Raw genomic sequence first — 72089 nt, forward strand, 5'->3', positions numbered from 1 at the left:
AGCCAACCAGACAAAAGTTCATATTACAATATTAAAAACATAAAACATCAAACATATAGTTAACACAAAACAGACGTGTGTCATCCATCGGGAAATCGTTCGTAGTCATCCCTTCAAACGAGTTAGCCAGCTGGCTAGTTCGAGCATCTTTCTCGGCCCTCATTTGCAGCAATTCTTCATGATCAGCAATGTACTTAGGTATGTCCCAAGACTCGTCTTGTTGTCTCGATACTCCATCGCCATTTTTCCACGACAATGGATCTCAGTCTCCAGTCCAATTTCGATTAATCGACCTTCCAACATGTCCACACAAGCTTGGGCAGTAGCAAGACCAGCCAAGGCAGACTTCAAACGACTAGAATCTTGTTCCTTAGCGTCGAGTTAAGTTCGTAACTCTTCTTTGACACAGTCAAGCTCTTTCTTGCAGCCTTTCAGCTCCTTAATCTCCTCGCATAAATCATAACGTTCAGACCTCATAACCTTCATTGGCTCATTCATGTTCTTGATCTTATCCAAAGCGTACATAAGCCCTTCCATACCCTATCATACAATATAAAGTATCAAAATGGTCAGACACAATAATATCGTGAGTTTTTTCATACATAAATCGTAACATAAAAATTTATGCAGACCTGAAAGGAGCGAGAGATGGACAATTCCATAGAAGTTATTTCCCCAATATTCTCAAATCGAGCTCGATCCTCTGGAAATAATAGCTTACTGGCCTCACCAAGGTGTAGACCAAACTCAGAATGCGCAGCCATTTAAGATAGAGAAAAAAGATCAACTGTATTACTCAACCAGTCAGTCGATTCAACCGGAGATGGTCTCTTGTTATTCTTCTTCTGAGCTCTCACAGAAGGACAAGAAGGAGCAACAATAGTAACAACCTCCTTCTCAGCACTGGGAGTCGTCCCAGTCTTCTGTTCGCGCGAGCGTAAACAGTCCGTAGCATCGTCACCAGCCAGAGGAAGAGTGAAAGAAGATTGGGTCATGAATCGATCTGCAAAATCTCGTTCGTCTGACGTCAATTCAGGTAGAAATAAAGGTTCACACTCCGAAATCTCAAAACTTCTTTAGAGTATAACAACTTGAGACTTAGCACGATTCTTAGGAGGAGATATACCTTCGTGTTCACGTGGAATGTGATCTCACAAAATGTTGTCTCGAAGAGAAGAATCAAACAATAGAATGTTTCAATAGCGCTCCTCCTCCGAAATTTGAAGAACTTGATCAACTCTCCCTAAATCCTAAACTCTAAACCCCAACTAAACGGAAGGTCAATCCTTCCTACAAAGAAGACAAATCAACCAATTATACGTGTATCAATAAACCATAACAAATAAGGGCACAATTCAATATCAAAACTATGACACTCAATAGCAGGAGACCACAAATGGGGAATCCCGCGATCAACTGATAATCCTAGAGCATCAAAAGGAACAAAGAAAAATCCTCCTTCCATCGCTTAGCTTCTTTAACGCTAAGAATCAGATGATCACTATTGTTTTTGACAGTAAGCTGATACCTACCCTTATTATGTATATGCTCTTTTAAGTAGTAGACACGCAAGACTTCGACAACCGTAAATGTAATGTTATGTTTTTCGGTCAACACTTATATAGCCATAAGAATACGCCAAGCATTGGGCATTAACTGACTAGAAGAGATACCATGATAGGAGCATAATTCAGACATTAACTTAGGGAAAGGAAATCTAAAACCATACTTAAATGAAAGCTTGTACAAACACGTCCAATCCAGTATCTTCCAGTCAGCTCGTTCCCTGCTAGCCGGAGCATACAAACTAATGTGTATGGGAATATTGTAATGACGACAAATTTTCGGCAAGTTGTTCAAGATTATTTCTGACCTAGGATTAATATCCAAAAGAATATCGTCCGACTCACTATCACTCATAGTGCGATCGATGTCTACTCCAACTCCAAATGCATAGCGATGGACATCCATATCCTCACACTCATCATCCAATACATAACCTACCACACCAGTAGAAATGTTTGAAGTATCATTAGATGAACTAGTCGTCTTATTAGATGAAGTGGCACAACTACCATGGTTGTTGATAGACATAGCAAAAAACCCACCTAGAACAAAAGTACTGAACTAAGAGCGAGTTCACCAAAAACAAAAATATGTAGAAAGCAAAATGCCGGCTAGACAAAACAAAAATATACATATTGAAGCTCAAGGTGGCAAAAATAACTAGACATAAAAATGTAAAGTCATAATAATGCTCACCAACTGGACATACGTGTTCTAAATAGACCACCAATTATGGTCCTCTAATTAACAAAAGAAAGACAATATTCTAGCTAGTCGAACAGTCATAATTCAAATCACACTTACTACACGAAGACAAACAGTAAAAATATAGTTTTTTCCTACCCACAAAGATTAAACACAAAAACAAACATACAACAAATAAAATGTATTTACACATCTACATAACTAAAATAAGTATGAGCATGTACAAGATCATGAAGAACAAACTCAAAAACATTCAAGGGAGAGAATTTAGAAAACTTACCTCTTGAAAGCCTCCCTCCAAGACTTCAAGTCTCACTTCACGAAGAGCTCCAACAAATGTGAGCAAAAATGATAGTAAGTCTCCATATTTATAGCCAAAAAAATAGTGGATGACTGACAAATGTCACTCATCTAGAAAGTGATAGTAATAGTAATATACGAGAGGGTAAATTTAAATATTGGGTACAAGGTACTATCTTTAATTGTCAAATAGTATATTCATCTATACTTAATGTATGTTCACTAGACCTACAATTGGTGGATGGTGGTGCTCCCTTGGTTATAATAATATATATATCAATTGATATATGTGTAGGAATTAGAGAGCAAACTATTTGGACCCATTTATTGGCCACACATCCAATATATTATCTTTTTGACATTGATGTGACTAATAGATATGGGTGAATCTCACTTTCTTTGACTTTCTTTTGGCTTTGATGTGAATAAGTATGGAAGAGTACATAACACTATAATATTTATCTATGACAAAACATATCCAAACAAGTCAAATCTCGTATATGTACATATATACTATACCATGTAGCACCATAGAATTTTGACATGACCTTTCAAACAACCCTTTATGGCATCTCGCACACCACCTATCACACAATAAGTGTGTTCACCTACTCATCTTAATAAATAAAGATAAAGAGATCATTTTATATATATATAATTTCTTCAAACGTCCATTAGACATAAGGAACAAGAAACACATATCATTTCGACTTTAGAGCAACCTACAAGTTATATGATGTCAGCTACAAAAAAAAAGGAGAAGTTGAACTAGACAAACGGACACAAGCCTCATTTATAACATATATATGGTATGTTCTATTCATGTTATTTATGTATGTCTACTTACTTATTACATTCATAAAAATATTATGTCTGTCTATCTCCTCCCATTATTTACATACATATTTATCTCCACTAATTACAGATATATTATATCTGTCTATCTCCTTTCATTACTCACATACATGTCTATCTCAAACATATTATGTCTGTCTATCTCCTTACATAATGTCCATCTCTTACACACTATTTAATGTGTATATATCTACCTCCTCTCATTTTTATTTAAATATCTATCTCCCTACACTATATATATATATGTCTATCTCCCTATAATATATATGGATATACATGTCTATCTTCCTACACCATATATATATATATGTCTATCTTTCTAACATATATATGTATATATATGTCTATCTCCTTACACCATATATATATATATATGTCTATCTCCTTACACCATATATATTTATCTCCCTACAACATGTATATATATTTATTTCTTTACGCAACAAAATGTTTATTTTCTTACACCTAATATATGTACGTCTATCTACTCCTCTCATCATGTATTTCGACATAGACAGCCAAATATTTTTATCTGGCCCATAAGCAATTTATAACCAGACGTCTGTCTAACTCATTAGACCAACAAGACGACTTGGTCTAGTTAAGAGTCCCTTTGAAGTTTTAATTGATCACACAAACATTACTCAGCCAAGGTAGCCACGTATACGCATGCGACAAGGACTACTCAACCACCATGCTCGAACCATTCAGGCCATTTTCTTGTCTCAAACAGCAAGATACGCGTACATCGCTTACTTAGACAGACCCCTTGGCTAGCACCTAATTTGGTATTAATAACTCTCCAGCTAAAATAAATTTTATCTAGAGAGTGAGAGACAAACTATAAAGGTAAAAATTTGCTTAATATTTGCGACATTTTTTAGAAGTCCAATATGCAAGTCAAACAAGCCCATCAATAATGGATCCTATAATATTGGGTCCAATAAGACAGTTAGACGGACTCACGAGGCCTTGAAATAGACTAACGAGTGAGCCTATGGGCCATAAGTCGGATCACCCCGCAATCAGGTCTGAGCCCAGCCAGTCAGCCAAACGGGTGGAACCAAGTAAATATTGAACTCAGAAAGACGGATACTACTCCCTTAAAATTAGGGAAGCAACCAACTTGAATGAGTCCAATGGGTGACGTGGACGGAAGGCAACAATACTGAAGACACATGATAAAAGAAACCATACGGTAGACACAGGGCATCGAACATTCGATACTCACACTACTCACTCAAGCAGACAGTCGTCCTTTCTAAACTTTTCTCTTAAGCCTCACCACTGTAGTTGTTCCTTTAGTCCGTCTGTCCGTTTGTCCACTCATCCGTCTGGCTACCATTTACATTTCATTTATTTTCCGTTATCGTTATTTTTTACTACAATAGTACTGACTTGAGCGTCAAAATTCCTTTGGTTGACACCCCACCGGTGCTCCCAATTGAACTTTTATCTCTCTTTGTTCTTGACAGGTTGCTGATGCCCAAATTTTGTAATTGTAGATTTTACCCTCAATAATAGTTTTAAAATATATATAATTATATTGATAATTAATTAATGTTTTTAAAAATATTTATCATTTATTTTAATAATTTATTATATTCATATTTAGCAAATATAGCATTTTATTTATTTAAATCTTAGCAATAATAACAGTTACAAGTGAGATACGGTGATAATAATAATTATGGATGCAGTAATAATTATAAATGAGAGTACTACGTTTTTGAAATTATATAAAGAGTTTTTTATAGATTTATATTCAAACCTATTATAAAATATATCAACAACTACAAGTGAGATACGGTAATGATGACTTTGAATTTAATAACAACTAAAAGTGAGGTACGATGATAATAATGACTTTAAATATAATAGCAACTACAAATAAGATACAGTAATGACATCAATTTTAAAATCATACAATGAGTTTTCAATGAATTTATATCAATTGTTATATATATTTTTTAAATTTTAATTTAATTTATTCAAACCATATATATCTTTCTTACTATTATAAAAGTGTGGTAATGAGGTGATAGTTGTGAAGACATTTTTGCCCTTTGTAAAATTAGGTATTTATAATTTTGTCCTTTGTTGACTGGTCAATTTGCCCTTTGTTGACTGGTTAATTTGTTTTTTTTTTTTTGAAAGGATTAATTGTTCTGTCATACTTTGTCTTCGGTCAATAGCTCAATACGAGTCCTTCCTCTTCTCCTTCAAGAGCTCAATGCTCATTCAGTAGCTTTGCTTTAATATTTATGTCTCTTTCTAGCTTTCTATCTCATTATTTCAGCTATGGCATTCAGGGTTAGGAACCCTAATTTTCTCTAATTGATTCTCTATTATATGCCTTCTTTCAATCATAGCTGGTAAGGTTTTCTTCGAAAAGCGATTCGTGGGTAATCTCTCAATTTCTTCTTGAGTCTATTTATTTGAATTATGTATACATGCTCGTGCTTTTCAATTTATGAATTTTGCAGTTTAGGTTTCATTTCTTGTGAATTAGGGAAATTTAAGGTTACACGTCTGTTAGGTTTGTAAACTATATGTGTTTTGCGAAGAATCGAGAATTTTGTATGTCTCTTTGTTTTGATTTGATGGTATATGTGTTTATTTTAGCTTTGGGATTGATATATGAGCTTACATTGTTGATTTCAAGTATAATTGTTTGAATACCAAATGGACTGTTGCGGAAATGAAAGAAAGCAAAAGGAAAGATTTTATTGATTAATGAACAAAGATACAAGAAAGCCTTATATAGGCGTAAAAACCAGTAGCAGATAACAACAAAAAGTTGTTATAGCTACCAACTACCAGCTGAAATAACGGTAGTGCCAAATAGAAATTAACAGTCCAATAACTAAATAATAAATCCTACTTTCCTATTCTTGTTACCCCCCCCCCCCCCCCTTCCTCAAGATGGACCATATATGTCATGTATGGCCATCTTGGATAAGTGAGAATTAAGAGTGGTTGAGGGTAGAGCCTTTGTGAATGCATCAGCAAGTTGGAGATTGTTGCTGACAGGAATGAGGCGGATGGCAGAAGTGCCAATCTTTTCGCGAATGAAATGGCAGTCCAACTCAATGTGCTTGGTTCGTTCGTGGAAAGTGGGATTGTTGGCAATATTAATGGCAGATTGGTTGTCGCAATAGATGAAGGTTGGTGTAGGTTGATGTATTTGGAAGTCTTTGAGGAGATATTGTAACCACGTTAAGTCACTGGTGGTGGCAGCCAAGGCGCGATATTCTGCCTCGGCAGAACTTTTGGAGACTATAAACTCCTTGGTTTTCCATGAAATGAGACAATCACCAAGGAATATGCAAAAACCCGTCGTAGAACGTCGTGTGATAGGACATGTAGCCCAATCCGAGTCTGAAAAACCTCGGAGGTGAAGAGAAGATGAGGTTGAATATAATATTCCTTAGCCTGGTGTGCCTTTTAAGTAACGCAAGAGATGATGAAGAGCTATTAAGTGAGTTGTTTGTGGACAAGACATGAATTGGCTAAGTGTGTTCATGGCAAAGGTGATGTCTGGTCGTGAAAGAGTCAAGTACAATAGTCAGCCAATAAGTTGTCTGTAGTGAGATGGATTGTCCAAGATGTCTCCTTCTTGGTCAGTGAGTCTTAGTCGAGGATCCATAGGAGCCTTTGCCGGTTTGCTGCTGGTGTACCCTGTATCAGCAAGCAATTGCAAAGTGTATTTGCGTTGTGAGAGGAAGAGGCCGTACTGAGCACGGGCAATTTCAAACCCAAGAAAGTACTTGAGAGGCCCGAGTGTCTTCAACTTGAATTTGGCCTGAAGGGAGATTTGTAATTGCTGGAGTGTGTGGATGTTGGGACCTGCGAGGATGATATCGTCAACATACGAGGAGGGCAACAAAAGTTGCTTGGGATCCTCTTGTAAACAGTGTGTAATCGACATGGGATTGAGTGAATCATTCTTGGAGAAGAGCATCAGTGAGTTTTTTGTACGATTGCCTTCAAGATTGTCGAAGACCGTAAATAGATTTGTTGCGCTTACACACCAGATTAGTGCCGGTAATAGTAGAGGGAACCTTGTAACCTTGGGGAAGTTGCATATAAACTTCTTCTTCTAGATCACCATTCAAAAAGGCATTGTTAATGTCTAGTTACAATGTGTGCCATTGCTTGATGTTGACAATGGCAAGTAAAAGCTTGAAAGTGACCATTTTTGCAACTGGTAAGAAAGTATCGAAGAAATCCAATCCTTCTTGTTGTGTATATCCTTGTGCAACCAAGCGAGCTTTGAGTCGTTCCACACTACCATCACTGTTGTATTTGATTTTGTCACCCAACGACATCCTATTGCGCGTTTGCCTGGTGGAAGGGGGACAACGGTCCAAGTGTTGTTGATGATGAGGGCCAGTAACTCATTGTCCATCGCTTGCAACCATTGCTTGAATTGTATGGCTTGCTTGTAACTTTGTGGTTCAAATTCAGCTGTGACATCAAGAATAAATTCTTTGTAAGCCTTGGATAATTTTGTATAAGACATGAATTTAAAGTAGGATGAGGTGTAGGAGATTTATCTGGTAGAAGATTGAAACACTAAAAATCTTGAAAGTAACTTGGAGGCTGTGAGACTCGAGTGGTTCGTCTAGGAGCAGCAAGTGTTGGCGTGGGATTTTCCTGCTGTGGAGTAGCAGTATGTTCAGCATGGGAAATGTCTTCAACATCATCATTAGTATCCTGCAAAATGGGGTTAGGTGCAACATCAAAATTGTCTTGTGTAGGATAATCATCTATATGTGTGTTAGTGATGTGCTGAGAAGGCAAAACCAGAGGCAAAAAAGGATCTATAGATTGGTTGTGTAAGTTAAGTTTATGAAAATGGAAAACATTTTCATGAAAGATAACATTGCAAGAAATAAACAATTGTCTGGTATTAATATCATATAGTCTATAGCCCTTTATTCCTCTAGGATAACCAATGAACACACATGTCCTTGCCCGTGGTGCAAATTTGGTTCTATGAGAAGAAATAGTGGAAGCAAAGGCAAGACATCTGAAGCATCGAAGGTCACTGTAATTAGGTGGTTTGCCTAGCAGAATTTCGTAGGGAGTTTTGTTTTTGAGATTAGGTGTTGGTGTTCGATTAATAAGGAACACAGCTATCATAAGACACTCAGTCCAGTATTTGATAGGAACTTTGGATTGAAAATATAAAGCTCTTGCGACATTAAGAAGGTGTTGATGTTTTCTTTCAGCCACGGCATTTTGTTCATGTGTCTCTATGCAAGTGAAATCATGTGTAATTCCTTTTTTGGAGAACAAATCTTTGAAAATAAGCTCAGGGGCATTGTCAGATCTAAAATAATTGAAAATACAATTATATTGAGTTTGTATATAAGAAAGAAATTCTTGTATAATAGATATAACATCAGATTTTTGTTTAAGAAGGTAAATCCATGTGAATCTTGAGTGATCATCAACCAAAGTAAGAAAATACTTATGATTAGAGTGAGAAGTAACATAATAAGGCCCCCAAATATCACAATGAGTAAGATCAAAACAATGATTGGTAAATCTGTTATTATTAGGAAAAGGTAATTTTCTTTGCTTGGCTAAAGGACAAATGTAACAAGGTTCAATGCTATGCAAATTTTTAGTTTCACAATTCAAAGAATCTTGCAATAAGTCTAAACATTTATTTGACAAATGACCTAAACGCTTGTGCCAAGTTTCAGCCGATGTAAAAGCATTGATGAGAACGGGTGTGGTGTCCAATATGTAGAGACCATTAGCCGATACACCTTTGCCAAATATCATCTTGGTGTGCGTTTCCTGTATGTAGAAATTATCAGCAAGGAATTTCAAAGAGTAATCGTTCCCTTTTGTCAAACAATTAAACAGAAATAATGTTGCAATGGAAAGAAGGAACATAGAGAACATTATGGAGGGTAAGATGATTGTTAATTCTAACGGTACCACTTCGATATGCCAGAAGACAATTATTATTAGGCAGAATTAATTTAGTTTCAGCAATAAAATGAAAGCTTTGAAAAAGATTCAAGTCTGAACAAATGTGCCTAGTGGCACCCAAATCAATGATCCAAGACTTGTCTTTGGACAGCATAGCATAGTTGGTTAAGATAATACCTGAGTTCCCATTAGATGTACTCGGATTTGTAGTGGGCAGATTGATGGTTTGTGCAGCAAGAAGATTCAAGAGCTGCTGATATTGATTTGGTGTGAGTTGTGGCAACAAAGTGTTGCTTTCACTGGGACCCAAACTGGTTTCATTGGAGGTTTGGAACTGGTTTGCAGCAGCATCCTTTGATTTCCCTCCTTTGTTGTATCCCAGTGGATATCCATGTATCTTGTAACGCTTTTCGATGGTGTGTCCATGCATGTTACAATGAGTACAAAAAGGTCTGCCACGTTTTGGTTGTTGAGTCTTGGGTGGTCCTTGTGATTCACGTTTGCCTGAATTCTTTTCTCCTTGGAAGGCAAAAGCCATATTGGAGTTTGGATCCGTGGTGTTGTTTTGTCCTCCTCTTTGGTTTTCTTCCTGCGTAACTAGATGAAAAACTCTATTAATTTCAGGGAGTGTATCCATAACAAGGATATTACCTCGCACTTGAGCATAAAGATCGGATAGTCCCATGAGAAAGGACATGATGTACTCCATGTTGTGATATTCTTGCAATTTCTTGACTCCTCCACAAGAACACCCATTGCAAGTACAGTTTAGCCTGAAATTGGACAATTGTTCCCAAACAGTTTTCAGCTTGGTAAAATACATACTCGCTGTTTGGTTTTCTAGTCTGAGATTCATTAAGTCCTTCCTTAGATTGTAGATGTGTGCTCCATTATTTTGCTGTTAACGAACCCTCAAATCGTTCCAGATTGCTACAGCAGACTCATCATACAATATGCTAGATGAAATTTCTTTTGAAACAGAGTTAATAATCCAAGAAATAACAATGTTGTTATTACGAATCCAAGCATTGTAAAGAATGTGATCAGTGATAGGGGTTTAGAAATAGACCCATTCAAGAATTCCAACTTGTTCTTGACAGATATAGCAAGCTCCATAGCTCTGCACCAAGCAATGTAGTTGTCCTGTCCAGTCAATAATTGAGACACCAAAACATTACCAGGGTTGTCTCCGTGATGCAAGTAGTATGGATCGGAGGGATCCTCGATCGGGCTTCTTGATCTGACCATCTGAACATTAAAACCAGCGTCTGTAGCTTGATCTTGATAACCACCATTGTTTATTTGAGATGAATCTCCATCGATTGACCCTATTTCTTGATCATTTGTAGCCATGATAGGAAAAGAAAGACGAAAAGGGAGAGATCAAAACATTCACAGAGAAGAGAAATGTCGAAAGGAAACATGTGTCGATGAAGAGATGAATTCTTCAATGCAGACACAGACCGTCGCCGGAGAAGAAGAAAATTGACACGGCGAGAAGGAGGAACAGAGGTAATCAAGACCGAAAGGAAGCATAACTTCCTTGCTCTGATACCATGTTGCGGAAATGAAAGAAAGCAAAAGGAAAGATTTTATTGATTAATGAACAGAGATACAAGAAAGCGGCGTAAAAACCAGTAGCAGATAACAACAGAAAGTTGTTATAACTACCAACTGAAATAACGGTAGTGCCAAACAGAAATTAACAGTCTAATAACTAAATAATAAATCCTACTTTCCTATTCTTGTTATGGACAAAGAGTGTGAGGGATAGTTGAAATTGGAATGAGACAAATGGAATCGTATTGAACATGATTTTGAGGGACTAATGCTACTGGACAGTGGTATTATTCTTTTAAAGCCTCTTATTGGATTTTGGAGGATTCTTATCTTAATTACATTTTAAAGGTATTCTATCGCACTACTCATCATGTCATATGCACAATATGTATATTCTTTTTTGTTGATTGCATGATTATAAAAATTATAGTGAAAATTTTAGGCTGAGGAATGGTTGAAAAGAGAGAGGGATAGAGTTTATAATTACTTGCATTCGAATTGTGAGCTAAAATTGGTGGAGGTTAGTTAATACACATATATTATATATATTCTGAGGAAACAAATAATCAATATATATATAAAGGAAAGCATAAAGGGAGTTTAGGTGGCAACCTATTATTTTTTCTTCTTATTTTTTTTATTTTATCACACATTCTCTTATTTTATTTGAGAAATACACTATACATATAAACTAAAAGTCCCACATCATTTAAAAATCGTTTAGAAGTTATCCATGTAGGTTATAAGTAGTAGTTTTATCACTTTACTTTCTTTTATCTAAAAAATATTATTTTTTTTATGAGTAATTGAATAATTTCTTACTCAATATTTTTTTTATATACATATTTATTTATATAAGTAATTATTTATTTTTTAATAATTAATTTTGTAGTAATAATTTTTAATTTTATATATATTTATGAAATAAATTTTAGTTTAAAAATTTTATTTTACTATTCTAAATTTTTATATGTTTGAGTTAAAAATAATTTTTTATAACTAAAATTAATTTACCAATCATCACTATATATATATATATCAATATATCAATATATATATCAATATATATATAAGGGTATGCTCTTAATGGGTATTACCCATGTATGGGTATTTTATTCTTGACCATTGGATCAAATATCTAATGGTTGATATTTATAATCATTAATTAAATATTAAAAAATTAATATTTCCTATTTTATTATTCTCTATATTCCTAAAATAGATAAAACTATTAATAGAAATAAAAAATTTATAAATGGAATTGTTATTTAAAAAATAAAACACAACTAAAAAAATTAACAAACTATTTTTTTTAATAAAAATCATTTTAAAGATTAAAAAAAAAAGTGTATATTTATCTTTTTAAAAAATTTCTTCATACTAGAATTCTAAATTGCATTACTGAAAATAAAAAAATAATAATTTTAAGATTTAAACTGTAATGCACATAAAATGTATAAGATTTTTCTTTAAACCTAAAATCTTTAATTTTATAATAATTAACAATTATTTATGTGTTTTTATTTTTTATTTTTTTAAAATACTTGACCTTACCAAATCTATAAGAACAAAACTAATGAAGAAAATTTTAACAAAAAAAAAATGAAGGAAGAAAAAAGTGTCATAAACATTATTGAATAATGGCAATTGCCAACACAAGAATTTCAGCACAAAAAATTATATTTGACCTCTAGACAAGATTATCATCTTCCAATCCTAAAAATATAAATAATGAACAACACCTCATTAGTTATTCTAGGAGAATGATTCATGGTAATATCAAAAAAATCATTGGATGGTAATAATATTTTAGCCTAAGTAAGAACTAAGAAGTATTGTAGCATTTTATTTTTAAGAATATAAATAATATTAAGACAATTGGATTCCACAATTAAGCTCCTATTCCTTTAATAAAAAAAACACATTAATATACATGTAAATGATTTTTAGTTTTACAATAATAAATTATTAATAAACTCATAATTTCATAAAATAATAAAGTAGTCATTTTAATTAATTTTTAAAAATAATTTATAATTTTTTTTTCAAATTATTAGTTGTAATTATTATTTCCAATTTTATAAAAAATAAATATATATATTTTTTTTAAGAAATAATTTTTAGAAACTTTCCATAAAAAGGTTATTAAATTATTACCTTATTAATTTTTTTTAGTTCCCATCAATGGGTATTACCCATTAAGAAGTGTTCCATATATATAAAGGAAAGCATAAAGGGAGTTTAGGTGGCAACCTATTATTTTTTCTTCTTATTTTTTCTATTTTATCACACATTCTCTTATTTTATTTGAGAAATACACTATACATATAAACTAAAAGTCCCACATCATTTAAAAATCGTTTAGAAGTTATCCATGTAGGTTATAAGTAGTAGTTTTATCACTTTACTTTCTTTTATCTAAAAAATATTATTTTTTTATGAGTAATTGAATAATTTCTTACTCAATATTTTTTTTATATACATATTTATTTATATAAGTAATTATTTATTTTTTAATAATTAACTTTGTAGTAATAATTTTTAATTTTATATATATTTATGAAATAAATTTTAGTTTAAAAATTTTATTTTACTATTCTAAATTTTTATATGTTTGAGTTAAAAATAATTTTTTATAACTAAAATTAATTTACCAATCATCACTATATATATATATATCAATATATCAATATATATATATATAAAGGAAAGCAAAAGAAGAGTTTAGGTGACAACCTATTTTTTTTTTCTTCCTATTTTTTATATTTTATGATACTTTCTCTTATTTTCTTTGAGAAATACACTACACATATGAACAAAAAGTCTCACATCATTTAAAAATAGTTTAGATGTTATCAATCAATATATAAATATATATATATAAAGGAAAGCAAAAGAAGAGTTTAGGTGGCAACCTATTTTTTTTCTTCCTATTTTTTCTATTTTATGATAAATTCTCTTATTTTCTTTGAAAAAAAAAATACTACACATACAAACAAAAAGTCTCACATCATTTAAAAATGGTTTAGATGTTATCTATGTAGGTTATAAGTAGTAGTTTTATTATTTTACTTTCTTTTATCTAAAAAATATTATTTTTTTATGGGTAATTGAATAATTTCTTACTCAATATTTTTTTATATACATATTTATTTATATAAGAAATTATTTATTTTTTAATAATTAACTTTGTAGTAATAATTTTTAATTTTATATATATTTATGAAATAAATTTTAGTTTAAAAATTTTATTTTACTATTCTAAATTTTTATATGTTCGAGTTAAAAATAATTTTTTATAACTAAAATTAATTTACCAATCATCACTATATATATATCAATATATCAATCAATATATATATATATAAAGGAAAGTAAAAGAAGAGTTTAGGTGGCAACCTATTTTTTTTTCTTCCTATTTTTTATATTTTATGATACATTCTCTTATTTTCTTTGAGAAATACACTACACATATGAACAAAAAGTCTCACATCATTTAAAAATAGTTTAGATGTTATCAATCAATATATAAATATATATATACATATAAAGGAAAGCAAAAGAAGAGTTTAGGTGGCAACCTATTTTTTTTCTTCCTATTTTTTCTATTTTATGATAAATTCTCTTATTTTCTTTGAAAAAAAAATACTACACATACAAACAAAAAGTCCCACATCATTTAAAAATGGTTTAGATGTTATCTATGTAGGTTATAAGTAGTAGTTTTATTATTTTACTTTCTTTTATCTAAAATATATTATTTTTTTATGGGTGATTGATTAATGTCTTACCCAATAATTTTTTTTTTTATATATATTTGTATAAGTAGTTATTTATTTTCTAATAATTAACTTTGTATAATAATTTTTAATTTTATTTTATATATTTATGAAATGAATTTTAATTTAAGAATTTTATTTTACTATTCTAGATTTATATATTGTTAAGTGATCGAATTAAAAATAATTTTTTATAACTAAAATATTTTCTCATATATATATAAAGGAAAGCATATTTTTTTTCTTCCTATTTTATTTTATTTTATGACACATTCTTTTATTTTCTTTGAAAAATACACTACACATACAAATTAAAAGTCTCACATCATTTAAAAATCGTTTTGTAGGTTATAAGTAGTAGTTTTATTATTTTACTTTCTTTTATCTAAAAAATATTATTTTTTATAGGTGATTGATTAATGTCTTACCCAATAATTTTTTTTATATATATTTTTTGTATAAGTAGTTATTTATTTTCTAATAATCAATATATATATATATATATATATAAAGAAAAGCACAAAGGGAGAAAATATTCAAACGACACCACAAAACAAAATATAAAAACTTTAATAAAAAATAGTTAAACTATTTATTTGTATTAAGCAAAAAAAAGTTTAGATAGTCTTTTAAAAATAACTACATCATCAGATACAAGGTCAGTTTACTAAATTTAGAAATTGTTAACTTTTTCATTTATTTTATTATAAAAGCACATGTAATTTCTTTGTTAATTTTACAATCTTTAATGTTTCTCATAAAATCACTATCTTTCTATATATTTTAAAAATAGTAAATTATATTTATAATTTTAATACTATTACTTTGTTTATAATAACACAAATTAAAATATTATATTTTAGATTATATCACTCAATATAATTGCAATATATATATAAAGATTACAAAAATTAGACAACACCGCGCGAAGCGCGGCTTAGTTCCCTAGTTACATATATAAAGATGAGCGGAGCAAATAGTTAATTAATAGAAATGATGAGGTATTATCTATATTTTGATCATGTACGTACACTTGTAATTGAAAGTTTATATATGATTTTGTCCTAATAAATGCTTGTTGACCAAGTCTTTTATTTATAATAGTCATGAAGATGTTGATTAGTAAAGTAGTGCATATTATTTGTTTAATTATTATTCAAAGCTAAACATGGTGTAGGAAAATAACTTAAATTAACCTAAAACTGATAATTATTTTATTTTATTTTGTGACGGACTGCGATAAAAAATTTAATAATATATCAATTCTTACAAACAAATTATAAGCTTTCTCAAGTTAATGGAACTAAGTTTTTATGTCTACATAAGAAATAAAAAGTTGAGTATTCAGTTAGTCTGAATGCTTCTCGATTGAGTCTCCATTCTCAAAATAGCGACAGAGATGTTAAATTAGTACGATGGTATGATATTTTGTGCCAAAAGACTATCCTAAGCCAGACTTAATATGTGATTACGTTTAGTTGAATCTAATTTTGTTGTGGAGAGATAGCTGAATCACTTAATTGATCCCATTCGAAAGGATTAGGATTATGCTTATTTTGAGTCTAACTTACTGTTTAGAATGGAATAGGACTTATGTGGACATCTATTACACTATTAGAGTCAGCATGTGTACTAAAAAGTTCGTTTAACTACATATCATTGCTTATGCATCTTGTGTAAGAGGTTTGATGTGGCTACTTCTTTTTATTAAATGTCAAGCTTAAGAATTCCTTCTTGATTTTATATATTGTTTCGCAATTAATCTACTCTCAAAAGATGGATATGAAGTTGGGGTCAAATTTTCCCCTGTGGAGTTTATTATTTATTTCTTAATGTGTGCTTTGTAAAATACTAACTTTTAGGTACTTGTGTGATGAATTATTTTTCTGAAGTTATTTTGTTATTTACTTTTCTTTTATACTAAAAATGAATGGAAGAACAGTTGGGTTAAGTCTGATTGGAAGAAAGATGAGAACATGGCTGGGGTAGAACTACTACACTTTTGGTAAGTGGAAACAAGAACGTTAATGAAAAATGTACCTCAATTAATCTGAGATGATATACTATTCTTAATACTGTTAGGTATATGATGTTTTTCTGTTTGTTGTTTTTAATGTTCTTAATTTGCTATAATTAATGCAAACACTTGCTAATGATCTGAGACATGTTTTACTGACACAATATCCAAGAAGATTACAGATACTATGCTATGTGGGCTTTGATTTCCCTAAATTCAGCAACAATAATAAACCTTTAGTATTTCAGTTTTTGATTAAGCACGAACAAAAGCTTAATTGTGGTGGTGTGTACATGAAGTTAGCAGTGACGTAGATCTGAAGAAATTTGTTGGTGATTCGAATACCCGATAGTATTGATACTTACTCATGCTACATTTAAAAAGTAGTACCAGCCATTATAAAAATTATGTCAAATTATGCAAATAGTGTGTGAAATATATCTAAATAATGAATATCTTATATATATATAACTAAAATGTCAATTTTAAAAGTTAGTCTTTAGTTCTTATGTATTTTTGTAATTTACACTATAATTAATATGAAAAAAAGTAAATTATATAAATTTTTATTATAACTATTTATGAAATAAAAATTAAGTAAATAAAAGTATAAATGAAGTGACATAAGGAGAGCTAGGCACGTGCATTGCACGTGCTAGCTTCACCTAGTATTTTAAAAAGTATAATAATATGTATCTCTAATAAATTAATTAAAAAACAAACACATAAAAAATAGTAAAAGAAATACAAAATTAGTAAATTTATTATTCATATAATAGAAAAAAAAATATATAAAAATTTAAAATATAATATAATTTTATATAACCGAATTATTAAATAAAATATAACCAATGTTTATTTTTTAGTTATCTATATATATATATATAATATAAAGGAAAACACAAAATAAGTTTAGGTGGCATCTTAGATTTTTTTTATTCTATTTTTAAAATTGTGTGAATTTTTTCTATTTTGTTTAGAAAAGAACTACAAAATACATGTAACTAAATGTCCCACATTGTTTATAAAGTATGTAGGCATCATCCATGTATCTTATAAATATTATTCTTTTCATGCCATATTAATTCATCTAAAAGTATTTTTATTTATGGGTGATTGATTAATTTCTTACCCTATGAGTATTTTATTTTTAAGGTCTTATAATTTTTTATTTTTCATGTAATATACATTTTATTTTTTATATTTTTAAAAATAATTATTTAATAAATATTTATTTTATAAGTTTTTTATATTTGATGTAATATATAATAATATACAATTTATTATGAGTTAATTTTATTTTAAGATTTTATATATGTAATTCTATATTTTTATTAACCCAAAAAAATATTCAAATTAAATTATTTTAAATGAAACCAAACATAATTTTTTTTCTCAATATATATGAACATTTTTTTTTACTATTTATCTATTTTATTATATGTCTTCTCAGTAATATATATATTTTGTAAGAGTCTCACATTGTTTACAAACTATGTGTGTCTTATACTTATTAACTACAAGTAAACACAATATAAATTATATTTCGTTAAAAAAATACTTCAAGTAAAATAATTCTTCATTCACACTGATTTGTCCAAAAATAATTGATATTGTTTCTCTTCGTAAGGACAATTGAATACCTTATACAATTAATTTTATATATTTATATATAAATATGTATTTAATTGATCAACTTTATATAAATATCCAAAAAATTAATATTTTTCCATTTACTTATAATATTTGTAATTTTTTCATTTCATAATTACTTTGAATATACATCTTAATTAGTTTATGTATATACATCTTAATTGAGTTTAAAAAATATGGCACTAGGAAAGAGAAGAGACAAAAATATTCATCAATTAAAATAATAATATTAGTCTAATTTAAAAAATTATACAAACAATTAATATTATAAATAATAATAGTAATAAAAAAGATAACAAATCATGATTCATTAATTTAATGAATTGTTGCAACAAAAAAATAATAAATAATATTTTAAAATATCTACCTCTCATTCAATAAAAACGTTAAAAATTTATAACGTTTAAATTATTAATACTTAAATTAATATTTTTATATAAATAAATAAAATTATAAAAATATTTAATTTAAATATATATAAACAAAAAATTAAGTTTTGTTATAAATGAATAATTAAAAAATGATAATTTTTTTTAATTACAGAAAAATTTATACCATTATAATATTTGATTCATTTAAAATATATATATATTTATAATAGCTTTCTTTTATGATAAATAACTTTATCCCAAATGTACTTTTATTTTTATTGTATTATGATTAAGATTTGTGCTAATCACAAATAATTTTTTTTTAAATAAATATATTATATAATTTTATATTATTCATAAAATAAAATATAAAATAGTATTAGACTTGAAATTTTATTCGTAACTAAAAATTAATTTTTGAATATAAAATTTTAAAAAATTATTAAAACCGCGCGAAGCGCGGATCTATTCCCTAGTTAATATATAAAACAAAATAATACAAAATTATCTGCTGAGTTTTCCTTAAAAAAGAATCTATATATAACATTTATGTTAATAAGCAACAAAAATATCTAAAACAAAAAGAAAAACAATAGAAGTCGTGTATATATATTAAGGTTTCACTTTCAGCTACTACATCAATTGAAGAGTTCCCAATTTATTTCGCTTCGTTAATGTAGAATGTTCATAACAAAAAAAGCTCTCCCTCACTCGTTCACACATCAAACCTCAAGGCCTGGGTATTAGATTAGTGGTTAGGATCTGTTGTGTTAGTTACTGAATTATAGGAAGTTAGTTAATATAGTTAGTAGTTAGTCCTAACCGACTCTCTACTCTATATATACATTGTAATTGCCTTTGTTCATTTTTACCAAGTAATAAAATCTTTTCTCTGTTTTTCAATAGGTTTTCTCCTAATACTGGACCTTCTTCTTTAATCTTTTCTCAAGCTGCAAGGATTTCATTCGCAGTGTTGTGTTGAATGATGGGTACGGAGAGGAAGAGGAAGAGGAGTTTGTTTGACGTGATGGATGAGACCTCTGTCTCGGCAAAGATCACGAAATCGAACGGTGGTTTGATGAGTAATAACACCGGGAATAGTCTGATAAATAGGTGGAACGGCAAGGCCTACACGCCGAGGTACTTTCATATACTTGAGAAGAGGAAGACCTTGCCTGTCTGGCAGCAGAAAGAAGAGTTCTTGCAGGTATTGAAGGCTAATCAGATTTTGATTTTGGTTGGTGAGACCGGTAGTGGTAAAACAACTCAGATCCCACAATTTGTTTTGGAAGCTGTTGATATTGAAACTCCAGATAAAAGAAGAAAGATGATGATTGCATGCACCCAGCCTCGTAGAGTGGCTGCCATGTCTGTTTCTCGACGTGTTGCTGAAGAGATGGACGTAATCATTGGAGAAGAGGTTGGTTACAGCATTCGTTTTGAGGACTGCAGTAGTGCAAAAACAGTCTTGAAGTATTTAACTGATGGTATGCTTTTAAGAGAAGCAATGACAGATCCACTATTGGAGCGCTACAAGGTGATAATTCTTGATGAGGCTCATGAGAGAACTTTGGCAACAGATGTTCTTTTTGGACTGCTAAAGGAAGTATTGAGAAATAGACCTGACCTGAAGTTGGTTGTGATGAGTGCAACTCTTGAGGCTGAAAAGTTTCAGGGCTATTTTAATGGTGCACCTCTTATGAAGGTTCCTGGTAGGCTTCACCCTGTGGAAATATTTTACACCCAAGAACCAGAAAGGGACTACGTTGAGGCTGCGATTCGGACAGTTGTCCAGATACATATGTGTGAGCCTCCTGGTGATATTCTTGTATTTCTTACTGGGGAGGAGGAGATAGAAGATGCCTGCCGTAAAATAAACAAGGAGGTTGCAAATCTTGGGGATCAAGTGGGTCCTGTGAAAGCAGTTCCTCTGTATTCAAGTCTTCCTCCAGCTATGCAGCAGAAGATATTTGACCCTGCTCCTCCTCCACTGAATGAGGGAGGCCCACCTGGAAGGAAGATTGTAGTATCAACTAACATTGCTGAAACTTCTTTGACCATAGACGGGATAGTTTATGTTATTGACCCTGGGTTTGCCAAACAAAATGTTTATAATCCAAGAGTAAGAGTTGAGTCCTTGTTGGTTTCTCCCATATCAAAGGCCAGTGCACATCAAAGATCAGGGCGTGCTGGTAGAACCCAACCAGGAAAATGTTATAGACTTTACACAGAGAGGAGTTTTAATGATGATCTTCAGCCACAGACCTATCCTGAAATATTGAGGTCAAATCTAGCAAATATAGTACTGACTTTGAAGAAATTGGGAATAGATGATCTGGTTCACTTTGACTTTATGGACCCCCCTGCTCCAGAGACATTAATGCGAGCACTAGAGGTGTTGAATTATTTGGGAGCGTTGGACGATGAAGGAAACTTGACAAAGTTGGGGCAAATTATGAGTGAGTTTCCACTAGATCCTCAGATGTCCAAGATGCTAGTTGTTAGCCCTGAGTTCAACTGTTCAAATGAGATTCTATCAATTTCTGCCATGCTTTCAGTACCCAATTGCTTTGTCCGGCCTAGGGAGGCTCAACAAGCTGCGGATGAGGCAAAAGCTAAGTTTGGCCACATCGATGGAGATCACCTCACACTTCTGAACGTGTATCATGCCTACAAGCAAAACAATGAGGATCAGTCTTGGTGCTACGAAAATTTTGTCAGCGCTAGGGCACTGAAATCTGCTGACAATGTCAGGCAACAGCTAGTCCGCATCATGGCACGATACAACCTCAAGCTATGCAGTACTGATTTCAGCAGCCGTGACTACTACATTAACATAAGAAAGGCCATGCTAGCTGGATATTTCATGCAGGTGGCTCATATGGAACGCACTGGACACTACTTAACAGTGAAAGACAACCAAGTTGTGCATTTGCATCCTTCGAATTGCCTTGACCACAAGCCAGACTGGGTCATCTACAATGAGTATGTGTTAACAAGCCGGAATTTTATACGTACAGTGACAGATGTTCGCGGGGAGTGGTTAGTTGATATAGCACCACACTATTTTGATCTGGAGAATTTTCCTCAGTGTGAGGCCAAGAGAGTTCTTGAGAGGCTTTACAAGAAGCGTGAAAGGGAGAAGGAGGAGAGCAGAAACAGAAAGTGAAGATTTTCTGGGATTTGATTTGATGATCCCCTCTGGTTATCTTTCAAACATATTCTGTATCTTTGCTGAGGAATGCCCCACTTATCACACTCGTCAATGAAAATGATGGAAGATACAGCCATGTTTGATGTATCATATTCTAAATAGCTGTAGAAGTAGTTGACCATTATCTTTACATTATAGTTATTTTGTAATTGTTTATTTGAGTTGGATTGCGTGGTTTCATTTAAAAGAAATCACTTGTTTTTAAAGATTTAGAAGATGGCCTATATTTTTGGTGTTAATCGAGATTGCATAACTCAGGGAAATAAGAAAAAATGTTCATAGAAAAATACATGCAAAGAGCAGTTAATTTTATAATAAGAGTTTTATTTGCAGTCATAAAGTTAAAAGTACACTTTAATATTAAAAAGGAAATTCAATGCATATATTATATGATTAGAGAAAGGAACTACTTTAATGTGATGGCTGCAAAAAGACATTATATGATTTACTAACCGGGGGATTGAACATGAAGAACCACGCTAGAGTTTGACATGTCCCACAAAAGAACAGAGTTATCACTGCATCCTACTACGAGATGGGAATTGGCTTCCTGTTCCTGAGAAGAACTCCAATGACCCTGCTTTAGATCGATCAAAGGAAAGGGAAATAAATTTTCAATGTCAATTGGACAATGTGCAAAAGAAAAATCGATGAACTTGTTTCGACCTTCAAAAAGCAAACATCCAAAACCCAACTACCAAACTTGGGCAAGGATTGGAGTAGCGCCAAGTCCAGGCCTATCTGGGCAAGGCCTAAGCTATATAGCTTGACTCTCTTTTCACCAAAAATGGCAATTTTAGAGGAATGAATGTTGCTAGAAGAAATTCCGTGAACGCGAATGCCATGGAATACGTCGAAAGAATTTACCATGTTTCCCAGTTCCAAATCATAGACGAGAAGTTGGGAACCAGAGCCTATAAGATTAAAGAAGAAGAGAAATGAAAGAAATATGGAGATTGAATTGAGAGGTAATCAGTGTAAGTAAGAAATAAAGAATAATGTGAAATTGAAAGCGTACCAGCAAAAAGGTAAGGAAGAGAAGAAAGACGATGCGGGAAGTGGAGAAGAGAGAGTGCTGAAATTTCACCAATGTATTGGCTACTTTGGAGACAGCATGAATCGCTCTGCTGTAGCTCTACCGCCATGATTGTCTTCTTTTCGTTACAGTTAACAAACTCTAAAACCCTTCAAACAGTGGTAAAAGAAAACAGCACTGACTGACTGTTGTGCATTTCTCTGGGTGAGAGTGAGACTGGGACAAGGACTATTGGTCGTACTCCTCGTGTATGTATGTAGTTTTAGTTAAAACTATTGTCGTTTATAGAGTTTATTTGTAGTGTAAGTATAATAATTGCACAAAAAAGAGAAAAAAACGATTGCGGTGAGCGTGGATCGAACACGCGACCTTCAGATCTTCAGTCTGACGCTCTCCCAACTGAGCTATCCCCGCTTGATGCAAATACTTACTGCAGTTTATTAATAATAGTTTCATTGTGTAATTACAAAAGGGAAATTTGCTTTTTTTTTTATTACAATGACCCAAAACTTTATTGATGAAAAGTAAAATAAAATATATTGGTCATATTAGTATAAATATATAAATATAGATCTAAAGAATACCTTGGTTGATTCAAAGAAAAAAAAAATATGAATAGCAGAAGCGTACCTTAATCCATATAGTGGTGATCTTAATCCATTTAATAAAGATGATCTGTAACGTCCTACTAGAATAGGCATGTTATTGTGATTTTAATTTATTGGTTCATCCGCTAAATCAATAGAGTCACAGATTCTTGAGATCCAACTAATTATTTCCTCAGGATGTTTTTGATGTTCTCCGTGAGTCATATTATTTCTCTCCATCCATATTGCTTATGAAATAATAATTAGTCTTTCAAATAAATTTTTCTCCACAATCTCATATGCATAGATCATTACTTTCTTAAAAGATAAATCTTCCTTCGCCTCATGAAGGAAAGGGCAATCTAATAACGTCCAAATTCCTTGAGCTTAGGGACACCAAAAAATTGCATGTGAATTTGAATCACCTCTATAACCACAAATAGGACAGTTATTATGAGGAACAACCTTACGCCAAAACAAGCCACCATTCGAAGGTAAAATCTCATAGAAACCTCGCCATGCAAAATGAAGAATTTTTTGCAGAATTTCCTCCACCATATTGAGAACACCTCACTAGAAGAAGAAGGTAATCCCTCATCTCTGGTCATTGCCAAATTATAACCACTTTTTATTGAATAATTACTGTTCCGTGTTATGTTAACACCAGTTATCCTCGTGCTCAAAAGGACTTAATAGGATCGATAAGATGAGTTCGGCATTCGGTGAATTAAAAGTATTATTCACCTTACAAACGCCCAACCTCCTAGAGGGTCAATAAAGTTCTGAAACTGTGATCACAATAAAGGAGGATTTTATACAATGAAGAAAAGATGTCAGTCATTGTAACCAAGGATCATTAAATACCCTCGTAGAAACACCATTACCAATACAATGCCTTAATCCTTTCAGTAACAAGTCTCTTCCCATTCAGTCCCTCTCCATGTCGTTGATGGATAATAACCATTACTTACCTCCAAAATAGAAGAGTCTCTAAAGTATCTTACTTTGCGCACTTGAGCCAATAAAGATGACAGTTTAGTTAAAATTCTCCATGCTTATTTTGCCAGTAAGGCTTGATTATATTGATCGAACCTTCAAAAACCTAATCCACCATCACTCTTAGGTTGTAGCAATTTATGCCAAGCTCTCCAATGGATACTCTGTCCTGTATCCACTGAACCCCACCAACACAGGCTATCAAACTTTTAATCTCTTCATTCGGCCCTTCTAGAATTCAAAAGCATGACATCAAATATGTTGGTGCTGAAATTAAATCTTAGTGCAAGTGGGAGTTTGTTGGATTTTATGTCCTAAATAAAACTCATTTTAATATAATCAGATTTACTGATTAATAAAAAATCAGAAATCTTTTTATGTTGCATAGTTCACATGATTTCTATCATGATTATAAGTTTAATGTATAAATTCTATTGAATCTAGAACATATAGTTATTCATGATTATAGTGTTGTCAACACAATAGATTATAATCACGATTATATGTTTCAAAGTTTTTGTCCCATAATTTGTCACAGGGACGGAGCCAGGCTTTGATGGTTAGGGGGCCAAAGTGATGATAGCATGTCTACAACGCCGAAGTTTCACGACTAAGAGTTTTAGAGGCTATTTGACTTCATAACTTAGAAACTGTTATCTGTTTATTAAAATTGAAAACAGTTTTTAAAAATAATTTTTTTTGTCTAATATGTTATCTTTTATATTTTTGCTTACATACTCGGATCCTAGATCCAGAACCAAACCCGAACCCAAATCGGATGGATTCATGTCATGGTATGGTGTTAAAATATTAATTTTTTTAGTAAGAAAAAAACTGAAAATAGTTTTAAAAAATTCGTGCCAAACACCATTAAATTTTTAAAATGACAAAAAATTATTTTCTATTCTCACTTTTGAAAATACAATTATGAAAACTGAAAACACAGCTAAACAGACTCTTAGTGACCAAAACTCTTTTTTGGTGGTGCATCTTAATGAAGATCGATTATTTGTTAGTGATTGAATACCATATTTAAGACTATTAATTTACTATAAAATGTTATATTTGCAACAATAATTCAAAATTATACTTTAATAAATTGTCTAACTCTTAAAAAAATTTCAAAGTGTGTTTCATATATATATATATATATATATATATATATTTGACAAAAATAATCTGAATCAATCAAAATATGAATATATTACTAATCAAAGGAAATATTTATTTTAAAATATTCATATTTTATTTTATAATGATAAACTAATAAAGAAATGAACTAATTACATGATTTAGTATTTTCTAGTAAGACACCTTAATAATATTATTCATATTTTACAGTATAATGGAGATTTTTTTACGAACTTATATTTTATTATGTATCTTTAAATATTTTATTTTATTATTCTTTGTATATTATATAAGCTATAATCATCATATTTTATTATTTATTTATCTTTTATGGGATCCACTCTCATTAATATTCACTTCCATTCATCAATTCCAACTAAAAATCCTCATTTTTTCACTCTCATTACATAGGGGCATATATATATATATTGAATTATACATTGTATATATGTTCTCTCAAAAACTAACAGGGGCCATGGTCCCCTAACTATGTTGTACATAGTTTTTGATTTGTCAGTACACTAGATTTAAACTGACATGATAATCATCGATAAAGTTTACTTACACCTTGGATAAGTGTTATGTCTTTTCCAGGGCATTGACAAAATATGTTAGGATCGGATGTATGGAGTATACATTGGACTGGACCGATATTGACAGTAGATAAGATATCATTAACTTACCAGTTAGTTGATCTTAGGTCAATAGATCTTAATCCGGATATGGTTAGATTTGATCTCAACTATGTTATTTATGATCTTAAAGTTGTTCGGTAAAGCTGACTTATGGATCGACTCAATACTTACATCTTGAGAATATAGTAGTTCAAATGAGTGGGAACGCTAATCATAGATATGTAATCTATAGCTTCTATAAGTATTTAGAAGTGAAACGATAATTTCCTTTGAGCTTGGCTTAATAGAGATAAATGATTGAGATCTTATTTCAATAATTATATTAATTTACTGAAATATCATTTATAGGTAGCTAAGTATTTTAAAAATAAAATACAGAGTAGAACAGTAAATTTGTCCCTATTCGATGTAGATCATCTATAGAGGATCTTTGACTATTTGGATTAAAATAATGAGTAATTCAAATCACATCTATTTTTAATAATAGAGTGTTCTATATAATTAAGAGTTCCATTCTAAATCTATAGAGGACTTAGGAGGAATTAATAAGTTAGGACATTTACTTGATAAATTTCGGATCTACTTATTGTAAGCTTGATTACATAGGGCCATGATCCCCACACTAATTGAGATAATACTGCTTGTAGACTTAGTTAATTGGTTTTAATTAATCAATTATAATTCTAAAATTAGATTATGTCTTATTTATGAATTTTCACTAAGCAATGACTTAATTGTGAAGAAAAGAAGTTTTTAGAATTTATTTGTTAATTAAGAGACTTTATAAGACCTAATTAATTAAAAAGGTAAATGATAATTTTATTTGATAATTAATTATAATTATTAAATAAATAGTTTTGACATCTATAAGATTGAAATGGAAAAATATGGCATTATTGAAATAAAAGATGAATTATGAAATAAAGTGATAAAATTGTAACTAGTGAGGCCCACATGTGTGACCGACCACTTAGTGTATTTTTCCTATTTTTTTTTAATCTTTATAATTAAATCCTAAACCGTAGAATAAATGCTATAAAAGGAATAAGATACTCTCTTTCTCATCTAAACCTATCTAAATCTAGTTTTCATTATCTGTCAGACAACTAGTAAATGAGAACTCCTTCTATAGTGATTTTGAACCCCTTTTATTGTTCTTCATCAATTCGAGCCATTAGTGATAGAGTACCATGTCCACTCATAGTAAGTCAAGTACTCAATCATAGTGTGGAAGACTGTGGTTAACCAAACTGAAGGAGAGAAGATCTAGGTTCAGATCTTGATAATGCTCTGTGGTAGTAAGGAACAACAAGGGCTAGAGATCTGAACGGAAGGAGTCATATTATTTCGCTGCCATCCATTTAAGGTTTTCCAAACTTTATATATTTTTATTTTATCGTATTGGGATATTCATATTTAGGGTGTTAGATTATAGTTAATAATCAAACATATATGTTAGTAAATTTAGATCCTGGTAAAATAATTTTCAGCAAAGAGTTTATAAGTGTTTTATCCGTAGCCCCAGAAAGACAATCCAAAACTGCTTTGAAAATTAAAGGACCAACCACATCCCAATGTTGCTCATAAAACATAGCATTCATACCATGAGGATTTGGACTTTTATCAAGAGTCATACTAAACACTACATTTTTAAATTCTTTCATTGTGAAAGGGGCCAACAAACTCATGTTCATCTCATTTATAACCACTTGTTGTACTGCTTGTAACATCTCTTCAATTTTTAGCGCAGAAGAGAAATAGTACTAAAAAGAGAATTATAGTACCTTTTAGTGTATTTCTATGTTTACACATTTATACTAATATAACCAATGTATTTTTTTTACTTCCCATCAATAAAGTTTTGGGTCATTGTAATAAAAAAAAAAAAACAAATTTCCCTTTTGTAATTAAACAATAAAAAATATTAGTAGTGAACTGCAGTAGGTATTAACATCAAGCGGGGATAGCTCAGTTGGGAGAGCGTCAGACTGAAGATCTGAAGGTCGCGTGTTCGATCCACGCTCACCGCATTCGTTTTTTTCTCTCTTTTTAATAAACTTTATAAACGACAATAGTTTTAACTAAAACCACATACATACACGAAAGTACGACCACTTAGCTCAAGTGGTCATGTTAATATATAAACGCTTAAATAAAAAAAAAAAAAAAAGGAGTACGACCAATAGATCTTGTCCCAGTCTCACTCTCACCCTCCGCTATTTGAAGTCCAAACCCAGAGAAATGTGTGCTGTTTTCTTTTACTGAAGGGTTTTAGAGTTTGTTAACTGTAGCGAAAAGAAGACAATCATGGCGGTAGAGCTAGAGCAGAGCGATTCATGCTGTCTCCAAAGTAGCCAATACATTGGTGAAATTTCAGCACTTTCTCTTCTCCACTTCCCGCATCGTCTTTCTTCTCTTCCTTACCTCCTTGCTGGTACGCTTTCAATTTCATATTATTCTTTATTTCTTACTTACACTGATTACCTCTCAATTCAATCTCCATCTTTCTTTCATTTATCTTCTTCTTTAATCTAACAGGCTCTGGTTCCCAACTTCTCGTCTATGATTTGGAACTGGGAAACATGGTAAACTCTTTCGACGTATTCCATGGCATTCGCGTTCACGGAATTTCTTCTAGCAACATTCATTCCTCTAAAATTGCCATCTTTGGTGAAAAGAGAGTCAAGCTATATAGCTTAGGCCTTGCCCAGATAGGCCTCGACTTGACGCTACTCCAATCCTTGCCCAAGTTTGATAGTTGGGTTTTGGATGTTTGCTTTTTGAAGGTCGTAACAAGTTCATCGATTTTTCTTTTGCACATTGTCCAATTGACATTGAAAATTTATTTCCCTTTCCTTTGATCGATCTAAAGCAGGGTCATTGGAGTTCATCTCAAGAACAGGAAGCCAATTCCCATCTCGTAGTAGGATGCAGTGATAACTCTGTTCTTTTATGGGACATGTCAAACTCTAGCTTGGTTCTTCATGTTCAATCCCCCGGTTAGTAAATCATGTAATGTCTTTTTGCAGCCATCACATTAGAGTAGTTCCTTTCTCTAATCAAATTATGTTCGAGTACTTAAAGTTACTAATATATGCATTGAATTTCCTTTTTTTTTCCACATTATTTATTGGATCGTAGATAGAAGCCTTTTATATTCAATGCGCTTATGGGGTAACACTGACAGTCTTGAAGCTCTCCGTATTGCCTCTGGTACTATTTATAATGAGGTGCTTAATCTATTCTTACTGTGAAAGCTCCTCCAATATAATACTTGCTCTTAGATTTTTAAGTTTTCCCACTCTTCTGAGTGCATTGTTTTCATTGTAGCACTCCTCTATGTTTCTTGTAGCTTTTGACTTGTTATGTACGCTTACATGCTTGTTGAGCTCAATGCCACAAACATATGTGAGCGGATATGGTGGAGACCCAATACTCTTAGTTTTAATCTTGGTAATTAATGTTTACAGTAAATTAAAGAAGTCAGCGTATGCTCATCCCCTTTGGCCTATACTCCCTATGCTTTTTTTGATTAAATTTGTAAAGGGATATTGCTCTTATGTTCTAATTCCCCTGCAATTTTTGAAAAAAAAAATGGATGCTGAACAGATAATCGTTTGGAAAATGGTTCCTCGAGATGATGGCATGCCCAGCTCTCACTTTTATAATTATGAAGCTGTTCATATATGTAAACTAGTTGGCCATGAAGGTTCAATCTTCCGTTTGACATGGTCCTCTGATGGAGCGAAGCTGGTCTCTGTTTCTGATGATCGTAGGTGAATTGGTTGTTTAAAATTATGCGAAGTATTCATAGCTTCTTAATTATAACTGGTATTTTTTCAATTGGAAATCCTCTTTTTAATTGTTTATGCTTGCAGCGCTCGTATTTGGGAAATAGAAGATAAACCATCAGAATCTGTTGGCATCTCCCTCTTTGGTCACAGTGCAAGAGTTTGGGACTGCTGTGTATCTGATTCTGTGAGCTCAACCTTTATACCATTTATGGGCACTTAAGCTTTTTTTTGTTTCATTTTTTATTTCACTCGTTTTCATATATGTCTTGGGGTCAAGTAAAGAACAACAATAGAAAATATGTACTGATGTTCTGAAACAAAAGTAATAACTATAATTTTCTAACTCTTATTTCTCTCAGTTGATTGTCACTGCTGGCGAAGATTGCACTTGCCGTGTTTGGGGACTGGATGGAAAACAACTCCATATGATCAAGGAGCACTTGTAAGTGGTTTATATGGTTTTTCTTTTTGTTAAATATTCGGAATGATATTACATAATTAGTAAATTAAACTGTGCCAGGAACTGATCATTCAGATTGTGGATGTAGTATTATGACAACTTAAGCTTTCATTTTTATTCCCATGATTGGAAGAAGATTATTACATTATAGTTTTAGTCTTCTATGACCTTTTGGAAAGGGGTACAAAACCATGATTTTTTATTCTCTTCATAATTTGGTGTTATACAGAGGAAGGGGAATATGGCGATGTTTGTATGATCCAAAATTTTCTATACTCATTACTGCTGGATTTGACTCTTCAATCAAAGTGCATCAGCTGCAGACTTCACTCTCTGGAAGTCCGGAGGGACATGCTGAGGCAAAGGAAATTGACAGAACAAACAAATTCTCTGTTTGTATTCCTAGATCTTCGGATCATATTGGGCTAACAGATAGGTAGTTCTTTCGGATAGGAGAATATGAGTTTGTGTGCCTGTAATCATTCTTGACTTCCAAAAAGTATTTATCTTACGCCCAGAATTACATGAGCTCCTTTTTTGCTGTGAGTCATTACCTGGTTCCAGTTTACATCGCAGACAACCATTTTTTTTTTCTTTTTTAAAAAAAGAATTACATAAGCTCCTTTTCTGGAAGAAAGTTTTGTATTTGTAACTATTTGAATCTTTGATCATGAAGAATCAGTTGTGCCGTAGGATGTTGATATGACTAATATATTTAACGGCTATTCCTTTAAGAGCCTCAATTATAAACTGCAATTGGTGGTGTTATGTAGTTTGAACATGTTTCCTTCTTTTCTTCATCAAATTTTGTTATTAACAACTGTACTTTACTCGTTATGCTTACATTGGTGTTACCTGGTAATCTGTCATGTTGCAGTAAAAGTGAGTATGTTCGTTGCTTGCGATTTTCACACCAAGACACCCTTTATGTTTCCACAAACAATGGTTATCTCTACCATGCTAAATTATCTCATAATGGTGATGTATGTTGGACAAAGATTGTGCGGGCTAGTGAAAAGGTGCCCATTGTTTGTATGGATTTGCTATCAAAACCATCCAAGCCTTGCTATGAGGACAAGGATTGGATTGCTGTTGGAGATGGTAAAGGGAACATGACAGTTGTCAGAGTTAGTAATGTTGCTTCTCCTAATGCAGACATCACCCTTACTTGGTCAGCGGAAAAAGAGAGACAGCTCTTGGGTACACATTGGTGTAAGCCATTAGGATACAAGTATGGCTATTTATTCTTCTCTAAAAGTGTCAGTGAATTTAATTTCCCTTGTGTTAAGAATATATGGTGATATGTAAGGTTTAATGATTTATTTTTTCTCCATTTATCATTAGCTATGTTTTCACGGCTGACCCCAGAGGAGCATTGAAGCTATGGAGGCTGTGGGATCCCTCACAACCTTTTCCTTATAATTCTTCGGCCAGTAGCAATGTCTCTCTTATAGCTGAATTCACATCTTGTTTTGGAATGCGAATAATGTGTTTGGACGCCTCAGTTGAGGATGAGGTATCCCATTGTTAACTTTTCCTTTGTAATTATTTTGGATGTGATTCATTGTGTGTTTCTTTTCCTATTAATAAGATATGTAATTGGAATGCGTATACAATCACTAGCACATATATGCTTATTGTTTTTCTTTTTAAAGGAAATTTTGTTGAATCATGTTATGTAAATAAATAATTTTAGATGATGGTGAGACGAAGTGAGATGAAAAGCCTTTATGTTTATTTTGAGGAAAGAATAAATAGAGCACTGTTTTAAAGCACATTAACTGCTTCTGAGGACCACCTACAAACTTGTTTATCATTATAAAAGAGAAATGCTCTTGCTATAGATAAGCTTGTAAGTCATTAAGTGAACTTGGTGAGACAAAAAGCTGATTGTATCTTGTTTCTATAAAGTTTTCTTTACGATTGTTGTCTCTACTTTTGTAGGTGCTTGTATGTGGAGATATACGTGGAAATCTTGTTTTATTTCCTTTATTAAAAAGTGTGTTGGAGAGCACAATTGCTGTATCAGATATGAAAATAGCTGCATTATCTTACTTCAAAGGGGCACATGGAATATCAAGTGTCACCAGTGTTTCTGTTTCTAGCCTAAATTCCAATCAGATTGAAATGCGATCGGTATGATTAACTTTTATAAAGTCTGCTGGATATGTGTATTCTAATCAAAGGAAAAGAAAATTCATGCGCTTCAGTATATAAACATTTCTGTGGATGCAATAAAAGAATATTTTGTAGAAATACTAGCATAGACTGTAGTATTTTAGTAACTAAGCTTCTCACATGTTTATGTATATTGCTTCATCTTCAGACTGGTGGAGATGGGTGCATATGCTATTTGGAATATGGCATAGATAGGCAGAATTTGGAATTTATCGGGATGAAACAAGTGAAGGAATTGAGTTTGATCCAGTCTGTTTGCTCCGATAATAAATCAGATTGTGATTCGTCTATTGCCCACTTTGCAGCTGGTTTTGCATCTGTTGATTTTATGATATGGAATTTGAAAAACGAAACAAAGGTATACTTTTGTTTATCACTTACCCTGTTTTTAGAGAACAATTTCATTCATTAAGGGGAAAACCTTAAATCACCAAGAGGGTCATACATCATACATTTCCAAATGGCCTATAAGATGCAATCTAATCCCAAGCACAACACATCTAGGAGCCTAACTTCATCACAGTATTGGGCCACTTTACTCTTTTATATATATAATTATATATATATATAACAAACATAAATTACTTTTACTTTTACTTTTATTAGTGCCTGAATGTAGTTCACATATGAGCAGGTCTTGCAAATACCTTGTGGTGGATGGCGACGTCCTCATTCCTATTATGTTGGTGATCAACCAGAAATAAAGAACTGTTTTGCATACGTAAAGGTTTGTTTATGTCTACTTGTTTATTGACAGTTTTAATAGCTAGAATAATCATCTTTGGATGCTGACCTGGAGTAGGTGAAGAACACAATTAGTCATATTATTTTTATTGAAAATTATTAATCATTGACATTTCTATGATATCTTGGCTGCACAAGGAAGGATTTTTGGGGGTCAAGACATATTCTATGTCTCACTTTAATAAAACCAAAATTTGCTTATCTTATTGATTCTTTTAATAGATAATTTTTTGTTGCTTTTATGCTGTGTCATTAAATGCTCCATGTATTTTTACATATCTTTCTCTTTTCTTATTCCGCTCCCTAAAGAAATGTACAAGATTTTACATTTTTACTTTTTGTTTCTACATTAATTGTTCTGCATTCTTTATAGAGTGGACAATGTTGGTTTTTCTCCTTCAATTAGCAGGTTTTTTTTTTTTTTTTTTTTTTTTGAGGGGGTGGAAATGTGTTTAAAACTTAATTTATCTGCATAATACCATTTTGTTTCAGGATGAAGTTATCCATATTCATAGACATTGGGAACCAGAAGGTTTAGGGAAGATATACCCTCTGAACCTGCATATGCAATTCCATGGGAGAGAAATGCACTCCTTATGTTTCATCACAGAAGAATTGCAGCCTGGAGCAAAGCACAGCCTTTTATCTCGATCTAGTTGGATTGCTACTGGCTGTGAAGATGGAACTGTAAGGTTGACTAGGTATGTCTATAATTAATTTTTAAAATATGATGTAAAAATGATTGAGAAGCTCTGCTTTGGTACTATATGACTTGAGAAAAAGAGCAGATTGTGTGTATTTTGCAGAACATTCTATGTAAGCCTTATACTCATAATGTGTAGACTACCTTCCCTCTCTTTCTGTTTTTTTTCTTTTCTTTTCTTTAAAACTTGTCAATTTCTTTGTCATGAAATTGATAAAGTGTTGCACTGATTTTATGTAATCAACTGATTATTATATGTTTTACTTAGATATACTCCAGGTGTTGAAAATTGGTCTGAATCAAAATTACTGGGGGAGCATGTTGGTGGATCAGCTGTGAGGTCAATATGCTATACGTCAAGGATACACGTGATTTCATCAGATCTGGCCAAAAGTACTGTTGCCCTAAACAAAGATGATGTGTTTGTAGAGAATATAGAAAATCCATTTCTTCTGATTTCAGTTGGTGCAAAACGGGTCCTAACTTCTTGGCTGTTGAGGAATAGGAAATTACACAAGACAGAAGACAGTACACTGGCTGGTGAGCAGCATAATGCAACAGAAAATGGCAATTCATCTGAAGTGTCATCTTCTATGTCATTCCAGTGGCTTTCAACTGATATGCCACCCAAATATTCAAGTTCAGATAAATATACCAAAAGTATTGGGAAGGAAACTGGTCTACAAGAGAATGTGCCTGGTATGAAAGCTGATGAAGGTACAGAAGATGGGAAAATGGAGCTGAAATCTTGCACTAGAGACAAATGTGAAGATGATTGGAGATACCTGGCTGTCACTGCTTTTCTTGTGAAATATGCTGGTTCCAGGTAGTTGGAGATTATAATATATTTGTCATGCATACCGAATTTTCTCCTTGAATCTGATGCCAAAAAATTATTTGTTTCAGGTTAACTATCTGTTTTGTAGTTGTCGCTTGTTCAGATGCCACATTGACGTTACGGGCTCTAGTCTTACCCCATAGATTATGGTATTAATAAAAAAAATCTATGTTTTGGTTACTTAAGGATTTTCTCTAGCATTTCTCTCGCTAACTGGCATTCCTTTGTTACATTGCAGGTTTGATGTGGCATTGATGGTGTCCCTATCATCACCCGTTTTAGCATTGCAGCATGTTATCATTCCAACATGTTTGCCTTCTAAAGGTTAGTCTATTCTTAGTTTAAATCTTCTAGTTGAAACGAAACCTGTATCCCAATCCCACAGTTCATTACAATGCTCTGTTACTGCTCACTCCACAGGTTGAACCTCTAAAAACTCTGAACCTTTTTTGAACAACTAAAAACTCTGAACCTTAAATTAGGAGAAAAAATGGAAAAATTCCTTAAATCTTCTTCGTTTCTGAACCAAACACACTACCCAAGAGAAAGCTTGAAATGACTTTCTTTGAAAGACCCACTAATTCAGCTTTCTATGTATAATTTTTTTTTGTTATGTATAATAATAATGATAATGATAATAATAATTTGATGATGATCATAATAATAATAATAATTTGATGATGATGATGATGATGATGATCATAATAATAATAATTTGATGATGATGATGATGATGATAATGTTGTCTATGCATTCTAAATGAAGTATGTACTCGACTCCTTTTTTTTTCTGGTATTTCTATTCCTACTCTCACAGCCTGTCCATGTGGAAAACTATGGCACACACATTTCTTCATAGAAATTCGTCAATGATATAATCTTTCACTCTTTAATATTAAAATACTGAAGTTATGGTAGTTTGATGGTTTTGACATTACGTTTCTTTTCTTTGATTCATATATAATGTTTCATTCACAGAGAATATACAGGATAGAAGTGTGTATATTGTCATTAGTGGTGCTACAGATGGAAGTGTTGCCTTCTGGGACATAAGTGAAAGTATTGAAACTTTTATGTGCTGGGTATCAGTTCTTCATGTGGAGAAGTTCATTGACTGTCAGAAGCGGCCACGTACTGGAAGGGGAAGTCAGGGTGGAAGATGGTGGAGATCTATTGGCCGTAGCATGTCGAAAAATAGCACAGACAGTGAATCAATCACTGACAAAGCTGGACCAGCCGCTAATCTTGATTTCCCAAATTTTGTTAAACATGAAATACCATCATTGAAAGATGCTTCTGAAAGTAGCACAACAACTTCTTTTGAAGCTATTCATGTTGCCTCCAATAAGTCAGAATTGGACATAGATGATTCTTCATCTGAAATATGCAAAATATGTCCTTCACATGTTTTAAAGAACCTTCACCAATCTGGTGTTAATTGTCTTCATGTTTCGGATGTGAAAGGTTGTCAAAGTCCTGACAATGGTTTTGTTTACAATGTACTTAGTGGAGGTGATGATCAAGCTCTCCACTATCTTAGCTTTGATTTAGAATTTTCATCAGCAGAGGGGAAAACTGAAATAATAACACCAGAAGTGATAAATCCCATCACTGGGCAAGGATGTGCTAAGAACTTTGTTAAATCTTACCAAAATCAGAACCACGGTTATAGGATCAGATTCTTAAATCGTGATAAAGTTCTTTCAGCTCATTCCTCTGCTGTAAAAGGTAAGTAATGTGTTTGAACTATAAATTTCATTCATGTAGAACAGTAGGTCTTTTTATTTTATTTTATTTTTACAGCATAGTACATACAGGAGCCAGTTTGTTTTCTGATTTTGCAGTTAATCATTGTTTCTTTATTGCAATTAATCACCTGTAGCTGTTATTGTGACCTTCCTTTACTTACCTTTCTAAGATTTTTCTTTTGTAAGCATTCAGAATTTTTCATCACATAATTTTTTTGAAAAAAGGAGAAAGAGACCACTTGTCTTAGACTGACATTCCCTCGATGTATATTGCAAGTCTCACTTAAGGCGGAGGAAAACATAGTAAATAAAACAGGAAGCAAAAATAAAAAAACGAAAAAACTGTAGAAAAAAATTGTGACAGAAGACAAAATCCCAAGATTATTACAACAGCACACCCCAATTCTTGCTTAAGTCTGGAAAGGAGAGATTCTCGAAATGTTTAGTTCTTAAGATCCAAGTGACAGTCCAGAATTTGATTCTTTCCCAAACATCCTCCGCAGACCTTTCCACTCCATAAAAAATTCTGCTATTTCTCTCTGTCCACACCGCCCATAACAGTGTCGTAGTCCTCCATAATTTAACTTTCCTTTTGTTCCCCATCGGCTTGCTTATTAGAATAGCATAAACCAAGCTAGGTAAGTACCAATCCAAGCAAAATTCTTTACAATAACGACCATATTTTCCGCGTATATGTGCATTCTAGGAATATATGTTCAATCGATTCATAACTAGACTTGCAACAAACTCACCAGCCCGGAGAGATTGCCATATATGGTCTTCTTTTTTGCAATACTTCATGCACACTTGCTTTCCTTAAGAATACTAACCATCCAAACACTTTAACTTTTGCTGGTACACAATTTTTCCGCAGGGTTTTAGTCCACTCTAGGTTCCTTGAGCTATTATTTGAAGTGAAGCAAAGGAAAGCCGACTTACAAGAGAAAGAGCCACCATATTTTGGATTCCAACCCCTACTGTCAACCGATAAGTTAGCCAAATTCACATGTTCCACTTGCTGTAACAGATCCATCAGACTCAGAAGTTAGAACTTCCCTGTCCAACAGGTTTCTTTTGAATTTGGAGTCCAATTTACCACCCTGAATCCACCTTTCTCCAAAATTGCCATATCTTTGATGCACATATTCTTTGATCTAACCAAAGTGGCTAACTCCGGGTAGGAAGTAAGTAATGTATTCTGTCCAATCCACACATCTTCCCCAAAATGAATTCGTTTCCCATTTCCCAACTTGAAGGTTACCAAGTTTAAGTATTCACCGTAAAGTGATGCAATTCCTTTCCAAGGTCCTCGAGAAGTCATTCTCTCACCTGTTCTAGTATCCCAAAAATTCTCCGACATTCCATAGCGACTCTTTATAACTCTATGCCAGAGCGATTCTGTTTCCAACGAGAATCTCCACAACCATTTCATCAACATGCTCTTATTCCTCATTTCTAAGTTCCTAATTCCCAAACCCCCGCCCTTTCTCGGTCTACAAACTTCCATCCAATCAACCAAATGTTCCCCTCTCGAGAGGTCACTTCCTTCCCAGAAAAAATCCCTCATCATCTTCTCAATCGATTGCACCACCACCTTTGGTGCTTTAAATATGGAAAGATAATAAATGGGTAAAGATGAGAGAGCTGATTGGATTAAAGTTAGTCTTCCCCCGAAAGAAAAGAGCATTTTCATCCATCAATCCTTTTAGCACACACTTTTCTAAGACTAGCCTCCAAAAATCAATTCTATTCGGGTATCCTCCCAAAGGCATACTAAGATATTTCATCGGCCATTCTCTTATCTCACACCCAATAGACGAAGCGCACCTATAAATCACAGACTCATCCATGGAAATACCTAGCAATTGACTCTTGCTTATGTTGACTTTCAAACCCGAGATGGAGCAAAAAGCATTGACTACCACAACCATATTTCTCAACGACGTCTCATCATCTGCAAAAAGTATTGTGTCATCTGCGAACTGTAAATGACTAACTTGCACTTTCTCCTTCCCTACCAGGAAACCAGACACCTTCCTTGAGTCTATTGCTTTGTAAGCCCCCTAAGACCCCAGATTCTTCCCCTAGGTTTTCCATTAACAAAATTGGAGAAAGAGGTTGACGAGATACATCCCATAATCCACTTCCGCCAAATCTCACCAAAACCTTTGCGTTCCAATACTAAATTTAGAAATTCCCACTCAACTCTATCATAGTCCTTTTCAAAATCAATTTTGAATACTAATCCCTTTTTATTCCTACTTCTGTACTCCTCTATCGCTTCATTTGCTACTAGTACTGAATCCAATATTTGTCTTCCAAGTACAAAAGCCGATTGAGTCTCTGAAATCGTGTCTTCCATCACTAATCGAAGTCTAATAGCCAAAACTTTAGCTACTATTTTATAAACACTAGTGATAAGGTTTATTGGCCTATAATCTTTTATCTTACAGCTGTCAATCTTTTTTGGGATTAAGCATAAGAAGGTTTCATTAATGTTCCCTAGGATTCTTCCTTCCACTTGAAAAGCTTTAAAACTTTGAATAAATCATCTTTCACAACACCTCAATTGGGTTGGAAAACAGCTGAACTGTAGTATAATAAATCATCTTTCATCACATAATTTAGTTTATGCAGTATAACTATCAATGTGACAAATTTCTAAGCTCTTTTTTCTTGTCTCACTAAATTTAATTTCATGAAGGTGTCTGGACAGACGGTTTGTGGGTGTTTTCCACTGGTCTAGATCAGCGGATCCGTTGTTGGCGTCTTGGGGAGCAAGGTAAAATAACAGAGAAGGCCTATGTGATCATTAGTGTGCCAGAGCCAGAAGCATTGGATGCTAGGATCTGCAGTAGGTAAGCAGTGTACTTACCCTATGTTTGGTTGAAGAGAAAAGGGAAGGAAAAGTTTGGAGAAAAAGGTGGATGGAAGAAGAAATTTGTTTGGTTGGTTGGTGGTACTCTGTTAGTTGATTAATGAATTCTCTTTCTTGATAAAAAAAATAAATGGAAAAAAAAGTGAAGAGAATGTTTTACAATGTATATTTAACCAAATTACTATTTAAAATAATTTATATAAAATTATTAAATTATATTTTCACATTTAAATCACTTTTTTTTCCTTGTACCAAACAAGATAAAGAAAAATACATTTTATTTTCTATCACCCAAATTTTCTATCTCCCCTACAATTTCTCTCTTTCCATTTTTCTTTCCTTCATACAAAGCATAGGGTTAAGAAGGACCTGTCTTAACAGCCGTCCTACTGAAAGAATATTTGTTGCTTTAATAACCTAATTCTTTGACATAAAGTTCCTCATTTTTTTTTGTCATACAGGGGATACTATCAGATTGCAGTAGCAGGGAGAGGAATGCAAATAGCTGAGTTCTGGTGCAACTCATAAATGAATTCATGAAAGCAGAAGCGATTCGGTTGGCTTGTTTTTTGCCCACTTGGTCATTCCTTTATACTCGTTCCTGGGTACTCTTCATTGCCGAGTGACTTGAAATTTTCTATCTATATGTATTAGTTCCTTTTATTTATTCTTTCTCATTGCCAGATAGAAACTTAGTCACTATCTTGATATTTTGACCATATTGAGAACTTTTGGATGCCTGTATTAGCTGTAACTTGGGTTCCAATTGTATCTTTTTTTTTTCCACAATTTACATGTTATACAATGGATTTGATTGCATATTTTATAAGAGGTTGGGAAGGTTTTTGTTTCTATGTTATGTTTACTTTTGGTAGGTGTGACTAGATGGTTTTCACCTCCCAGGTATGAAGTAGGTGGGCAAGAATCAAGATTCTCAAGAGGAACCTTTTCCAGTACTATAGCAAGTCTGTACAATGAAGCCGAACGCAGAGAACATGGCAAACCATCCATTCTCAACTTCTTTCACCTTGAGCCCGCAAATGCCTCAGGTACCTCTCAACTGGGTTATCCTTATCTCCCAAAGCTCCAAGCCTTGCTCCTATGCACTGCAACAGACTGTTGATAGCGATCGCCCTGTATTTTTGATAAAATGGTGGTATGGTTAATGGAAATGAAAGTCTTTGGTGCCATCTTTATTCTGTAATATTCTTACTGAGGGAGTGAGGGCTTTAACGGAAATTATAAGAGTTTGTCTGATGAGTAATGGAAGCATGGCATGGCTATAGAATCCCAATTTTTTTATAGGATCTGGTGAAGTTAACCTTGAATCATGTTAAAAAGAGGTAGGTGCGTCCTTTTGACACTTAGTACAAAATGTTTTGTATTAGTGTGTAGTACTAAGCACATCACATAAAAAGAGGTATTAGTGTGTATTAGCATTGCTATTTTCTATATATGCGGATAATTACTCATCCAAAAAATTAATAATTTCAAAGGATTCTATTTTTTTTGGATTGAATCAATTAATTAAGAAAACTAAAGTTTGAGTGTAGTATAATTTTGTGCAATTTAGAATAATTATAAAAATCTAAAGGAAGTCTTTACTAAATCTGTGAAAAATATTTTCTTCCTAACATTTTCTTACTATTTCCTATTTGAGGTCCAAACAATGCAAATAATGACATTGGGGTTGTTCACAAAATATCTGATCCAATCCAATAGGCATGATTCAATCCAATTTAATTCGCAAAATGCGGATATCCGCACTTGTGCGGATTGGATTGAAAAATATAAAAATCACACTTGTATGGATTGGATGTTGTTTGATCTCAAAAAGTAATCGATTCAATTTAATTTGCACTTAATTATATATATTTTTAAAAAAATTATAATATATAATATATATATATATATTAATTTTTTTAGTAATATTAAAAAAAAATACACAAACTATTACCCCATATATTGTTTTTTAACTTTTTTTTCTTCAAATTTACAGTTTGGATTTCTAAAGTGGTTGCAGCGCTAATTGCAATAGGGGTTTATATACGATTTTTTGTTGCAATTTAGGTTGTAGCGCTAGTTGCAATAGGAGTTTTTATGTAGAATTTCGTAAAAACATAACAAAAAAAAAAAAAAAATCGTCTGAAGTGTAAAAATGAAAAAGCCCAAACTTTTAATTTCTTAATATTTTCTAGTAATATATTGAGTTGGTGCATTTTATTTGTTTTATAATGGAAGAATGAAAAAAATTATTTTTATTCACATAGACACATACACATAAATTTAAATTAATATATATACTTGACGTGTGGAGGATGTGCTCCAGGCACGTAATTCCCGTCAAAACTTATGGGTTATAATCATATATGTTACTTTTATCAATTATATTTAAACAATTATTGAAGAAAAAAAATATATTTATATAAGAACATAGTGTGGTATAAGTTCACTTATTGACAATCATTCATAATAAAAAAAAAACAATAAAAGAAAAAAAATTACATCAAGTTCTGTCGTTATGCATTGGAACATAATACTAAAAATTGATGTAAATATATCACAAGTTAATTTTTTTGCTAAATATAGTAAAATTTTTATATATCCTATTAAAGATACTCTTGCAAACTTATATATAATAATAACAAAAAATTAAAATAATAATTAAAGTTAATAAATACATGTACATATTAATAATGAAAATGTTAAGGGACACATTAAGTTGCAAAGTACCACAAAAGGTAATATATTGGTGCATTTTCATATCAGTTTCCACATATTTTAATTTAATATGATTTACAAAAATACTAATCAATTATTTTGTATGTGTATTTATATGGAATTGAGCACCTTAAAGTGCCAGTTAATAATAATAGTACAAAAAACTATTTATAAAAAAATAGTACAAAGATTATTTATAAAAAAAAATAAAAAATAAAATAAAACACAAAAGACAAAAAAATTACTAAACCACATGGTATGATATTGAATACTTTAAGGTGCTAATAGAATAATAGAATGTACAAAAAAAAAATATTTACCAAAAATAGTATATATATATATAAAAAAAAACTAAATGACAAAGACAAGTTGTTTGTATTTGTTTTATTATAACATTGATTTATATATTGATGTTATAAATATATTTTTGAGAAGAAAATCTCAAAACTCCACCATAAAGAGCAAAAGCTTTAAAAAAAAGGAAGAAGGGGTGATAATATATTTATTACTAGTTAAAATATATGAGTAAATAATAATGATTTTTTATGTACAGTATTGTAATAAAGTTATATATTTATAAAATTCAAATAAATAACATGTATAGTCGTAAATATGTCAACCAATAAGGATACTTTTTTTCTTAAAAAAAATCCAATAAGAATACTTTGTCACCTTTTATTTAATTAGTCTAATAAACAATATTAGTAGTAGATATTATTATAATGAGGATTGTAATTGGTATTTAAAAGTGTCCAATAGTACACTAATATGAGGGGTTGTGAGAATTGATATTAAAGTATATCATTAATGGTATGTTATCTCTTGTAGTGTTGCACCTCAAGTATTTCCAACGAAGATTTATTGTTAAAAAATAGTTTTTTATACTATGTTAAATAGGATATTGGCGGCTAAACCACTTAATTTTACGTTTTGTAACACTTAACCACAAAAATTGCCACGGTGGACTGTCCAAGTGTACACACTTATACACGTGTCAAATTTTTAGTGGTCCACGTAATATTAGTTTTAAAAAATAATTATAAATATTTAAAAAAATTAAAAAATTAATTTTTTTTTTCTTTTTCTTCTTTCTTTTTCTTCTTCCCAACCCACTTTTTCTTCGTCACCCACTCAAAACTCAAAAAACCTAAACCCACCAACACCAGAGCCCCAAATCCCTAACTATCCAATCGCATCCCGAACCAGAACCCCACTTAAGAAGCAATTCGAGATATGGGTTCAGATTTTGAAACATGGGTTTTCACCTCTCCAGCTACGCCTTATGGGCTCAATCAGACCCAGATCTAGCCTTCGACATCTTCCGCTGGACTGCCCAACAGCGCGGTTACGAACCACCTCACTTACCTCACCATGATCAAGATTCTAATCGAAGGGAAGCGATTCAGCAATGCAGAGACCTTGTCGATGGGGTAATGGCAGGAGCTTGTGAAATGAGTGCAGAACATTGAAATCAATGAACTTCTTGAGCAATCCTGGCCAGGTTTCACCATCTTTATTTAATTTGATCTCTTCACACATGTATATATAGATATATATGTATATAGAAAGAGAAAGGGGTTAGAGAGAGAAAGAGAGTTTCTGCAGAAAAAGAAGAAGAAAAAAGAAAGAAGAAGAAGAAGAAGAAGAAAAAGAAAAAAAAAATTAATTTTTAAAATTTTTTAAATTAAAAAAAGTACAAAAGTAAAAAAAAAATATTTTAAATTTTTTTTTTCTGATTTTTTAATTTTTTTAAATATTTATAATTATTTTTTAAAATTAATATTACGTGGACCACTAAAAATTTGCCACGTGTACAAGTGTGTACACGTGGACAGTCCACCGTGGCACTTAACTGTGATTTTTGGACGGAGGTGTGCAGAGCAAAACGGAACCAGAGTTTAGGTAGTTTAGCCGCCAAAAATTCGATTTTTGTGGTTAAGTGTTACAAAACGTAAAGTTCAGGTGGTTTAGCCGCCAATATCCTATGTTAAATTAATTTAAGTTTGACACATTAATTAATTTATTATTTATTAAAAAATTAAACCTTAACTGAATCAACAAAAGTAGTAGTCTTAGTAAAGAATCATGATTCTTAATGGAGATGCTTAAAAAAAAAATGTTTGATGACATGAATATATTTTTGATATTTTTTAATGGATATATTTTCTTTTTTTTATTATTTTGTCTTAAAATAAAAAATTACATTAAATAATAATATAAAATAAAAATAAAATAAAATATTATATTTTTAATGATTTTTTTTTTGATAAATATTATATGTCCACTAGCATTTTCTTAATATAACTATTCAAACCAATTTCCACCTAATTTTTAGTTTGATATTATTATTTAATGGATAGGGACAGCGAGTGAGAACTGACATGTCATCTCACCAACCAAATACCACCGGTAAGTGTCAGTCAAATCTATTGCGAGTATAGCACCCAACCTTTTGGGAAACTCATCTCCTTTATTTTATTTTATTTTTTTGAAACGGCATGTCCTTGAAATTCAAACTCTTCTCTGATATCTTTTTCATTTATTCAAAAAAAAAAAAAAACTCTTTATCTTTTCTATATATATCATATACAAGTTTACTCATTTCAAGAAAAAAAAATACCAAGTCTATATATATACTTGTTTACAATTTGTTTAAATCGGCAAATAAATAAATAAATATATAATATATTTGTTTTTTTTTTTTTTTGGAAAATGAAATAGAAAACGCGCCAAGTCCTAATAATTCCAACTCTTCCTACAGGTCAGCTCAGCTCAGCTTAGCTTAGCTTAGCGTAGCCGTAGCTTTGGCTTATTTGGATTGGGTGTGATTTGGTTTAATTTTGGTAAGATATAATTGACATTTCACATCTCCTCTTCTCACTTCCAAAGGTCAAGTGTCAAAAACGCAATCACGTCACATAATTCCTCATTCACTCATTGGTTCACTTAATAAAAAAAAAATGAGGCAGATAAAACTAAAAATCTAATACTTTTTTTTTTTTTTGAGTTTTTTATTTTTACACATTAAAATATTTTTTTTTTTGTTTGCATTTTTAATGAATGCTATATAAAAACTTCTATTGCAACTAGCACTGCAACCTAAACTGCAACGAAAAATCGTATAGAAGTCTCTATTGCAATTAGCGCTGGAGTGTACATAAATTATTCAATCAAATGACAACCGACCGATCCAATTACAACCGACCGCCATAGATCGAATATCCAATTGTAATCGGATCGGATTGGATGTTATTTTTGAATATCCAATTAGATCGGATCAGATGTTAGATGGGGTGTCCAAAAATCCAATACATCCAATATACAATCAAACTAGTTAGTATTTTCATTTAGTTTGGATATGTAATTAGATTTTATATAGTTATACGTAAAATATATATGGATATATAAAAATTAACATTAAAATTTTACTCTTTTTTTTTGGATTAGATGGATCTAATCCAATCCAATACATACTGGATCTAAAATATTATATGGATCCAATTCGATCCAAAAAATACTAGGTCTAAAATATTGAATAAACCTAAATTAAACCAATAAATATATATATATAAAATACATCCAACGGATATAACCGATCCAATCCAATATCCAATGGATGTTGGATCGATTGGATGACTAAAATTAATTGGATCGGATCGGATGATAAAATCTAACATCCAATATATAATTGGATCGGATCTGGATAGGCCTAAAAATATTGGATATGATCCAATGAACACCCCTAAGCGCTGCAACCACTTTAGAAATCCAAACCGTAAATTTGAAAAAAAAAAGTTTAAAAAATAGTATTTGGGGTAATTCTCCTACTTTTTTAATTAATTTTTTTATTTTTAAAATTTAAAAAATAAAATATTTTTCAATTTTTTTTTTATAAAACTGTTTTTACTTTTTAATTTTTTAATTAAAAATCTAAATTTTAAAAACAAAAAAAATCACTTTCAATATTTTTTTAAATATGTTTTTTAATTAATATTTTGAACTCCAACCCTAATTTTGACTTTGGAAACTGAATCTGACCCCGACCCCAGTCTTAGACCCGCTCTCAGTCCCGACCTCAGACCCGACTTAAATAAAGTCAACAAATAAAAATGAAATTAAAATTTACAAAACACACTTTTATATTTTTTTTAATTTTAAAAAGATAAATACCATTTGTGGACCCTGTGTTATGTAAAAGTTACTAATTGGACCCTCTATTTTATTAAATGACAAAATAGACCCTGCATTTTTTCAAATTGTACGAATAGGACCTTAAACTAATTTTTTGTCAAAATAAAACTTCATAATAATCTGATCTAGAGATGTTGTGACAAAACTGGTTACAATTTTTGTATCTGTTCGTGTTAAAAATTATCTTAAAGTTGGTTATATTAAACAATAAATTTGTTGAAAATTGAGCTCAGCGTCCTATTTTTATTATTTTGGAAAATATAGGATCCATTTTGTCATTTAACAAAACAGATAGTCTAATTGGTAACTTTTGCAAAATACAATGTCCAAAATAGTATTTATTCTTTTTAAAATTGAAAAACAAAAGTAGTTATAGAACACATTTTTATTTTTCAAAATCAAAATTTTAAAAATAAAAATTTTACTTATATTTTTGTGATTAAAAAGTTTAAAAACAAAAGTGTTACCAAACGCCGCCTAAATATGTATATATATATATATAAATCATCTTGGAATTTGAATCTGGTTGTTTGCCATATATTTCTTCTTTGTATTAACTTATATTAATTGGTTGTCAAAAGTTATACTTATTTTTAGATTTATTTGTACCGTAAGTGCTAAACTATATGGTGGTGTTTGATTAGAGGGAATGAAATAGAATAGGAAGGAAATAACTTTTATTTTATTCTTTTTTTATTTTATTTTAAAGTATTAGAATGTCATTCTTATTCTAGCTATGTTTTCATTCTTTCTAACCAAATGCTACCTAATGAGGTATTTGTTATGTGAGTTTGAGTAAGAGAGTAAAGTTGGAGGGAGTAGGCTTAGAGGGAATATGAAACTTATACATTTGAGGAGAATAACATTACCACCATTTTAATTTAAAAGGTGAAACTAACTTAAAAATACAAACCCCTTATCATTCAATTTTCTTTAAATTTTATATTTTCATTCCCATCAAGTCTAAACTTTATACCAAACACCCCAATATAGGTTTTAGTAAGTTGGTCTCCAAGCTTTATTTTTTTGACAAATTAGTCCTCAAACTATATACATTTTGACAAGTTTACCCCTAAACTTTATTTTTTGGTAAATTAATCCCTAAACTTTTATTTTATTAGCAACATTAAGTCTCCCACTCTTAGACATTGATATTTTTATTATTTTTTATTTATTTTACTTACTTTAATTTACTTTTTGTGTTAAATTCAAATAATTTTTATTTTTTTTTTTAATTTTAATAGTGTGATAAAATAATTATATGAATATATTTTATTTCTTTATTTTATTTTTAAGTATTCATACAATATTTAAATTTTTTATCAAAATATTTAAAATATGTTTTATTCATGTATATTATTTAAATTTTGCATCAACGCTGGTTAAGTTTTAGTTCGCCCCTGAGTATAAGTTAAAAATAAATTCTATAATATATGTTACTTGGTAGTTTATAAATATATATTATTTTGGCTACAAAATAATATTTTACTACATATATACATAGATTTCATATATTAAATGATCTTCCTCTCATGGTAGGAAAAACAATTAAACAATTTAAAATTTTTTTATTGACTTATATATAGTAATATTTTTTTTTTGTGCATGCACATTAACTATTTAATGATAAGGAATATTTGCTTGCAGTGTAGAGGAATTATTCGGTCTTGAAAATTTTTTGTGTAAGTGTTGTTCATAAAAAGATAATTTGTTGGTTTACTTGTATATATAGTTTCATAATGTTTAAAATATGTCTCTTGATTTAAAATATATATATAAATAAAAAAATATTTATTTTTCTTCTTATTTTAGCATATTTAAAAAATATGTCTTGATTTATTTTTTTCTTCTTCTTACTCTAAAATATTTTAAAAAATACATACAAATAAAAAATATGCATTTTTTTCCTCAAAAAAAAATATGCATTTTTTTTAATTTGATAAGGTATACCAATATAAAAATATTTAAAATTGATACAAAACTAAATAAATAAATAAAATACCATCATTTACAAAAGGACTTTATGTTTCTAAGAAAATAAAAGTTTGGGAACTAAATTGCCAAAAAATAAAGTTTGAGGACCAGCTTGCCAAAACTTATATAGTTTGGGGACCAATTTACCAAAAAATAAAGTTTGAATACCAACTTGCCATAACGTGTATAGTTTCGAAACATGCAGTACAAATAAGCCTTATTTTTACTATAAACTCGACCTCAACTTGACCTCAGTCCTGAAAAACCAAATCCCATCTCTCGCCCTAAGCCACAAACCCTAGTCTAGACTCGGACCCAGACCCATCCCCAAATCTTGACCTCAGACCTAGGTCTTCGTTTGGGGTTTGGGTCGTGATCTAGAGTTAGGTTTGGGAGTCCAAAGCCACTTTGGGTTTGGAGTCCTAGTTCAGGGTTGGAATTCGATTCTTGGTCCGGGATTCGGGTCAGGATCCAAGATCTAGGGTCTGAGTTTCTAACCCCAAAACTCTTTTTAAATATTTTTATATATGTTAATACAAATTATTTATTATGTATAAAATAATACGATTCACACTGTTAAAATTTGTAATCGTATTAAGTAATACAACATAAAATTTTCTTTAAATATATTATTTATTATTATTTAATACAATGAGTCTTATAAGACCTATCAAACTAGCCATAAGTATTATTTTATGAAATATACTCCTTATTTTTAGTTTTGATGTGTTATTCAGGAATACCATACCAACCAAGTTACCAACCACCAACCCTGCCTACCTAAAAAATGCCACTTTAATTCCTTTACTATTTTGCTGACTTCATTGCCAGTGGTGCATCCAAAATTAAATTGTAAAGTGAACTTAGTTATACATTTAATTAATATAATTCAAAATAAAAAAATAGGAGAATTACCCCATATACTATTTTAATTTTTTTTTTTTTTCAAATTTACGGTTTGAGTTTCTAAAGTGATTGCAGCGCTAGTTGCAACAGGGGTTTCTATACAATTTTTTATTACAATTTAAGTTACAACGCTAGTTGCAATAGGGGTTTTTATGTAGAATTCCGTAAAAAAAGCAAAAAAAAAAAAAAAAAAAAAAAAAAAAAAACTGTTTTGAAGTGTAAAAATAATAAAAAAAAAACCCTAAAAAATAACTATCTAAATTTAAGTAGAATGATGTTTTAGCAGCATCCTCCTATTGTAGTGGTCATAAGTTTAAATCTAGTTTGAACTTTATACTTTATTTGTTTTTTAATAAATAAAATGTAGATACACAAAAAATTTAAAGCATCTTAACTAATTATTCTATTTAATTACTATATATATATAAAAATAACAATTGTATATTAATATATTTTCAATCTTAGGTTGGACTTTAACCCTCCCTCAATACCCCTAGGTTCATACATGCCAATATTATATATATGTGGTTTTTGAAAGATATACGGCTTAATATTAGAATGTAATTAGAATTTAATGGTGTAGGCAGAAATTAGTTTTGTTTTCTATTTTCTTACATAAGCAGTTCATTCCATGCAACTTGTATTGAGAATCCAATTAATATTTTATTCAATAGATATTTTGGAAAAAAGAATTATCCAAAATGCTTTCGATTGAACATTTTTTCTTTTGTAAAGTGTTTTCAATCTACTCTGAAAATAATTAAAAAGTGCTTTCAATTCAATCTTATGTGAATAAAGAACACAATGATCAAATGGTGTTGTGGTGTGTCTTCGCACATGCCTATTTTTTTTTTTTAAGAAACTATATCTTATTTCTTTAAAAATTATTGCTAGGGCCTAGGGGTATAATTTTTTGTCTTTATTTCATTTTTGTTTTTAGTACCTAAATAAATTAAGATAAAATTATAGTACACCTCTTAAAATGATATTTTAGTAGACACCTTCTATATTAAAAAAAAAAAAATTCAGTCTATTTTTTATGACCGTGTATATTATAGTTATATAAAATTATATGTAAATTTTTTAAAAAATTTGAATAATACAATACTGAAAATAAAGTTTAAATATTTTGTTGCACAAACGATTATTTTTTCTTATACGTGTAGTAAGTTACTGTTTAAACCTAACTTATTTTCGACGTTACAAACTATTTAGATTTTTTTTTGAAAATTTACAAGTAATCTAAAATAGCTTAACATAATGATTTTGAAAAAAAAAAAAAACCGAGAAAATAACTTTTTTAAATATCAAAATAAATAAAAATTCTACCAAAACAATCCTTAAAGAAGGTGTACTACTAGAAATTTTTAATAATTATACTTCCTTTTTAATTTTTATTTATATGTTGATGTATATTGTAATATTTTAGGATCTTTCACTAACATTTATAAAATTTCAAATAATTTAGGTGGCGTTTGGTAACACTTTTGTTTTTTAATTTTTTAATCACAAAATGAAAGTACAATTTTTGTTTTTAAAAAAATTATTTTTGAAAAACAAAAACGCGTTTTGTAACAACTTTTGTTTTTCAATTTTAAAAACAGAAAATAAAAGTGTGTTCTGTAAAGTTTATTTTTCATTTTTATTTTTTGATTTTATTTAAGTCGGGTCTAGGTCCGATGTTGGATTTAGGTTCGGATCAGAAGTCAGGTTCAACGCCAGGGCCATGGGGAGGAGATTTGGTCCGAGTCTGGTCGTAATCCAAAAGATTGATTATGAAAATAAAACAGTTTAAAAAAATATTGAAAGTGATTTTTTTTTTTGTTTTTAAAATTTTGATTTCTAATTATAAAATTAAAAAGTAAAAATAGTTTTATAGAACATGTTTTTGAAAAATATTTTCACTTTTCCACTTTTAAAAATAGAAAACTGATTAAAAAAGTGTTACCAAACGCCACCTTATACTATCAGAAACAAACTTTAAAATAATTAATTTCATACATAAATTTCAAAACATAAACACATGTTATTTTGTACGTTCATGAAATAAAATGTTTTGAAATATATTTTAAATAAGAGTGTTTATTGGACCACATCCAATGTTATTATGCTTATTCAGATCTAATTTAATTATATATTGAGTATTAGATTTTACTATTTGATCAAATTCAATTAATTTCAATCATCCAATCGATCGATTTAACATCTATTGTATGTTAGATTGGATCAGTTCTATTTATTGGATGTATTTCATATATATTTATTGGTTTAATTTGGGTTTATCTAATATTTAAGACCTAGTATTTTTTTGAATCAGATCAGATCCATCTAATATTTTAGGTCCAGTATGTATTGGATTGGCTCGATCTATCCAATCCAAGAAAAAAAAGTAAAATTTTAATGTTAATTTTCATATATATATTTTACGTATAACAATATAAAATATGATTACTCATCCAAACTAAATGAAAATACTAATTAGCTTGATTGGATATTAGATATATTAGATTTTTAGACACTTCATCCAACATTCGATCCGATCCAATTAGATATTTAAAATTAACATCCAATTCGATTCGATCGCAATTAGGATATCCAATGTTTGGCGGTCAATTTTAATTGAATCAATCGGTTCTCATTGGATTGGATCAATTTATATACACCCCTAATTTTGAGTATGGTAAATTATTTAAAATCTTATGAAAGCTAGTAGAAAATACTAATTACACTATATTTTAAAGAAAAAGTTACTGCATAAGTCTCCAAAAAATTCACTTTGATGAAGATAAATCCTTAACCTCAAAAATTTACGGTAATAGTCCCAATATTACATTTATTGTAAGTCTGTCACTACCCAATTTAACATATTTGTTAAGTTCTGACAAGAATGCCACATGTTGAAAGTTTATTGGTCCAAATGTTAATTTCAATAAAAAATAATAAAAACTTTAATTTGTTTTATTTTTCTTTTCTTTTTTATTAGTTTTCTCTCTTCTATTCATGCCTCCTTGTTCTTTTTCATCACAAACCTTCCATGGCCACCACCATTATCAATCCACCACCATCGTTCCAAAATCTAAAACTGGGTGTTAGCTCATCGAACTTTAAAAACGCTACAGACAAGGGCTAAACCTCATGGGGAGAGAGAAAATTGTCTCATCGACAGCAACCAATATGGCTAATGAATGGGGTTGTGATTGTTTTTTTGGGTAAATAATTTCGTTAAATGTACAATGGTGCTGCAATTTTTTTTAAATATAAAACTTCGAATTTGGGGTGTGCCTAAAAACTTGAACCCAGATGTTTGGGCGGTGTAGAAAATAGTGAATCGAATTGTGTATGTATTTCATAGAATAATACATATTTATATACAAAGCTAGGAGACTAAATGGGAAACTACTAAATACAAATAGGAAACTACTAAACAATAAATGAATCTATTAAAAAAGAGGACTAACAGACTTACAATAAACATGACCTTGGGAACTGTTACCACCAATTTCTGAGGTTGGAAACTTATTTGCATCAAAGTAAACTTTTTGGGAACTTATGCCATAATTTTTTTTATTTTAAAATACAAAGTGCATTTAGATATAAGGTGGCAATTATATATGAATTTCTAATATTTTATTTGACAAAATAGTTAGCAATTACATCAAAAACTAATATTTTTAGTAGTTAATATTTAAAATAAAAAGTTTTTAGTAATTACACAGTTTCATTACACAAATTCTCATGGCCCCCACTATAATTGAAATAGCTCAATTATCTCCCATTATACAGTTATATGATCAGACAAACATATCAAATTGTATAATTACCTATAATTACACCTAAGTCCAATTACATTTCCAAACACACCCTAAATAACTACAATATAAATGTTCTAAAAAATTATATTCTAATTTATCTACTTGCTAAAATAAATACTTACTACCACTAAAAATGTGGAACAAAATCATATCTACCATATAAAAATTTTATATTTGAATGAGGTCTTATTATTATTTCATTTGTAGGACATAATAAACTCAATTAACATGCTTTGAAAGAATAAAATTCTCTCTTAGAGTTTCTTCTTTCTATCTAGTAGCGACTGGTTCTTAATTTTTCCCGGCCAGGCCCGCCAACCCTTCCTGGCCTTGTGCATGGCCTTAGTTAGGGGTTGGTGATCGGCTCGACATCGTGGGCATGAGGAACCTCCATCTTTGTCGATTGTTCTTTTTTGTTCTCCTTACATTTCTACTCCCAACCAACTTCTGGCGTTTGTTCTCTGATTGCTTGTCGTTGTGGAGTGGTATACGTGGTGGATTTGGGAAGATTTGTTGGTAGGGACTCGAAGCTTGCAAGCATTTGGGTAGTTCGCTAGTTCTGGCAAGTTGTGGGTTTGGACTAACATGTTTGGTTGGTTGGTGAGAGTCGGGTGGTGTGGGCTTGTGGGTGTTTTGTTAGGGTTTATAAAACACTTAAGAAATATATATCACAGATCTAATCATATTCCTAAAAGTGCTTTAATATAGAAAACCCTAAATCATATAAATCTATAAAGCCTTCGCTAAATTAAAGAAGAAGAAGTTGATAAAATATGAGCGGAAGCACTAACCTGAAGCCATTGTTGGAGATTGCAGAGAAGGTTTTGATCTTCCAAGAATACACTATTTTCTAGAGTATTTTCTCTGATGGGGAAGGAGAGAATACAGAAACCCTAGTGTTTCTTGGGGACCACTACCTATTTATAGACTCATCTTAGAATGAGTTTTGGGTATTTATAATTTGGTCCCTCAACAAATTATAAATTAACTTATGGTATCTACACATTAATTCCATGACACTTTAATACCCTTTTGATACCCATAACATAATTGGTCACTTAATTTTGTATCACACTTTATAATAGCATATGCATTATACATATGTGCCCACATAGGATTTTTAATCCAACAATCTCCCACTTGGGCAACATATGTTACCTGATAAATGTATAACCTTATGAGCTCAAAATTTGTTATTATGTAAAGGTATTTCAACAATCTTGTCCATCAACTATACCCATATAGGATCAAAGCGATTTTCGTCATATCAATCATGACTAAACCCATCAATGGTCACATATACAAATATAGCCAAATGACATAGATCAATCATGGATGTGTAGCATGGAAATTACATGCAATGTGAACCGAACATGCCTATTTCCAACTGGTCCTCCTTAAACCAAAGTGAGGTCAAACTTAAAGATAACAAAACAGAGTGAATAAACTGAAAACTTTATTTCTGATCAGAAAATAACCAAATACATAAATGTCTTAAACAAACATAAAGCAAAGAAAATACAAACTCCCACTAAATCATGATATCCTCAAGCAATACTACACCCATATGAGCAGTGTGCTCATGAAAGACCTTGGGTGGTAATCCTTTTGTGAGCGGATCTGCTATCATGGAGTTTGTCCCAATATGCTCTATGGAAATCTGTCCACTCTGCACTCTTTCTTTCACAACTAGGAACTTTATGTCAATATGCTTTGACTTGGATGAGCTCCTATTGTTGTTGGAATACAGCACTGCTGATTTATTGTCACAAAATATCTTAAGTGGTCTTTCAACATTCTCCAAAACACGCAACCTAGTGACAAAGTTTCTCAGCCATATTCCATGATTTGATGCCTCATAACACGCTACGAATTCAGCTGCCATAGTGGAAGAAGCTACAAGTGTCTGTTTGACACTTTTCCAAGATATAGCTCCTCCAGCTAACAAGAAAATGTAGCCTGATGTAGACCTTCTGCTATCTTGGCATCCAGCGAAATCAGAATCAGAATACCCTACAACCTCCAAATGATCTGACTTCCTGTATGTGAGCATGTAATCTTTTGTTCTCTGAAGATACCTCATAACCCTCTTTGCTGCTATCCAATGGTCCATACCAGGGTTGCTTAAATATCTGCCTAACATCCCAACAATGTACGCAATATCTGGACGCGTACATACCTAAAGATACATTAGACTCCCTACAACTGATGCATAGGGAATCTTTTTCATTTCCTGAATTTCAAGGCTGCTTTTAGGGCATTGTCTAAGACTGAATTTGTCTCCTTTAGCAACAGGGGTATCACCTGGTCTACAATCTTGCATGCCAAACCTTTTGAGTACTTTATCGATATAGCACTTTTGTGATAATCTAAGAATACCCCGAGAACGATCTCGACGTATTTGAATTCCTAATACAAAAGAGGCGTCACCAAGATCTTTCATCTCAAATTGCTTAGATAGAAATCTCTTGGTTTCGTGCAATAAGCCTATATCATTAGTGGCAAGCAATATGTCATTGACATATAGAACCAGAAATATGTATTTACTCCCACTGAACTTGTGATATACACAATCATCAATAATATTCATCTCAAAACCAAATGAGATAATTACTTGATGAAACTTGTGATACCACTGACGAGAAGCTTGCTTGAGTCCATAGATGGATTTCTTTAATTTGCAAACCATATTCTTTGGGTCACCAACCACAAAGTTTTCTGGTTGCTCCATATAAATTGTCTCATCAATGTCGCCATTGAGAAACGCTGTTTTAATATCCATCTGATGTAACTCAAGGTCAAAATGAGCAACAAGTGCCAATATTATCCTAAAAGAGTCTTTCGATGAAACTGGAGAGAAAGTCTCTGTATAATCAATGCCTTGTTTCTGAGTATAGCCTTTTGCTACAAGACGTGCCTTAAATCTCACCACATTACCATATTCATCCTTCTTGGTTTTAAGTATCCACTTACAACCAATTGGTTTTACACCTTCTGGTAATGGGACAACTTCCCAAACTTTATTGTCTTGCATAGACTTATTCTCTTCATCCATGGCATCAATCCACTTTTGAGAGTTAGAACTTTTCATGGCCTGATGCAAGTTGATTGGATCATCTTCCATCATTCCAATTTCATCCTCATGTTCTTGAAGAAATACAAAATAGTCATCTGAAATAGCATTTCTTCTCTCTCTTGTGGACCTCCTTAATGGCTCTTGTTCTTGAGGGTGTTGAATTCGTTCTTCTGGAACAATAGCCTCATTTTGATTTGGGAGTTGTTCAACATTGTCTTGTTGAGGTTCCGAATTCATTTCTTGATCAATGACAGGTGTGGAAGCCTGAACATTGTCTAAAATGATAGTAGGAACTGAGTTTGAATTCAATTCCTCCTCAAAAACAATGTCTCTAACCTTATTTCTCCCCCCAAATTCAACATCCTCAAAAAATGTTGCAGTTCCCGTCTCAAATATATTTCTGACAGTGGGATCATAAAACTTATAGCCCCTAGATCGCTCAGAATAACCAATAAAGTAGTTGCTAACTGTTTTGGAGTCCAATTTATTTTCATGTGGCCTATAAGGCTTTGCCTCAACTGGACATCCCCAAATGTGGAAATGCTTTAGACTAGGCTTTCGACCTGTCCAAAGCTCATAAGGTGTTTTTGCAACTGCTTTACTTGGTACTCTATTCAGAATGTAAGCTGCTGTCTTTAATGCTTCTCCCCAGAGGGACTCAGGTAAGGTAGAATGAGCGATCATGCTCCTTACCATATCCTTAAGAGTCCTATTTCGTCTCTCAGCAACACCATTCATGCTAGGTGATCCTGGCATGGTGTACTGTGGGACAATACCACATTCCTCTAGGAATTTAGCAAATGGTCCTGGACGTTGTTCACCTGAGCCATCATATCTACCGTAGTACTCACCACCACGATCAGATTTGACGTTCTTAATCCTTTTGTTGAGTTGATTCTCAACTTCAGCTTTTTAAGTTTTGAACACGTCCACAGACTGAGATTTTTCATGAATGAGATATAGGTACCCATAACGTGAGTAATCGTCTATGAATGATATAAAATATTGTTGACCATTCCAAGATGTCGTAGGGAATGGCCTACAAATATCTGAGTGAATCAATTCTAAGACTTCTGAAGCTCTATTGGCACCTAATCTCTTAGTTTTGGTCTATTTTCCCTTGATACAATCTACACAGACATTGAAATCTGTGAAGTCAAGAGACTCTAAAATGTCATCAGACACAAGACGCTCAATTCTACCTCTTGAGATATGACCTAAGCGTTTATGCCATAATGACGATGAATTTTCTTTATTTAATTTGCGTTTAGTACCTCGTGATTCCACATGCAAGGTTTCATTATAGGATGCAATTGTTTCTAGCAAATAAAGATTGTCATAAGTATTCAAATAACCAGTTCCAATAACATTTGAATTTAAAGACAAAGTAAACTGATTGTTTCCAAATGAACAACAATATCCAAATTTGTCCAACAAAGAAACAGTGTCTTTCAAATCCAAATAAAAACCAGTTCCTAATAACAATCTAAAATGCCCAATTGCTTCCACTTCTACCGATTGTCCATCGCCCACAAAGATGTATCTTTCACCATCACTTGGCTTTCGGTAGCTCAGGCAACCCTGCATAGAAACACTTATGTGAGTAGTAGCACCAGAATCTATCCACCAAGTGTTTCTAGGTACTGAAACTAAATTAACCTCAGAATAGACCAAAGCAAGATTAATACCTTTCTTTACACGCCATGCGTGATATTTGGCACAATCTTTCTTCACATGTCCAGGTTGGTTACAAAAGAAACAACCCTTAGAATCCTGTTGTTGTTTCTTTTGAACTGGACCCTTAGCAGCTTCATTCTCAAATTTCCTTTTCTTGCCCTTATCCTTAGGGGTAGTGGCCAAATGAGCACTTTCAGTTTTGTCTTTTTTTAACCTTTCTTCCTCTTGCACACAATGAGAAATAAGCTCGTTGAGAGTCCATTTCTCCTTTTGACAGTTGTAACTAATTTTAAATTGGTTAAACTGTGGAGGAAGCGTTAACAAAACCATGAGTACAAGTACATCATCTGAAAGCTCAATCTTAAGTGTCCTTAATCTTGAGACAATATGATGCATTTCCATAATGTACTCCCTTACATTTTCTTGACCCTTATACTTCATGTTCATTAAAGAACCAAGAAGTGTTGTCATTTCAACCTTATCGTTTTTAGCAAAACGTTCCTCAATTTGTTCAAGGAAATTCTTAGCCATAGTAACCCCTTCGGATTCGGTGCCCCAAAAGGCTTCTGGAATGCTGTGTTTCATAATCATTAGACTCATGCGATTTGAACGATCCCACCTCTCAAATTCCCTTTTATCATCATGGGAACTTTCCTTAGTGAGAGGTGTAGGTTGTTCATTCCTTAGTGCATGATCTAAATCCATACATCCCAGAACTATAAGTAGGTTCCTTTTCCAATCCTTGAAATTGGTCCCATTAAGCATAGGAATAGAATTAATGTTAGCAGATATTGAAGCAGCAGAAGATGAACTAGCTGAATATAGAACAAATAAAACAAGCTCACATTAATATGCATAATAAAACAATAAATTCAAAAATTGGTTAATCCCATCTCAAGATACCAAACACACATTAATATCAAGTCTTTGGACAATAATATTAACTGTAAGCGGTACTCTTGGTGTAGCAATCAAATATAGACAATAAAACTGTGTCAAACAATAGGTTAATCTTTGGACTAACGTATTGCTTACACAAAATACCTTATAATTGTCACACATTTATTGCCACAGGTATGTTTGAAATCTAGCAAAATATTCACTTTCCTTTGGGCTAGTCAATATAAGCATCAATTACAAACGCACAACCATCCTAATATTTAAATAAATTAATCTACACAAAAGAGGTCACTTTGGCGACATATTATTTCAATTAATTTACTCAAAATATTAGTCATAAACCAACACCAAAATTTGAATTAAATTGTTTAAACCAAAATATATATATACTAAATTATACTGTAATATATATACATTATATACAACAACTAATTAATAAAGAAAAGAAAGAAAAAAAAATATTGATTCGGCTGGACTGAGCAGGGCCTTTATACAAGATCTATTAATTCATGAATATATAAATATATATATATATCTGAAACCATATATACAGTAATCAACGAATATATATTATCAAAACATATATGCAAAACATGCATGTGAGAGGAGAGGAGGGATTACAAATATGTATCCAAGCCAAAATTATTCTCACAGCTAGGGGTGTTCACAAAGTATCCGATTCAATCCAATCCGCACGATCCAATCCAATCCAATCCGTAAAATGCGGATATCCGCACTTGTGCGGATTGGATTGGATTGAAAAATCCAAAATCCGCACTTGTGCGGATTGGATGTTGTTTGACCTCAAAAAGTAACCGATCCAATCCAATCCGCACTTAATTATGCATATTTTTAAAAAATTATAATATATAATATATATTAATAAAAAAAAATACAAACTTCTTTTAGTAACATATTGAGTTGGTGCATTTTATTTATTTTATAATAAAAAACACAAGAAAAATAATTCTTATTCACATAGACACATACACATAAATTTAAATATATGTATACTAGCTTAGTTATTTTAGTAAGAGATACATATATATTTTAGTGTAAATCTAAAGATAAGTACATATATATTGATATATATATATATATATATTTATGTATATTGGTTTGATTTGTATATAAATAGAGATGGAAATAGATTATTATTGAAGATTAAGAAACAATAGTCTTTTTTTTAATTTTTTTTCTATGAAATATTAAATAATTTATTATTAAAAAAATAACCGATCCAATCCGCACTATTGCGGATTGGATTTAAACTCTTATGCGGATCGGATTAGATCCAAAATATAAAATCCGCACTTAGTGCGGATTGGATGTTGTTTGACCAAAAAAGTGCGGATTGGATCGGATGAACACCCCTACTCACAGCATATAAAACAAAATTTTGTAAATATATATATAAGAACCTATGGTTGCATTCAACCGCAAGAGGCATAATAGGTTATCAGTATATATATATATATCTTTCGAACAAAACAAAAAAGGAATCGGACCGAAAAATTGATTACTGAAGCCATAAACATAAATTATATATTATATATACATGATACCGTAAGTTAATATCTGAATCGTAATATGCATTACATTACATATTGATGGTCTGAAGCCAAGTAAAATCTAACAGTCACATCAACCACAATCAATAAATATATATATTGAAACTTTGATATAATCAATTAATCTGGAACCCAAAAATTACGATAACAGCAAAGAAAATTAACCATAATTTTCAAAATCCCCAAATTTCATAAATAAAATCATCAGATCTTCAATTAATTCAACAAAAGAGGCTCTGATACCACTTGTTAAGGTTTATAAAACACTTAAGAAATATATATCACAGATCTAATCATATTCCTAAAAGTGCTTTAATATAGAAAACCCTAAATCATATAAATCTATAAAGCCTTTGCTAAATTAAAGAAGAAGAAGATGATAAAATATGAGCGGAAGCACTAACCTGAAGCCATTGTTGGAGATTGCAGAGAAGGTTTTGATCTTCCAAGAATACACTATTTTCTAGAGTATTTTCTCTGATGGGGAAGGAGAGAATACAGAAACCCTAGTGTTTCTTGGGGACCACTACCTATTTATAGACTCATCTTAGAATGAGTTTTGGGTATTTATAATTTGGCCCCTCAACAAATTATAAATTAACTTATGGTATCTACATATTAATTCCATGACACTTTAATACCTTTTTGATACCCATAACATAATTGGTCACTTAATTTTGTATCACACTTTATAATAGCATATGCATTATACATATGTGCCCACATAGGATTTTTAATCCAACATGTTTGATTTGCGACTCTTGGTTTAGGGGTGTGGTGGCATTGGGGTGTGAGGTGATGTATAGGAGAATTCATTTGTTGGCGGTATTGATTTAGTGTTTGGTTTGTCTATATCTTATACCTGTTTGTGTCTCATTTCAACTTTTTTATAATGAAAATGGATACTTTCATTAAACAATAATACCAACCATTACAAAAGAAATGTTTCTCTAAGTGAAAAGGTGATCAGATAAAAAATGAGAGTTACGTGCTAAACAATGTGCAACCTTATTTTCAGATCGCGAAACAAAAATAAATCAACATTAAGAAGAGTAGATAATAAAACTTTGCAATCACTTTAATAAACTAAACGTAGAGGGAATTTGGAGATGACTTTAAATTGCTTGAACAATTACTAAACTATCAGTTTCAATAACAACATCACTCAAATTCTTCCTTTTAATCTAACTCAAAGCTTCCTTCATACCTGTTACTTCAGCAATAACTGGCTGAACACACCCCAAGTGATGAATAGTAAAAGCTTAAAGCAAGAAACCATTAGATTGTCGAGCCACTAAACCCACCCTAAAAGAATTTTTTGCTTAAAAAATAGCCCCATTGACATTTATCTTGATCTTATTATTATTTAGTTTAGACTAACGCTCAACACTTCTGTCTATATGATGGACAAGCAAAAGTGGATCAAACTTTCTGGATTGAGGAAACTTCCATTGATCAAGAACAAAACAAGCCAATGAGACTAAGACTATCGTTGAATTAATCTTTGAGTGACACAAAATATCATTTCATCTTTCCACAGGGACCAAGCAATCATTGTCACTTCCTCAACTAATTTTGTTTGTCTCTGAGATAAGATGGCTTGAAACCAACTACAAAAATCAACTTGGCCAATACCACCCTTATCGATAGAAGAAGGATTCCAACAAGAGTAAGCAAAGGGATAAGTAAAAAAAATATGAGATTTCGATTCAGGTGCTTGATGACAAAATAAACATTCCAGATTAATGAACACATGTTTAGTTTGCAATAAATGCTGAGGAAGAAGCTAACCCATAAGGGTTTTCCATAAAAAATGTTGGATTTTGGGCAGAACTTTAAGCTTCCAAAGGTACTTCCAAAAATCTTCTTCTATTGCTCAATGCCAATTAGCTTTTTATTCTTGGAGAAAATAATAGGCACTCTTCACAGAATTTTCTTTGGACCAATACCAACTATCACTTACACATGTGATACTTAGAGGAATTCCAAGAATGAGAATGTGATCCCTCTCATCAAACAAGTCACCAATAACTTCTTCATCCCATTCCCAACAACAAATCTTCATAAAACTTTGAACTTTTAAATTAGCCTGGGTGGGTGGATTGGATAAAAGGAGAAGATGAGTTCGAAAGCCAATGATCCGTGAGGATATCAGTATTACACCTTGAGCCTATACTTACTCTAGCACCTATATTCAATTAAATGTCGAGCTTCAAAGATACTCTTCCAAATAAAACTAGGATTATGGCCTAATTGAGCTTGAAGAATAGAGCCACAAGGGTAATATCTTGCCTTATAGATTGAGCTCGAGAAGTTTCATTCACCAAAAGCCTCTAGCCTTGCTCCTAATAAAGAGAGATTATAGTCACGCAGGCTACAAAAGCCCAAGTCACCAACAATTTTATGCTTACAAAGCTGAGACCAACTCATCCAACTAACCCCACGATAACAATTAGAGCCAGAACTCCACCAATATTTTGACATCAATCGTTCAAGTTAACTACAAGTTTCTAATGGTAAAAGAAAGACTAACAAAGCATAATGAGACAAAGCTTGTGCCACAGTCTTAAGCATAACCTCTTTACAAGCTTTAGATAAAAATTGCCCCTCCTAACTTTGATTCTTCTTTTGCATCTTTTCTTTGAGGAAACCAAGAATAGTAAATTTATTCTTATCCATAACCCAAGGCAAGCCTAAATACAAACTATTAGTATTAGTAGGAGAAATTCCTAAGAGAGAACAAATTCTATCACAAGTCACAGGTGTATTAGAACTAAAGAAAGTCGATGACTTAGCAAAGTTGACCTTTTAACCTAAAGCTTCCTTAAAGATACGCAATAGACGCAGAGCATTATGAGCATCTCTATCATTAGCACGACAATAAATGTAACTATCATCAATAAATAACATGTGTGATACTACTGGAGACCCCCATGAGCCACTTTAATACCTTTAAGATCACCTCGACTTTCAATTGATGGAGAAGGGATGAAAAACCCTCCACACACAACAATAACAAATCAGGTGAAAGTGGATCACCTTGATGACCACGCCTCGGCCTCAAAACCTGACCACCATGAACAACATTGTATTGCACTGACGTAAGAGTACAAAGAATTAGGTCCACAAAACGTTGATCAAACCCCATGCGAATCATCATTGCACCAAGAAAATCCCATTCAATAAGATCATAGGCCTTACTTATCTGTTTTGTTTCTGTTATTATTTTTATGTTTCTTTTACTTTATAATAACATTATTGTTTTATTGCCTTGCTAGATTAGTAGGGATTTTTATTTATATGAATAATGGAGTGGAGTTTGATCCCCATTGGGTGATCGGTGTGTTGTTGATTAGCTCGATCTTTTTTTTTTGGGGGGGGGTTGTGGGCAGGGACGGAGGGACTTTAGCCCATATGTAGGCTAAAGTCCTCACTCAAATATATACATCAATTTTTTTTATATGTAGATATATACATATATTAATTCACTTCACTCAATTTATTGAAGCACAATTCACAAAAGTCCTCACTCAATATCTTAATCATGATTCATGAGCCTACTCTCATTCTAATCAAGCCCATTTTAAAAGTAGTCCAATACAAATAATAAAAAAAATAATACTTTATTAAAAAAATAAAATAATACTATTGGCAATACTTTATTTTATTTTATTGAAGATGAAAGTTTGAAAGATACATTTATCAGTTATTTTTATTAGTTTTGACTTAATATTTATTCAAACCCTCACTCAATTAAATTTCTCGCTTTGTCACTGGGTGTGGGTCTTTATTTTTATCCTTGTCATTCAAATCTGTTTATTAATCCTATGTGTTGTGGTTTTCAAATCTCGTATGTTTGCTTGCCTCCTCATAGTTTGTTGTTTGCTATTAGGGCTGTACATCGGTCGGTTTGGGCGGTTTATCCTATATATTCTCTAACCCAATCTAAAGTTCGGGTTGCTAAAATTTAAGTGTAACCCGCCCAATTTAAAAATAAAAAATTCTATAAACCGACCAACGGTTTGGGCAGTTTGGTCGGGTTAACCCGCCCAAACCAGCAAATTTTTTTTTTTTTTAGTTTTAAAGTCAAAATTAACAAAAATTTTAAAAATAAATTAAAAATATCACATTCCACCAAAGTACAATACCATATATATGACTTTAAAACTAATAATTAAGTATATAACTTTATATTATTATATATTTAATCATTTATATTATATATAATAAAAACTAAAAAGTTTTAAAAAAAAAAATAAAAGTGCAAAATCGGGTTGGTCGGGTTAATTGGGCGGGTTGGACCTATTTTCAACCCGCCCAATTAACAGATTGGGCGGTTTGTAATTTTTTCGGGTTATTTCGGTTTGTAATTTTTATCGGTTTTTTCGGTTCGGTTTGGGCGGGTTATTCGGTTTAGGCGGTTTATAAATTTTTTTGTACAGCTCTATTTGCTATTGCTTTTTATTTTATTTTTGAATAATGAGTTTATATATTTTTTTTTAATTTTTGTTGGAAGATTTTTAACTAATAGTTATTGATGAGTACCGATTGTTGAATGTTCGTTTGGATCATGACTTGACTTGTTAGCCTATGTGGAAAATTTTTACTCTATGGGTTTCTATCTTCATGTAATTTTTTTTTTTTTTTTTGATTTAAGCGTTTATATATTACAACATGTTTTATCTGGGACTCGAACTCAGGACCTCCAACACTCACACACCCATGCTCAAGTGGTTTATCTTCATGTAATTCAACTATATTTAATTTGCCTATTAATGAATATTGTAGTTTATCTTTACAAACTTTGTTAGAAAAAACATACATTAATTTGAGTTGATAATATTTGAAGGTAGATTTCCATTATTATCCTTCAAGAGAGAGAGGAAGAAAAGCCCATAGCCACTAACAATCTTTACTTCCTCCAGCTCATTGTTTGCCATGTATTGTCGGTAAGCATTTCAAAATTTCGGGCATCCCCTCGAGGGTAGTTTAGGCATTTCCTATTTACTTAAAATCAAATCAATTCCTCTTTTGGACAAGTCATATAAGAATGTATATGGTTAATATTCAAGTCTTAATTCATCACCCGAACTATTATAATTATAGATATTAATTCATTAAAATAATAAAAACGTGTTAAGAGAACCACAGCTGTGTAGTCGTAGCCGAGCCGAGCCGCGGGATAGGTGGAAATGAAACTGGCTAGGGTTGGTGAATGACCGGCTATTACCGGTAATAGTAACGTCAAATCCCACCAACTCCCCCACCGATCACTCCGGTAAGGGGTCACACAGAGCTTAGCTCTATAAATACCGAGTTAACAAGATGGGAAAAGTTGCCAGTCGTTGAGTTTCGGTGAAGAAGAAAGGTCTGGGTTGAGTGAGAGCACCATTTTTACAGATCTACGCATTATACAACTTCCTCGCTCTTTCCTTCTTCCATTTCAGGTACTGTTTTTCTCTTCTCTACTCTGATTTTAGCTCAAATCTCGTTTGTATAGCTGAGAATACAAAATTTGTTTTCATTTCCAGTATGTGATTATGTTATGGTATCAGATCTGGCTTGTTTGATTTGGCATATTTGTGTTGGAGATCTGATTATAATGTGTTTGAAACGTATTATGAAGTTGAATTTGAGAAAGTATGATGAAGAGTCTATATCATTTGTCATTTTTAAGAGTATTAGCAGATCGATCTGGTTAGATCTCTGTTTCTTTTGAAGTTATTTGTTTCGTGTTTTGAAATTAAAGAAAAAAGAGAGAATTAATTTTGAGTTAGTCAGATAACTTGTCATTGTATAACGGAAAGCTGTTATTATTCTGACTGTGATTTGTGCAGGCTTTTATTCTTTTTCACTTTGTTTTATACATTAGATTCTGGTTCGTTTTTCTCTGCCCTTATAGCTCTTGATGAGTATATGAAGAGCATTTTGTAAAGTTTAACGACAAATATTCAGGCTCTAATGGATTTCGTATTGTTTTTTGTTGAGCTTTGTAGTTCATTTATTTTTGTTTTGTATTCATTATTCTTAGCATAGGAGTGTGTAAATATATACATGTTTGAATGTCGGTGGTTATGAAATAGTAATTTCTGAATGAATATTTTAAGCAGAGAAAGTTCTTTCGGCTCTGACTCGTTTTCATTGTATCTATATTTAAACGTTTGGTTGTTTTGATTTCAGATATAAAGATGGAGACCTTCCTATTTACCTCCGAGTCCGTGAACGAGGGTCACCCAGACAAGCTCTGTGACCAGATCTCTGATGCCGTGCTTGACGCCTGCCTTGCCCAGGACCCTGACAGCAAGGTTGCCTGTGAGACATGCACCAAGACCAACATGGTCATGGTCTTTGGAGAGATCACAACCAAGGCTAATGTAGATTACGAGAAGATCGTCCGTGACACATGCCGTTCTATTGGATTCGTTTCTGACGATGTGGGTCTTGATGCGGACAACTGCAAGGTTCTTGTTAACATTGAACAGCAGAGCCCTGATATTGCCCAAGGTGTCCATGGACATTTTACCAAGCGCCCTGAGGAGATTGGTGCTGGTGACCAGGGCCATATGTTTGGTTATGCTACTGATGAAACTCCTGAGTTGATGCCACTCAGCCACGTCCTCGCCACCAAGCTTGGTGCACGACTTACTGAAGTCAGGAAGAACGGCACCTGCCCCTGGTTGAGACCCGACGGCAAGACCCAAGTGACAGTGGAGTACTTCAATGAGGATGGAGCTATGGTTCCCATCCGTGTCCACACCGTTCTCATCTCCACCCAGCACGATGAGACTGTCACAAATGACGAGATTGCTGCTGACCTTAAGGAACATGTCATCAAGCCAGTCATCCCCGAGAAGTACCTTGATGAGAAGACAATCTTCCACTTGAACCCTTCAGGCCGCTTTGTCATTGGTGGTCCACACGGTGATGCTGGTCTTACTGGCCGTAAGATCATCATCGATACCTATGGTGGTTGGGGAGCTCACGGTGGTGGTGCTTTCTCTGGAAAGGACCCTACTAAGGTGGACAGAAGTGGAGCCTACATTGTCAGGCAGGCGGCCAAGAGTATTGTTGCCAGCGGGCTTGCTCGTAGGTGCATTGTGCAGGTCTCTTACGCCATTGGTGTCCCAGAACCTTTGTCCGTCTTTGTTGACACTTACAAGACTGGAAAGATTCCAGACAAGGAGATCCTCGAAATCGTTAAGGAGAACTTTGACTTCAGGCCTGGAATGATCACCATCAACCTAGACTTGAAGAGAGGCGGCAATGGCAGGTTCCTGAAGACCGCTGCCTACGGACACTTCGGAAGGGATGATGCCGACTTCACCTGGGAGGTTGTGAAGCCCCTCAAGTGGGAGAAGCCACAGTCTTAAACTCTTTGAGCCACAAACTCAGCTGTTGAGTTGTCTTGAATATTTTGGTATTGAATTTTAATAATTGTGTGTTTGATTTGCTGCTGCTGCTGCCGCGCTCCTCTTAGTTATGCAATAGCTTTAATATGTTCTAATATCATCATACTGAAGTGAAGATGCTCTGTTTTTTTTTTTGAAGTTTATATTTTATTTTATTGTAATGTTTGTTACCATATATCAGTGTCTCTGAATTGAACAGAATTTTCCGAGTTGATGGCACTGGTGGTAGTAGTAGTAGCTGTTGTAATAGTAGTAGTAGCAAATTTGCAGAACTATACTGAAATGGCAACACTGAAATATTATCTCGTGATGTTTTTCTTTATTGAAAACGACATTTATTTGAATGATTATTATATCTCTCTGTCTATATATATATATATAATATATACACAGCACATTATGGTAAAAATGTTTAGTACCAGGACTCATTAGACATGGTATTTTCTTTCTTTTGACTGACATTTATTTACTTATATTGACAAATTCTTATAACTGATAAACTTTCATTTATGCCTATTAAAAGAAAGTGGCACAAGAGACAACATTCTGTTCTGTCAGTTGGATAAATCATCATAATATTTCAGCCAGCTAGTGTCGTTTAGTACAGCTTTTTCTCAGAGATAAGAAGCTCAGAGAGTTTGTTTGTTAACGTGTTACGAGAAGAGTACCACAGATGCCATAGTCTTAATTTGCGAACTTTAGATATATATTCAGAAGATGAAGTAGATGTGTGAATTGATGATATGCTACCAAAACAATAAATATGTGTTGAGTCAATACTTGTCTAAATGAGAGTCCTTATATTTGATATTTGTAATATTTTAATGAACATTTTATCATTATACTATGATCTATTAGTCTCATCTATATTGTAAGAATAAATCAAGAGTCGAACCACATTAACTTATATGTAAGTCATATATATACATTTGATTGTTTTTATGAGATTTATTTATATTGATGTGTGTATATTGAGTACCTGAGATGTCTCGTACCATTGCTTTGCTGTAAAGGTAGAGAGAAATTGACAAGATTTGTAAGGTGGTTGAGGAAAATTCCAGAGGTGGACATAATGTCTTCTTTTCTACTGGTCAAGTTCTTGGAATTTTTGTGCAAGGATGAGGGAGTGACATGGTGGAGAAGGGCTTTGCCCTTTGGGTCCTATATGTTGGTTGGTTTGGTGTCTGATCTAATGTTCTCTTCTCTTGCATTGGTTGAAGCTGAGGGGTGCTTCTTTGCTAGTATATGATATTTTTGGACAAATAAATGTGCTCATGGCACTACCAAACAAGCTAGGCGGCCTTCAGAACATGTGAGAATATATTGTCATTTTCTAATGATGTACTTGTTTCTACTCACTCATTTATGTGATGATTGAAAGTTTCCTGACTAATCAATGATTGAGGGTGAACAGTGTAATTATTAATTTGTTGAGCATGTGTCAAAATGAGGAGCAACTTGGTAAAGCAATTTCGACACTATTTTCTCTTACACGCTCTCCTTAGTCTTACCATGCTACACTCTTTGCCGACAAATTGGTGATCACACGAAGAATTACCAGTGAAGAGTTTAGATTACCAAAAACACGGTCCTTTGTGCCCAAGTAGCTAGAAAATAAGCGCCTAGACTAAAGTCTCTACCAATCCAAAATATAGGAAAATATACAGAAATAAAAGTATGAAGAACATTATTTGTAAGCATAACTAGATTCTTCTAGGCTCTAGTTTGGACAAACTCCACCATGGAGAAAAGAATCCTGCATAAAGTTTAAACAATCAGAGAAAAGAACTATATCAAGCTAGTTCTGAGAGGCAACGGATATAGCATTTGTTGTGAATCAATCAATGATTTAAGATGAAAAAGCAGTAGATCAACAAACACACACTCAAGAACAAAACTATCAAAGAATAACAAGAACCAGATAATAAATTAAAGCAGTAAATCAAGAAAAAAATAAAACTAAGATTTAACGAGTTCAAACCATGTGCAATACTCTACATCTTGATTAGAACAACAATAGTCATATCTTTACTAATATTGTTTTCAAGTATACAAGAATCTTTCAAACTTTCACAGAGATTACAAGACGAACTTTCTCTCTCTCTCTCTCTCTCTCTCTCTCTCTCTCTCTCTCTCTCTCTCTCTCTCTCTCTCTCTCTCTCTCTCTCTCTCTCTCTCTCTCTCTAATCTTACACAATGACGATTTCTCTCAAGCTGTCAAATGATCTGATACGCATAGATTACAAAGGTGATATCTATATATAGGTTTGAATTGTTGCTAAAATTAGCTTCGCTGATATCGTTGCTAATTAATGCTGCTTTAAAGTCTCCAAGTCAGCTCCAGCAACACATTTTATGTCAGCTCTAATAACATGCTTTCTGTATGAACTATCCAGACGAGTTGATTCGAATCTGATGATCCGGATGAGATCAGACTTTTCGGGTGAGCGACTTACTACAAGCTATCTAGAAGTATGTCCCAGATTGATGACAACCTATTTGGAAAGACGATCCTTACGGATGATAAGCTATCTGGAAGGACCATTCAGACTGGTCATAGATTTATGAACAAGCTATCCGGAAGGTCGCCAAGCTTCCTATAACTTCTTTTTGGATTAACAACTAGCTTTTCGGAAGACGAAACTCATAACCATAACCAACAATCTCCACCTTGGTTGCAAGTTGAAGTTGCTTGACAAATCGTTGTTAGATGTTGTTGTTCCCTAGCTCCTTCCAGGCTCAAATGACTCCTATCCCAATCAGCTTCAGACAATGCTCAAATTTACTACTCCACACAACCTTAGTAATCATATCTGAAAGATTATCTTCAATCAGTACTTTGTACTTTCACATGTCTTTGTTATTTGCTAAATGTGTGATGATTTTTGAATATGTATGAATTTATATTGAAACATATTTTTTTTGTTGTTAATTGTAGTTATAAATTTTGAGTCTTCATTGTTGGTCTAACTTAGTTTGTTGTTTTAATGGGAAAAATCCAAAAGGATTGTCATCCGTTAGACAAACATAATAGTGTTAGATCTCGAGAGATAAGTATTTGTAAATGCAACTTCTAGTTATACATCAAAAGACGACAACTTAGACTAGTGTTTACAATATAAAACAATGAAGAGATTAATAAAATAAGAATAACTTTGACTCTCGCCTACCGGGACATCGTTGAATTCTTATTTTAATCGAAATTATTCTTAAATTTTTCCTCTTAGCTTTTTCATTTAGAATTTGCTTTGATAGTATATCATTGGATGAATGGTTTATAAATCATCTGCTTATGATGTCATTTTTTTCTTCTATGAAATTGAATAGCGCATATGACTATATTCCTGACATTCTATCCCGAAATAATATAAATCATCGATCTCAAAAAATCTCCTACTTGTATATGTTTACTTTAGAAAAATTAGACTTAGAGTTAGATTAGTAGTGGTGGTCCAAGAGAAAATAATCACTCATTATATATTTGTTCTATCATCTTATTCGACATAAGATGATCCCAGTGCCTCTGTTGTATTGACACAACCGATGAGGACAATACCATTTAGATTCTTAGACAGAAAGTCACGGTACATTATCGTAGTGGAAGGGTTTCAAGGAACTCACCCTGTTATGACTTGAAAGACACTTGTGACAAAATCCATTGTTAGTTTAAACAAGTAATGGATTGTCAGAATAAAGAACTAAGAAGTAAAGCCAAGAAAACTATGTTAAAACTATTCATCTGGAGTAACCAAAAGTTTTCTATTACAAGGACAAGAAAGGAAATTTTGATGATTAAGTCTATTCAATGGACTCAACAAAACTTCATGTTCCTAGTATTATAGGTTTGAGTCTATCTAAACCAATGACTTATGGTATACCTGGTAATTTACTTACTCTAGTGCAAGCAACTTACTTTAGTATGATGCTGGAGCATTTTTCTATTGGCAATCTATAAAAGCTTCTCGAAAACTAGACATAGATTTTATTTATCTAAGGAAAAGTTTCAATTATTCCAGAAAAGATAAGGCCAAAGAAAGAATTCCTTAGGATCAACAGTGAGAGGTCTTAGATATGCTTTGCTATGCATTAGACCAGACACCTGCTGTTGAGTGGGAGCAATGAGTTGGTATCAAATTAATCCAGGAAAAGAACA

General features: G+C 32.1%; 4 protein-coding genes and 2 non-coding genes across 10 annotated transcripts; 4 read left to right on the top strand and 2 right to left on the bottom strand.

Moving 5' to 3' along the window:
• Nucleotides 1–7477: 7477 nt before the first annotated feature.
• LOC133031696 (uncharacterized) lies at nucleotides 7478–23246 on the bottom strand. Of its 3 annotated transcripts, none has more exons than XM_061105238.1 (4): nucleotides 22991–23246; nucleotides 22639–22886; nucleotides 22426–22549; nucleotides 7478–8145 (listed from the first exon to the last, which is right to left on the bottom strand). In XM_061105238.1, the coding sequence occupies exons 1-4, from the start codon at nucleotides 23115–23117 to the stop codon at nucleotides 8138–8140; spliced, it is 507 nt and encodes a 168-aa protein (XP_060961221.1). In that variant the 5' UTR covers nucleotides 23118–23246; the 3' UTR covers nucleotides 7478–8137. The 3 variants fall into 3 exon arrangements, with proteins under 3 accessions (XP_060961221.1, XP_060961220.1, XP_060961218.1); XM_061105237.1 differs by lacking the exon at nucleotides 7478–8145 and adding an exon at nucleotides 8923–9240; XM_061105235.1 differs by lacking the exons at nucleotides 7478–8145; nucleotides 22426–22549; nucleotides 22639–22886; nucleotides 22991–23246 and adding exons at nucleotides 8923–9240; nucleotides 9556–11475.
• LOC133031695 (probable pre-mRNA-splicing factor ATP-dependent RNA helicase DEAH2) lies at nucleotides 19353–22195 on the top strand. The gene has a single exon (XM_061105234.1). The coding sequence runs from the start codon at nucleotides 19741–19743 to the stop codon at nucleotides 21925–21927; it is 2187 nt and encodes a 728-aa protein (XP_060961217.1). The 5' UTR covers nucleotides 19353–19740; the 3' UTR covers nucleotides 21928–22195.
• A 103-nt stretch (nucleotides 23247–23349) lies between the features above and the next one.
• TRNAF-GAA (transfer RNA phenylalanine (anticodon GAA)) lies at nucleotides 23350–23422 on the bottom strand. Its single transcript has one exon. It is a non-coding gene; the product is annotated as a tRNA-Phe (tRNA).
• Nucleotides 23423–28314: 4892 nt separating this feature from the next.
• TRNAF-GAA (transfer RNA phenylalanine (anticodon GAA)) lies at nucleotides 28315–28387 on the top strand. The gene has a single exon. It is a non-coding gene; the product is annotated as a tRNA-Phe (tRNA).
• A 166-nt stretch (nucleotides 28388–28553) lies between these two features.
• LOC115717827 (tRNA (34-2'-O)-methyltransferase regulator trm734) lies at nucleotides 28554–41155 on the top strand. Of its 3 annotated transcripts, XR_009684897.1 has the most exons (21): nucleotides 28560–28791; nucleotides 28896–29143; nucleotides 29233–29356; nucleotides 29499–29587; nucleotides 29967–30133; nucleotides 30236–30335; nucleotides 30511–30593; nucleotides 30841–31047; nucleotides 31489–31842; nucleotides 31956–32127; nucleotides 32556–32747; nucleotides 32938–33147; nucleotides 33424–33516; nucleotides 34026–34234; nucleotides 34505–35062; nucleotides 35143–35223; nucleotides 35313–35398; nucleotides 36052–36801; nucleotides 39526–39679; nucleotides 40161–40304; nucleotides 40603–41155. XR_009684897.1 is itself a non-coding variant. In XM_061105519.1 (20 exons), the coding sequence occupies exons 1-20, from the start codon at nucleotides 28665–28667 to the stop codon at nucleotides 40225–40227; spliced, it is 4071 nt and encodes a 1356-aa protein (XP_060961502.1). In that variant the 5' UTR covers nucleotides 28554–28664; the 3' UTR covers nucleotides 40228–40553. The 3 variants fall into 3 exon arrangements, 1 of the variants encoding a protein (XP_060961502.1); XM_061105519.1 differs by lacking the exon at nucleotides 40603–41155 and having other exon boundaries at nucleotides 28554–28791; nucleotides 40161–40553; XR_009684898.1 differs by lacking the exons at nucleotides 28560–28791; nucleotides 28896–29143; nucleotides 29233–29356; nucleotides 29499–29587 and adding an exon at nucleotides 29613–29810.
• A 24654-nt stretch (nucleotides 41156–65809) lies between these two features.
• Nucleotides 65810–68286, top strand: LOC115711364 (S-adenosylmethionine synthase 1). Its single transcript, XM_030639731.2, has 2 exons — nucleotides 65810–65974; nucleotides 66708–68286. The coding sequence occupies exon 2, from the start codon at nucleotides 66716–66718 to the stop codon at nucleotides 67895–67897; it is 1182 nt and encodes a 393-aa protein (XP_030495591.1). The 5' UTR covers nucleotides 65810–65974; nucleotides 66708–66715; the 3' UTR covers nucleotides 67898–68286.
• Nucleotides 68287–72089: the final 3803 nt, after the last annotated feature.

Source organism: Cannabis sativa, chromosome X (assembly GCF_029168945.1).
Source record: "Cannabis sativa cultivar Pink pepper isolate KNU-18-1 chromosome X, ASM2916894v1, whole genome shotgun sequence".
NCBI lineage: Eukaryota > Viridiplantae > Streptophyta > Magnoliopsida > Rosales > Cannabaceae > Cannabis > Cannabis sativa.

What these genes read in the sequence shown, in the direction of transcription:
- LOC115717827 (XM_061105519.1), top strand. Translation starts at nt 28,665, where the DNA reads ATGGCGGTAGAGCTAGAGCAGAGCGATTCATGCTGTCTCCAAAGTAGC. An exon ending in TCTTCATGTTCAATCCCCCG is followed by an intron (nt 29,357 to 29,498) that starts GTTAGTAAATCA and finishes ATTGGATCGTAG; the next exon opens with ATAGAAGCCTTTTATATTCA. An exon ending in CATATGATCAAGGAGCACTT is followed by an intron (nt 30,594 to 30,840) that starts GTAAGTGGTTTA and finishes GGTGTTATACAG; the next exon opens with AGGAAGGGGAATATGGCGAT.
- LOC115711364 (XM_030639731.2), top strand. Translation starts at nt 66,716, where the DNA reads ATGGAGACCTTCCTATTTACCTCCGAGTCCGTGAACGAGGGTCACCCA.
- LOC133031695 (XM_061105234.1), top strand. Translation starts at nt 19,741, where the DNA reads ATGATGGGTACGGAGAGGAAGAGGAAGAGGAGTTTGTTTGACGTGATG.
- LOC133031696 (XM_061105235.1), bottom strand. Translation starts at nt 10,234, where the DNA reads ATGAATCTCAGACTAGAAAACCAAACAGCGAGTATGTATTTTACCAAG. An exon ending in TACATCTAATGGGAACTCAG is followed by an intron (nt 9,241 to 9,555) that starts GTATTATCTTAA and finishes TTCTACATACAG; the next exon opens with GAAACGCACACCAAGATGAT.